The 50489-nt window shown below is 52.3% G+C and overlaps 1 protein-coding gene across 8 annotated transcripts; it reads left to right on the forward strand.

Annotated features, from left to right (window-relative positions):
* Window positions 1-6309: 6309 nt before the first annotated feature.
* On the forward strand, window positions 6310-49638 carry SLC2A4RG (SLC2A4 regulator). Of its 8 annotated transcripts, none has more exons than XM_030533819.1 (9): window positions 6310-6760; window positions 11671-11891; window positions 39631-39740; window positions 40727-40971; window positions 42249-42349; window positions 43393-43675; window positions 44982-45101; window positions 46491-46603; window positions 47546-49638. In XM_030533819.1, the coding sequence occupies exons 1-9, from the start codon at window positions 6446-6448 to the stop codon at window positions 47655-47657; spliced, it is 1620 nt and encodes a 539-aa protein (XP_030389679.1). In that variant the 5' UTR covers window positions 6310-6445; the 3' UTR covers window positions 47658-49638. The 8 variants fall into 8 exon arrangements, with proteins under 8 accessions (XP_030389679.1, XP_030389681.1, XP_030389678.1 ...); XM_030533818.1 differs by having other exon boundaries at window positions 6312-6760; window positions 40724-40971; XM_030533820.1 differs by having other exon boundaries at window positions 6312-6760; window positions 40724-40971; window positions 43393-43654.
* The last annotated feature ends 851 nt before the right edge of the window (window positions 49639-50489 follow it).

Consider the following 50489-nt stretch of genomic DNA (forward strand, 5'->3'; position numbering starts at 1 on the left):
TGCCTAGCACAACAGGGGCCTGGTTTTGGATGGAGCTACTTCCATTCAAATACTAAGAAAAAATTAGATTGGTAGTCAAGGGATTTGGATCCTATTTCTGGTGTACTACTGACCATTGTGGTCTTAGTAAGCCATTTTGTCTCATAATTCCATGGTTGATGATTAAACCAATGCAGAGCATTTCTAAAGCCAGTTCTCCCTATGGTTGACTTTGTCACTGCCTGTGGAATGCAAGCGGCATTCGATTTCACACCAAGAGTAGTGTTTACTGTGCAATTGTGTTGAGCACTCTTCTCTACAGCTGTGAAACATGGACACTCTAAAGTAACTACAGCATTTTCATGTGCATTGTCTGTGTTTCATCTGTAACACCAAGTGGTTGGACAGGATACCAACTATCAAGGTCCTGGACCAGTGCTCCATGTCTAGCACTGAATTCCTAACCATAAAGATGCAACATCGCAAGACTGATTATCTTGTACGTATGGCTAATCCGTGCCTCCTCAAAGCCATATTTTATCAACTGTTGAAAATGGGGAGGCTGATGAAAATGATCGTAAGGACACTCTTAAAGCTCCCCTAAAAGCTGGCCAAGCTGATCTGAACACATGGGAAGCTGCTACTGCAGATAGATCAGGACGGCAGCAGACCTGTTGGCCTATGGTTAAAGCCATCGAGAACAGCAGAACAGAAAAAGCCAAAGAGAAGCGTGAGTGAAGAAAGCAGTGGTAAAAATGTGGCCGACGTGCGGACGCATCTGCAGATCCCTCATTGGTTTACATTCCCACAAGAAGACGCACTGAAACGAACTGACTCTCATATTGTACTACAACGGGAAGCTCCAACAATACTCTAGTTAAGCCTGCTTTATCTCATTTTACCCATCTATAAAATGAGTAATATTTACCTCACGAAGATGTTATGAGAGTGCAGGCTTGTCTGCTCTAAGGCCTGGTCTACACTACAGAGTTCAGTTGGTGTAAGGCAGCTTATGTCAACCTAACTCTGTAAGCGTCTACACTAAAATGTTGATCCCCTGATGTAACCAGCTGACTACACCGACTCAATAACTCCACCTTCATGAGAGACATAATGCTGAAGTCAATGTAGTTAGGTCGATGCAGTGTCAGTGTAGACACTGCATTGCTTACATCGACTGCTGCTGCCTTTCAGAAGCTGGCCCCGGTGTTTCATTTGTAATGAAGATGGTGCCGGGGCTCAACCAATTAGCAACTGTTTTACTTTCATAATTGATGTGGCAAGCCCAGAGGTGCTAGGGCTCAGCCCTGGCAAGCCCTGGCACAAATTAAGCACTGGCTGTCCCACACTGACAGTTAAATAGGTGCAAATGCTCCTGGTGAGGACACACACCGCCGACACAAGGAACGTAGTGTGGACATGCAAAAGCGATTCAATTACTGCGGTGGTTGTACGTTGAAATAACTTAGGGCAACTTAATTTTGTAATGCAGACTTGCCCTTAGTGAAGATGCTACCTACGCCAATGAGAGAGCTTTGCCATTGGCGTCAATACTCCAACTCCCCGAGAAGCCTTCCTGTCTACATAACGCTGTCTACTCTGGGCGGCTAGGTTGGTATGGAGTGTAAAAATATAATTAGGGAGGCCAAAAAGAATTTGAAGAACAGCTAGCCAAAGAGTCAAAAAGTAATAGCAAAAAAAATTTTTTAAGTACATCAGAAGCAGGAAGCTGCTAAACAACCAGTGGGACCCCTGGACGATCGAGGTGCTAAAGGAGCACCCAAGGACAATAAGGCCATTGCAGAGAAACTAAATGAATTATTTGTATCAGTCTTCACGGCTGAGGATGTGAAGGAGATTCCCAAACCTGAGCCAGACTTTTTAGGTGACACATCTGAGGAACTGTCCCAGATTAAGGTGTCACTAGAGGAGGTTTTGGAACAAATTGATAAGTAATAAGTCACCAGGGCCAGATGGTATCCAGCTGTAGTGGGGTGGTCCCCTGCTCCTGCCTGGGAGGGCTGCAGTGGTAAAAGCAGCCCTGGAGAGGGCTGCAGCTCTAAAAGCTGGGCTGATTAGGGAAGCGGCTGCAGCTGGGCCACACCCCAATCAGGCCAGAGCTGGCCTGTATAAAGAGGCTGGAAGCCAAGAGCCCAAACAGTCTCCCTCTGCCTGTAGAGGGAGAAGGGCCTGGCTGCAGGGAGCTAGAGACCGGGTACCTGAGTGGAGCAGGGTTGGGGAAAGGCAGAGGAGCTGGGGAGCTCCAGCCTGGAAAGCCCCAGGCTGTGACCTAGCATTGGGCTAATAGGTACTGGGGGTTGCAGAGGGCAGCCCAGGGGTAGGCCAAGGCAGCAGGTCCAAACCCAACCTCGCCAGTGATGAATACTGCAGTCTGCCCCAGGGCACGGGGGCTAGACAATGACTGGCAGTATCCGTATACTGAGGTGAGGTGGGGATAGTGGGTGGGGGTTCCCTGGGGAGGGGAGACCCTGAGAGAAAGGGGTTACTGCCAGGGGGCAGCATGGCAGACAACAGGGCACCAGGTCCGGGAGGGACACGGGGCCAGAGGACAGGCGGATCACCGGCCTGCAGATGGTGCTTCAGAGCTGCAACGAGCTAGTTCCTGGAAGTCACCAGCAGGAGGCACTGCAGGGGGGAGTCTGCACTTCTACACCACCCAAGAGTTCTGAAGGAACTCAAATGTGAAATTGCAGAACTACTAACTGTAGTCTGTAACCTACCATTTAAATCACCTTCTGTACCAAATGACTGGAGGATAGCTAATGTGATGCCAATTTTAAAAAAGGGCTCCAGAGGTGATCCTGGGAATTACAGGTTGGTACGCCTGACTTCAGTACTGGGCAAACTAGTTGAAACTATAGTAAAGAACAGAATTGTCAGACACAGAGATGAACATTATTTGTTGAGGAAGAGTCAACATGGTTTTTGAAAGGGGAAATCACGCCTCATCAATCTACTAGAATTCTTTGAGGGGGGCAACAAGCATGTGGACAAGGGGGATCCAGTGGCTATAGTGTACTTAGATTTTCAGAAAGCCTTTGACAAGGTTCCTCACCAAAGACTTTTAAGCAAAGTAAGCTATCATGGGATAAGAGGGAAAGTCCTCTCATGGACTGGTAACTAGTTAAAAGATAGGAAACAAAAGGTAGGAATAAATGGTCAGTTTTCAGAATGGAGAGAGGTGAATAATGGTGTCCCCCCAAAGGTCTGTACTGAGACCAATCCTATTCAAAATATTCATAAATGATCTGGAAAAAGGGGGAAACAGTGAGGTGGCAGAATTTGCAGATGATACAAAACTACTCAAGAGAGTTGAGTCCCAGGCAGACTGCGAAGAGCTACAAAAGGATCTCTCAAAACTAGGTGACTGGGCAACAAAATGGCAGATGAAATTCAATGTTGATAAATGCAATGTAGTGCACATTGGAAAACATAAACCCAACTGTACATATAAAATGATGGGGTATAAATTAGCTGTTACCACACAAGAAAGAGATCTTGAAGTCATTGTGGATAGTTCTCTGAAAACATCCATTCAATGTGCAGTGGCAGTCAAAAAAGCAAACAGAATGTTGGGAATCATTAAGAAAGGGATAGATAATAAGACAGAAAATACCGTATTGCCTCTATATAAATCCATGATCAAGGCACTAGCGCAGCAAGCTGGTGCTTGGGGCTGCCTATGGAAGGGGGCGGCATGTCCAGGTCCCTCAGTCCCTCTCGGAGGGAAGGACTGGCCGCCAAATTGCTGCCGAAGAATGAAGCAGTGCGGTAGGGCAGCAGCCGAAGTGCTGCCAATCGCGGCTTTTTTTTTCTCTCCCTTCGCCATTTGGGACGACAAAAAAGCTGGAGCCGGCCCTGTACATGATATGCCCACATCTTGAATACTGGGTGCAGATGTGGTTGCCCCATCTCAAAAAAGATATATTGGAATTGGAAAAGGTTCAGAAAAGGGTAACAAAAATGATTAGGAGTATGGAATGGCTTCCATATGAGGAGAGATTAATAAAACTGGGACTTTTCAGCTTGGAAAAGAGACGACTAAGGGGGGATATGATAGAAGTCTATAAAATCATGCCTGGTGTGGAGAAAGTAAATAAGGAAGTGTTATTTACTCCTTCTCATAACACAAGAACTAGGGGACACCAAATGAAATTACTAGGCAGCAGGTTTAAAACAAACAAAAGGAAGTATTTTTTCACACAATGCATAGTCAGTCTGTGGAATTCTTTGCCAGAGGATGTTGTGAAGGCCAGATTATAACAGGTTCAAAAAAGTACTAGATAAATTCACGGAGGAGAGGTACATTATTGGCTATTTGCCAGGATGGGCAGGGGTGGTGGCCCTAGCCTCTGTTTGCCAGAAGCTGGGAATGGGCAACAGGGGATGGATCACTTCATGATTACCTGTTCTGTTCATTCCCTCTGAGGCACCTGGCATTGGCCACTGTGCGGAAGACAGGGTGCTGGGCTAGATGGACCTTTGGTCTGACCCAGTATGGCTGTGCTTATGTTCTTATAATTAACTCGCTCAAGGGTCCTGAGTGACATAGTTATACCAATGTAAGTTGGTAGTGTAGACCAAGCCTCAGGCTCTGATCCAGCAATCAGATCTTCTAGAATGGATCCCTGCACCCTTGGGGAAACCATTAACTTCAGTGGGGCTCAACCCATCTGCAGAGGTTTGTGCTTGCACATCTGGTAGCATGAGAAGGTCTTTCTCATGTGTGTTTGCAAATATCTTTAACATAGGGTGGTGAACATAATAGCCATATCGGGCCAGTCCAAAGGTCCATCTAGCTCAGTATCCTGTCTTCTGACAGTGCCCAATGCCAGGTGCCCTAGAGGGAATGGACAGAACAGGTAAACACCAAGTGATCCATTTCCCTGTTGTCCATTCCCAGCTTCTGGCAAACAGAGGTTAAGGACATCATCCCTGCTCATCCTGACTAATAGCCCTTGATGGACCTATCCTCCATGAATTTATGTAGCACTTTTTTGAATCCTGTTATAGTCTTGGCCTTCACAACATCCTCTGGCAAAGAGTTTCACAGGTTGACTGTGCATTGTATGAAGAACTACTTCCTTTTGCTTTAAACAAACCTGGTGATGTGGGAGTGGGTGAGTTGGGCACCAGGACCGACTGGAAGACAGAGAAAGTTGATTTTTTTTAAAAAGTTGGAACTAACAAGATACACAAAAGACTTAACATGCCAAAGACTTTGTATAGTGTATACCTTGCCCACGTCAATATCTGCTTTTAGAACATAAGAATGGCCATACTGGGTCAGACCAAAGGTCCATCCAGCCCAGTATCCTGTCTACCGGCAGTGGCCAATGCCAGATTCCCCAGAGGGAGTGAACCTAAAAGGTAATGATCATGTGATTGCTCTCCTGCCATCCATCTCCAGCCTCTGACAAACAGAAGCTAGGGACACCATTCCTTTACCCATCCTGGCTAATAGCCATTAATGGATTTAACCTCCATGAATTTATCTAGTTCTCTTTTAAACCCTGTTATAGTCCTAGCCTTCACAACCTCTTCAGGCAAGGAGTTCCACAGGTTGACTGTGGCTGTGTGAAGAGTTTTAAGATTGTAATCTCTTCAGATCAGGTAGCTTAGATTCTAAACAAATAATAAACATTGCTAAGGTATTTTGAGATGCTCAGACAGTGGGTGCTTGAGTTGTGAAAAGTACTGTTACTGGCTTACTCATTTCTCCAAACAGCTTTTGTGAGCCTATTTATAGTCAATAAAGATGGGCCCCAGCTGCAAAGTACAGAATCCCAACTAAAGGCTAGATCTGAATCCAACTTCCCCAAAGTTCAGAGCCAGGGGTTCGGTTGGGGTCCATCTCAAAGGTGGTTGCATTTAGGAAAAACCCAACAACAAATGCAGCTTTTAACTGATAAACCATTTTTGTTCGTTGGAGGCTTTACTCTCTCTCCTCCTCACCCCAAAGCGCCTCGGCAAAGGGCTCCTCCACTCTTCACCCAAGCCCCTGAAGATGGCCGCTAAACCCAGCGGCAAACCCCGGCTCCCTCCCCAACCCCACTCTCCCTCCCTGTCTGAAATCAAAGTCAAGCAGCAGCTACAGCAGCCGGGCAGGGGAGGGAGGCGGGGCGAATGGAACGCCCCTACGCTAATTGGCAACACCGTGGGGCCAATGGGCGCGCGAGCCGGCTCCGGGCCCATATTCCATTTCGGAATGTTGATACAGCGAGCGGGCCAATGGCGAGCGGAGACTGGTTCCCCGGCTCACACGAGCCTCGAGAGGGGGAGAGCGCGGGCTGGCGGGGGGGGCGTGGTCGGCGGGTGCAGAGACCGGGGGAGCTCGGTGAGCAGGGAGCGACCCGCAGACACCGGCTGGGCTGCAGCCTCCGCCCGCACGGCGCCCCCCACCTCCCCCTTGCCGGGAGGGGGCTCGGTCCCTCTCGCGGGGGTCATGGATCCCAAGCGCCTCCCCAAGAGAGCTGCCCCGGACAGCAGGATCTACTCCCCTCCGCCCGGCTTAACAGCGGCCGGGCCCTGCTGCCCCGACTGCAGCCCCCCGTCGGCCGCCCACCGCCACGGGCTGTACTGCGGGGTGATCCAGGCGTGCAAAGCCCCCACCTCCGCGCCCAGCAACGCCGTCTACACGGTGCTGGTGGAAGATGCCCTGCTGAGGCGGCGGCGGCGGAAAAGTAGCGAGGAGGCGGCGGTGGCTAACGGGCTCGAGGGGAAGAGCCCTGGCAAGGGCCGGGTGAAGCATTTGCAGAAGGTAACGGGAGGCCAGACCCGTTCCCGGAGCCCGCAAAGCGGCAGCGGGGCTGAGGGCTGCACCGGTGGGGTGGGTGTGTCCCGTGGCCTGCTACGGCTGCCTCTGGGGTGTGCATGTGCGTGGAGGCAGCTGCCTGATGGGGGTGTCGCGCCTTGCAGGGGACTTGCATTGGGCGGGGGGCTTCTCGGGGGCAGCTGGGGCGGAGGGAGGGCGTTCATGGGGGGGTTGCATGGGGCAGCTGGGGCGGAGGGAGGGCGTTCATGGGGGGGTGGCATGGGGCAACTGGGGCGGAGGGAGGGCGTTCATGGGGGGGTGGCATGGGGCAGCTGGGGCGGAGGGAGGGCGTTCATGGGGGGGTGGCATGGGGCAGCTGGGCGGAGGAGTTCTCCGAGTGGGTTTCACGGAGGGACGTGTCGCTCCCCGCTGGGGGAGGAGGGGGTGAGAGTCGGTTGAAGGCGCCGTTGCAATTTTTGGGGGGTCAGTGGAGGCTCATGACAGCTCGCTCCTGCCCGGGGTTGCAAAGCCTCTTTCCCGCCCGCCCCGGAGGCCGGGCCGCTGCAGCGCGTTCTTGGACGGGCGGAGACAGGGGGCGGCTGCCGGCTCCGCGGTGCCGGGAAAGTTTCCCTCGCTAAAGATGGCGCCGCTCGGTAGAAGTGGCCGTGCGGAAAGTTTAGAGGGAAGCGGGCCTGGGCCGAGCGGGGCCGGCCCCCCACCCCCTAGCGCCGGCCCGCCCGCCCGGCGCTGCAGGAATGCACGGGCCATCAATCACTCCGCGCGCGGACAGCCAGCCCCGGGGGCGGGCTGGGGGGAGGGGGCTGCACGGACCGGGCTGGGGGGAGGGGGCTGCAGGGGGAGGGAGGGAAATCGCTAGCTCCGGGGGGTGGGGCGTAGATCATGGGGGAGGAGGGCTCTTCCAGCCTCTCTGGGATCCTCTGCAGATCCGCCCCGTCTTACAAGACCTCTCCCCGGCCGGGCCGTCAGTTCTGTGCAGGTCCCTGTTTGTGCCCCACCCCCAGGAGCTGGCCGAGCTGCAGAGATCCTGCAGGAGCTGGGTTGCTTGCTCTGACACAAACGCCAGTAAACGGCAAGGGTATGTTTACACTTAAAACGCAGCACCGCTGTCCTGCTTCAGTGTAGACACACTCTGGCGCTGGGAGGGGGTTCCCCTTGGCTGTAGTTAATCCACCTTCCTGACCCTGAGAGGCGGCAGCCAGGTTGCTGGAAGAGTTTTACTGCCCACCTACCTGAGGGTTAGGTTGGCTTAACTACATATCTTGGGTGTGAATTTTCACACCCCCGAGAGCCTTGTTTGCAGATCTAAGTTCTCTGCTGTAAGAAGATTTATAACCACTTGTACTTTCCGTCAGCTGCACTTTTCTGGTTCTTACGTGTTAGTGGGCAGGCTGCTCAGACTTTAAGCCAAGCTCAAGGGAGCAGGAGGGGGAGATAGGAATCACAACAAACTCCTCTGTGCTTTTGATACTAGCAAATTCTAGGATTTTTTGTAAAAAGACAGCTTACTTGATGGGGCGTCTTCCCTTCCTCCCCAATCCCAAACATGCACTTGTTTTAATCAAGTGTGAGAATAGCTACTGTAAGAGGCTCAGTTCCCCCCCCCCTTTTTTTCAAAAGTAATTTTGCTGTTTCTTGATGAAGCTTCAGCCTAGTGTACTGTATGTGGCAGGTAATTCATTTTAGGAGTTTCATAAGATGGCCACATTGGGTCAGACCAATGGTCTGTCTAACCCAGTATCCTGACTTCCAACAGTGGCCGGTGCCAGATTCTTCAGAGGGAATGAACAGAACAGGGCAGTTATTGAGTATCCCATCCCCTGTCCAGCCCCAGCTTCTGGCTGTCAGGCTTTAGGGATATCCAGAGCATGGGGTTGCATCCCTGACCATCCTGTCTAACAGCCCCCCTGGTGGACCTATCCTCCATGAACTTACCTAATTCCTTTTTTTAACCCAATTATACTTTTGGCCTTCACAACATCCCCTAGGAACAAGTTCCACAGGTTGGCTGTGTGTTGTGTGAAGAAATGCTTATGTTTGTTTTTAAACCTGCTGCTTATTCATCTCATTGGATTAACCCTGTTTCTTATTTATTCTTTCACATAACACATTTTGCTATTCACTCTTGCCACACCATTCATGATTTTATATATCTCTATCCTATTCCCCCTTAGTCGTCTCCTTTTTTTTTTTTTTTTTTTTTTTAAAGATGAATAGTCCTAGTCTTTTAAATCTTTCCTTGTATGGAAGCTGTTCCATACCCCCTAATGACTTTTGTTGCTCTTCTCTGTACGTTTTCCAGTTACAATAATTTTTTGAGAATACTGCAACCAGAATTACTTGCAATATTCAAGAAGTGGGCGTACCATGGATTTATATAGTGGCTTTGATATTTTCTGTCTTACTATCTATCTTTCCTAATGGTTCCTAGGATTCTGTTAGCTTCATTGACTGCTGCTTCATTTTGTCTAGATATTTTCAGAGAACTATCCACAATAACGCCAAGACCTGTTTCTTGAGTGGAAAAACATAATGCCAACTATACATACAAAATGATGGGGTCTATATTACTTGTTGCCAATGTGCATTACTTTTTCTGTCTACATTGAATTTGATCTGCCATTTTCTTGCCTAGTGACCCAGTTTTGTGAAATCCCTTTATAACTCTTTGCGGTCAGTAATTTTGTTTTGTCTGCAAACTTTGCAACCTTCCTGTTTATACCTTTTTCCAGGTGGCTTATGAATATATTGAACAACGCTAGTGACAGAAGCCCAGTAGTTTTTGACATCAGTGTCTTTGAAAAAGACCAGGTCCAGTCACAATGATTATTGAAGCATAGTACCTAATACATTTGACCTCTCAGATTGGTAACTCCTTATTTCCGCCACAGTCACTGTTTAAAATTGGCCTGATTCCTGTGCATATTTGTTTAGGAAGAGGGGGAGCAAATGCTGTTTTTGTCTCAGAAGGCCTGTAACAGAATGGGTTTGGGCAGAAATGTGCATGTTACAGGGGTGGGGACGCATGTGGATATTAAACAGCAGTGGGATGCTGTGGAAGGTGTCAGGACAGAAATTTAGTTTTTTGTTGTTTTAAACCGGACATGACTAGATATGCTGCTATTATTACTAGTGTTACAATAGTGCAAGTAAACGAAGAACTTCAATAGTGAGTAGAATCAATAAGAGGATATGAGAAATACAGATACAGTAGTTGCTTTCAGTGGTTTGTGACACTGTCCTTGTTTAAAAGGATCATTGACCATACCTGGCTCTCTGTGCAACTGGACCCCATTTTCTGTCTGTCTGGCCTTATCAAACAGAGATGCAGACCTCGTGCACAGCTGGTTTTAATTGGATTCCATGTGGCTGGAAGGGGCTGTGATCAGCTCTGACCTCTCCAGAAGGTGGCACTGCAGTCAGTGGGAAGTGACAGTTCTTGGCAGTTCGAGAACACTAATAATCGGTAGCTTGCATTCTCAGAGTACTGTTTGCTCAATAACCACCCCTCCCAAATCCTCAGTGGGTACTGAACAGTTGTCCCCTGCTCGCCACGCTGCCAGCTTGCGCGGCTAGGCAAAAAGAATGGGTGGGAACTGAACGTAAACGGTCATCTTTAAAACTGCCCCACTGTCCTTAGTGTAGACAGAGCCTCTGAGTTACTCTGGTAGGGTTAGGAATAGGGTGAGCTTGGCTCTCAGGGCCATATCTGAGGAATAAGCAGATGCATTCTGTTCTGTGTAGCTTCCTTTTGGGAGGGGTTAACTGTTCATAGTCAAGATGCTGTGGAGTACGGTCTGTGCAGATGGAGTTCAGCCATAGGTTTCAAAACCTCCCTCCTGTAGAGCGTGTTCTTGCCGAGAGCTGTGGCGAGTCTGCGTCCTCTAGCTATCGTCTAACTTTGCAACCATTACCCAGGGCAACGTGTGGGAGCTGTCCCATTGAAGTCAGTTGGACTGCTCCTGCTTGGAAGTGCTGCTTGGCATAAGTAAGCGTCGCACAATAGGGCGGAGGGGGTAGGGCCTGCTACAGAAAAATTAAAGGGTTTTGCAGACATTTGCCATCGGTTTTAGCGCAAGCGGGAGGGGTGACTCGAGCTGCCTTGATTCACACCTGCTGTGTTTGTGTAAGATAACTTGAAGGGCCTGGGAGCCTGGCTGCTGCCCTGTTTGCAGAAACCAGACCTGGCTGATTCTCTGCAGACATGGAGGGCTTATGGTGAGATATGAAAGAGCCAGCAAAGTCCCTCTCCAGATGGGGGTTATGCAGCTGGTAATCCAGCATGTGCAAAAAATCACTTGTGGGTTTTTTTTGTATGTTATAGGCCAAAGGTGTAATTCTAGCCTGGAGCGAAGTATTGACTTGCTGGCCCTGGGGGCCAAAGTCCTCTAGTTATATGCAGAACAGCAGGAGAGCAGACTTCTCTTCCCCCCCCTCCCCGCACCTCAGTTTGGATGTGGTGTCTGTGTGAAATGTGTGTCTGTCTTGGAGGGGGTGAGTTTGCAGGTGAGGGAAGGGGCTATTTGAAGCCGTTGCCTTTTCAGAAAGGGGAAAAATGGAGTCCGGCTGTCGCTAATGAAGCGGCTTTGTTTACCGCAGAACCTGCTGTGGGGTCCCTGACTTGCAGACTAACCTGGCTTCTCTTTAAATCCTAACATGCTCTGCTTGAAACTGCATCCATCCTCCAAGGTTTGGCTTAAGTTCTCATCCTGCCAGGGCTCCTCTGAGAGGACACCAGAGCAGTCTTTGCTCAGGGGTGATTCTGGATACAGGTTTCAAAGCTTGCTAGGGCTGGTTCAGTGTCCCTGGGATGACTAGGGTTATGCTGCATTGGACCCCTAAATCTTAGAACCCCGACGCCCATGACAAGAGCTCTGTCCCTGTGTCGTGTCTTGCAGAGCTGTAATGGCAACATGCTGCCAGAAGAAGCTGAGCCGAGGGGCCTGACGGACACTCTGGTGCTGAATGGCAGGAAGGTGGATGAGCGGCAGGGCCTGCCTGCCATGGCCCACAGCCAGCTGGAGGGATCGAACAAGGAGACAGCGCTGCGACTCCTCAGCGTGGGGCTGGAGCAGTGCCCCCTCCTGCATTCAGCCTACATCCCAGTGCCCAGGCAAAGGTAGGAGCTTTGCTGCTGGGGTGGGGAGGAGCGTGGGGGGTGAGAAGATGAGTAACTTGGTATCTTGTAGCCTCGTGCAGGGGATAAGTGCAAGTCCTACTGCCTCCTATCAGAGTAGGGCTGGGCAAGGTGTATCCTTTGGGCTTTAGGGGGAGGGGTGGCCTGGTGGGTGGAGGAACATCCATTGCTTCCCTGCATCACAGCAGCCTTCCCTCCCAGAGGAGCTGGGGCAGCTCCACTTGGAGCTGCTAGGGCACGATGGGAGCTGCTCCTTCCCCTCGTGCTATTTCCAGCCCAGCCTGCAGGGAGAGCTCTCCCCTCCTGACCTCCCAGGGGCTGCTTGTGCCTCAGGCAACGAGGGACCAAGTCTTTCTAATCCTACATTCTGTCACCAAGAGCCTCCATCTTCGTGTGATGCACCAAAACCAACATATTCTGCCCACCCGGCTGATTGTGCTGCCTGGGTAGGGAAATTGGCTGAATCCCACCTTGTTGCCTCCTCCTGTGCTAGAAGTGCTGGGATGTCTGCCCAACATGGCTTGGGCAGTGGGGAAATCTTCCAGGAGAGTGTGAATTTAAAAATCCTACTGACAAATAGCTTTTTTTCCCCCTGCAAGAGTGTACCTGAGGTGCCAAGACCCTGCTGTATTGGATACTGTGGCTGGGGACAGCAGCAACTGCAGGGCAGATCCTCTCTTTGAGGGGCGGGGTTTTATTTACACAGGTTTGACCCATGGGAAGGTGTATCCCTAATGATCAGTCCTGGCTGGTCTAATGATTGTTTGTGCTGCATTGGGGAGCTCAGGATCCAAGCACGGGGAGGGTTGCAGGGGCAGCCTAAGTGTTGAGGGTCGGCAGGTTCAGGAGGGAACCCTATCTGTTCCTCCTTAGCTAAATCGCTCTGTCTTGGGTACCTGTATAGCCCGCCTTGCTGTGGTCCCTGAAGCAGAGTTGCCATAGTGATGAAACTGGTGGACATGAATGGCCCCTCTCTCTGCCACATGGCGATGTGTTTTCCCTTGGGAATCCCTTGGACTTGCTGGATTCTCTGTCCCTGTGGGGGACACCAGCTTCTCTGGAGAAAGCAGCACTGGAATGTCTTGTGCCAGAGTTTGTGCTAGTTGTGCCCAGGATGGATTTTGTGCAGCCGGAGGTGGGAGAGTGGAAATGGGGGTGAGTTGAGGCCAGGAGAGGAGGCTGAAGCCAGTATGTTTCTGACCTGATTTGAGCAAAGCGGCAGATGTCATTCCTTGGGAAGAGGTAATTATTTTACCTGATGTGTCTTCTGGCTTGGGAAGGGCAGGGTGCTTGGGTGCTGGCACAAACCGGTCCACTAGTTGTGGATCCTTACATTCAAGCACCGGTATGGATCTAGTGCAGAGTGTGTCCCTTCTCATTCTGTCCCAGTCCTACCCGTAGGCAGCTACTCTTTCACCTGGAGGCGTTAGCCTGATGTGGGCTTGCAAGCTAGTGATGGGGCTCCGAGCAGCACTTGACTCTCTGAGTCAGGCATGCTGCATGTTGACATGCCACTTAACTCCACACAGCATCTGTGCTGGGGAAACACCAGACTAAAAATAAACCAAATGGTGAGGCAATTATGTATTTATAATCTTCTTAGATTTCAGGATAGAGGCTCTCTGTTTGCCTTGTGCTCTGCCTGAGTTTAAAAAAACAGTGGAAGGGAAGGAACCTGCTTCCCTCCTTGAGCAGGAATCTGCTACTAGTTCTGTAAGGCAGTGTGATGCCTAGTGGAGAGGACAGAATAAATGAGATGTTGTTGTTCTGGCCCAGAGAATCCGCAGTTGTAACTTATCAGAGTGGGGAAATTTAGAGGATTCAGGTCTGGATAACTTTCATCCAAGAATTTTAAAAGAAATGGCTGAGGAACTTGCTGGGTCACTGATAACTTTTTTGGTTGCCCATCCCCTTTCTTCTTCAATAATTCTTGGAATTCTGGGGAATAATCAGTCCAACATGAGCTCCCAGTGTGATGCTGTGGCCAAAAGAGCTAGTGAGATCTTTTGATGTATAAACGGGGATATGGAGCAGTAGAGAGCTTATGCTACCTCTGTATCTGGAATGACCCCTGCTAGAATGCTGTGTCCGGTTCAAGAAGGATGTTGATAAATGTGAGAAGGTTCAAAGAAGAGCCACAAGAAAGATCGGAGGATTATTAGGCATTTTCCCCAATGAAACTGCAAGAGTTTAATCTATTTTGCTTAACAAAGTGAAGGTTAAGGGAGGGACTTGATCACAGTCTATAAGTACCTTCATGGGGGAACAAAAAAATTGATAATGGGCTTTTCAATCTAGCAGACAAAGGTTTTAAAAAGATCCAGTGGCAGGTAGTTGAAGCTAGACTGATTCAGCCGGGAAATAAGGCCTACATTTTAAAAAGATCTGCTCTGGTTCAAACAGGAATTAATTGAGGGAAGTTGGTTACACTAGATTATGCTATACAGGTGGTTAGACTAGATTATCACAGTGGTCCCTTCTAGCTTCATAATCTATGCAACTGAAGACTTTTAAACCACAGATGGTGTTGGAAGAAAGGGAAAACTCAGATTCATGATCATCTAGTTCAGGGGTAGGCAACCTATGGCAGGCGTGCCAAAGGTGGCACTCACGCTGATTCTCAGTGTCACACTAACTGCACAGGTCCTGGCCACCGGTCCGGGGGGCTCTGCATTTTAATTTAATTTTAAATGAAGCTTCTTAAACGTTTTAAAAACCTTATTTACTTTACATACAACAATAGTTTAGTTATATATTAGACTTATGGAAAGAGACCTAAAAACATTAAAATGTATGACTGGCACACAACACCTTAAATTAGAGTGAATAAATGAAGACTCAGCACAGCACTTCTGAAAGATTGCTGACCCCTGAGCTAGTTTGACCTCCTGCATGGCGCAGGTCACAGAACCTCACCCTCCCACTCCTACAGTAGGCCCATAATGGTAGGTCTGGCTGAGTTACTGAAGTCCTCAAATTTTGATTTAAAGACTTGGAAGTTACAGAGAATCCACCATTTACTTTATTTTAGTTCAGACCAGCAAGTGACCTGTGCCCCAGAGGAAGATTAAAAGTCCTCGGGATCTCTGCCAATATGACCTGGGGGGAAATTCCTTCCTGATCCCAAACATGGCAGTCAGTTAAACCCTGAGCATGTGGGCAAGACCCACTAGCCAGACACCCGGGGAAGAATTCTCCGTAGTGTAACAGCCCTTCCCATCTAGTGTTCTACTTTCAGCCATTGGATATATTTGCTAATAACAGTTGTGGATGGGCCGTATGCCATTGTAGTTAATCTCATCATTCCATCCCCTCCATAAACTTATCAAGGTCAGTCTTAAAACAAGTCAGTTAGGTCTTGTGCCCCCCTCCCCTTGGAAGGGTGTTCCCAAAATTTTATTCCTCTGATGGCTAAACTTATTGACGGCCAGTTTATATCCATTTTTTTGTGCCAACATTGGCCCTTAACTTAAGTAATGCCTCTCCCTTTCTGGTGTTTATTCCTCTGATGTATTTATAGAGAGCAATTGTATCTCCCCATAGCCTTCATTTTGTTAGGCTGAGCAAGCCAAGCTCCAGGAGTCTCCTCTGGTACTGTAGGTTCTCTATTCCTCTGATCATCCTAGTAGCCCTTCTCTATACCATTCCAGTTTGAATTCATGTTTCTTAAACATGGGAGACCAGAACTGCACACAGTATTCCAGATGAGGTCTCACCGGCGCCTTGTATAATGGTAATAACACTTCCCTATCTCTACTGAAAATACCTCATCTGATGTATTCTAGGATTGCATTAGCCTTTTTCATGGCCACGTTACAGTGGCAGCTCATAGTCATCTGATCAACTAATATCCCCTGGTCTTTCTCCTCTGTCACTTCCAACTGGTAGATCCTCAGCCTGTAGCAGAAATTCTTGTTGTTAGTCCCTAAATTCATGACTTTGCACTATTAAATTTCATCCCATTTCTATTACTCCAGTTTTCAAGGTCATGTAAATCTTGTATATTCTGGTCCTCCTCCATATTGGTAGTACCTCTCACCTTTGTCATCCACAGATATTAGCAGCACGCTCCCAAGGTCATTAGTGAAAATGTTAAATAAGATTGATCCCAAGACTTATTCTTGAGGAACTCCACTAGTAACATCCCTCCAGCCTGATAATTCACCTTTCAGTATGACCCACTGTACTCTTCTCTTTAACCAATTCCTTCACCACCTTTCAATTCTCATATTAATCCCTAACTTTTCCAATTTAACTAATAACTTCCCATGCAGAACTGTATCAAATGCTTCACTGAAATTCAGGTAGATTAGATCTACTGCATTTCCTTTGTATAGAAAATCGGTTATCTTTTCAAAGAAAGGGGTCAGGTTGATCTGGTATGATCTACCTTTTGTAAAACAATGTTGTATTTTATCCCAGTTACCATTTATCTCTGGCCTTAACTACTTACTTTCAAATTTGTTCTAGAACCTTGCATACAATTGAGGTAAAACTGACAGGCCTGTAGTTTCCCTTATCACTTCTTTTCTTTAGCAAATATAGTACCTATATTTAAGATTCTCCAGTCAGAATATAATTCCCTGAATTTATGGATTCATTAAAAATCCTTGTTTGTTGGACTTGCAATTTTATATGCCAGGTCCTTTAATATTCTTGGATGGAGATTATCCAGCCCCTGATTTGGTGCCGTTAAGCTGTTTGAGTTTGGCTTCCACCTCGAATGTGGTAATTTCTTCTTCCATATCATTGTTCCCCGTAGCCCCCCATCACTGCCTCCAAGCTCCTAATTACTCTTAAAAAAAACAAAAAACACTCAAGCAAAGTATTCATTTAGGTGTAGGGGCCATGCCTAGATCATCTTTAATCTTTACCCCCTCCTCAGTTTTTAGCAGTCCCCCTTCTTTCCTTGTTTTCTTTTTATTTATATGGTTGAAGAACCTTTACCTGTTGGTTTGAATTTCCTTTGCACAGTCCAGCTCTGCTTGGCTGTGGCAGTTTTTACTTTTCCCTGTGCTTTCTGACCTCGGAGGTAGCTTTCTTTGCTGATCCATCCCATCTTTCATTCTGTCTGGGCTCTCTGCTGTCTCTTAACCTGTTTTGCAATGCTTGTTCATCCAGTTTGGTCTGCAACCCTTCTCTACACGTTTCATGCCCCCCCACCCTTTTGCTCAGGGATGTAGGCTTCAGATGCTTTAAATCAAAGTTGCAGAAACTAATGCCAAGCCGCCTGTACATTCAGATCCTTGAGTTCTTCAGTCCAATCCACTTCCCTCATTCTGCTTCCTGGTTCCCTTTGTCTGTTATGACACAGGCTGACTTGGGGATGGTGTTTATTCTTTCTGAGATGGCTGTGAATCCGTCTGTCTTGTTGAATTGGAATAGTGGTTTACCTCTGTGGGCCTCCCTTAGGCGCAGGGGGTGAGCAGTAACGCATTTACTTAAAGAAGCATCAGTGGGGCCATATTGCTAAGGGGATGAGCTTTGGAGAGGTGTTCATTTAAAATAAGCCTTTTGGGTTTTTTTGAAGTTTGCCTGTCTCTTTCTCGGTTCCTTGACATGGTGCCCCAGAGGCCTGTGCAGACGCACATGGAGAGACCATTTCTTGCTGCGCTTACAGAACTGACTGCAGATGGGGAGCTCCAAAAGATTTTTGACTATCTCTAAACTTTAAATTTAAAAAACGTTGCCTGATTCATAACAGGTGAGGTAGGTTCTACCTTGCTCACAGAATTCACTATGAAGGAGGCCTGCTTCCAGCTAAGTTATTAATAAAACCATAGTTCCAGCTTCTTTGTTAATAGGCATCTACTGTTCGGGGTGTGAAGGGAGATGCCTAATCCAGGTGGCATCCTTGGTAAAATGTAGTATGTGGAAGGGCACGTTGTCATCTCGTTGCCTTTCCTTATAGTTAAAGGCAACTAGCAGTGAGGGTCTTGGTGCACATAAGTAATAATTGTGATGTGTGCAATGTAATAAGAGGGAGCAGCCCTTCCGCTACCTGGGACTCACCTGTATTTTGTAATCCTGTAGAGGTCCATCATTTTGGATGAATACTTCAGTTTTCCTGTATGACAGCCTTGGATGGGTCTTGTGTGGGGATTGAACTCATTCCCTCTCCATCTAAAACCAGGAGCATCTGTTGCTTATGCTAGAAAGCCCAGGTCCATTAGCTCAGACGTAGTTGCAAACTCTTCTAGGGAGTTGAGCCGCTAGCTGGGGACAAAGGACCTGGCCGTATGAGGGTGCCACTGAGGTAATACAGGGATACAGCGTACCCAGGCCATCTTATAGGAAATGTGGAAGTGTTGGTCACATGGGTGCTTTCCAGGCCCTCTCCTTAGTAATTGTGTCTCCTGGTGTGACTGGGAAGTTGTGAGCCTGTCTATTGGAAATACTCATCATCAGCACCTTGCAGAGTCAGTTTGTTCCATGCGTCCTTCCCCTTCCCAGCCGTCCTCCTAACTTTGCCTTTGTGAAGTTCAGTTTTGCACTGGGCAGCTAGCACAGGGAGGATGCAGCTCACTCTGTTACAGCAGGCAGCGAGCGACTTGCTCGGGGCTGATTTGCTCTTTGAGGGATGACTGCAAACGCCTCCGCTCCGCTGCTGCTGGCCTCCTGCCATCTCTCCTCCCTTCCACTCTTAGTCTTGTCTTCCCTTCTTCCAGCCTTATACCAGGCCGAGCTCTCCAATCGATTCCCGGCGGTGCAGTTCCCAGACATGAGCCTGTCTCTACCTCTCGGAGCTGTAGGCAGACAGGGTTTGTCTCCTTGCCCAGATTAAGGAATCAAAGGGGGGGTTCCTTCTACAGGTGATGCAAAGCAGGCAGGGAGAGCCTGGTTAGATTCCAAAAGAGAGTGCCCGTGTCCTAAAATACTGCCCTGATTTCCATACAGCTCAGATCACTGCTGCTTTGGAAGTGAACTAACCTCAGTGGGAATTGGAAGTGCTCACGGCCACCTCTTGGGATCAGGCACTGGGTGCAGAGACCACTTCCAGGAGCTGCCTAGGTAGCTCCAGCGTGGAATGCTGTTGCTAGGGAGCAGTGTTTGGAAGAAGCACTCGGTAGAGAGAAGGGAGGAGCTCTATTCTGTAGCTGGATCAGTATCCATAGCATGGCCCAATAGAGGCCAATCATGCTCGAGGGCGAATGGTCTCTGGAGCTGTCTAGTAACATGTTACAAGTTCTGACACCAATCCAGAAATGGTGGTGATGGTGGCAGAGGGGAACTTTTTTTTTTTTGGCAGCAGCTGCTTGGAATGGGCTGATGGGTCTTGGCTTTCAGAGTTTTATTTAGTTGATCCTTTAAAGAAGGGTTTGGCACCCTTGCCAGGAGTTCGGATAATAGCAGGCTTGGTGCTGTTAGATTGTAATGGGACCTGTCCCAGTTAGGTGTGGAAAATCCAGTTCATTTCCCTTTTTCCTCAAGTCTATTCCTATTGAGGGTTTTTTGGTTTGTGTCCACACACACACACACACACTGCAAGGGAACTAGCTGTCTGCTGAAGCATGCTGTCTCTGTGGCTTTAATGCAGGGTTAAGGGCATGAAAACACTCATCACTTGGAATAGGCTGCAATGGAGAAATCCTGGCCTGGATTTTTGTGCTGAACAGAAACTGCTGCTGGCTGTTTCCTGTTCCTTATGTGAATGGAATACACAGTGTTACAGTCAAGACTTAATGCCGCTACTCTCCCCTGTGGCTGTGCCAAATCACTTTGGGACTCTGGGAACAGTGGCTGATTTCACATACCTTGGGTACTGAAATAGCCATTTCCAGCGTCCCAAAACAGTGAGGTAAGGAAGGAGAAGCAGCCTCCAGCAGACAATAGCGTGGGTATTCTGAGTTGCAGAAGCCTGGAAGAGACAAGGCTTCATGGCAGCATGTTCTGGCTTCCAGAAAGAGCCCTCCGATGGTCAGATACTCTCCAAACAAACCGGGAGTACGGAGCGTGTACAAAGTAATTTGGTTATAAAGAAAAGAATCCTGCCCCCTTTTCTACACCACTGTTTGAGAGGGGAGCTGTGACCTCTTACATGCAGGCTGGGAGCACCCAGGCCCATCCTTTTGAGGAATATAGGACTGTCCCAGTGACCGATACTATGAACCTTCCATCAAGGGACAAGACAGTCAGCTATTGCATGTGACAGGTGCTCAGATACTACAGTGATGAGCCTGCTGTGAGGTCTGAACAGAATAGAACTGAGATCCCATCCCCACCCGAAAATGAGTAGTACAGCAAACTCCACCTTGCAAGAGGGAATGTTACGACATCAACTTTTATGTAGAGCAGCTGATAGTATGAGTGATGTGTAAAGTGGCAAAGTGTGAGGAGAGTCGGATCAAAACCAGCCTGGGTGGGAAGAGTGAGTTCTGATGGTCCAGACTAACTTGATACCAATTCATCTGAATACTCGGATCTGCTCCTCCTTGGTTTACAATTCTCTGTGCCACAAATGCCTTGGCCACAGGTGTATGTCTTCTCTGTCTACTGGAAAGGCATGTATCTGGCTGACCTTATTCCTCCTAGATACACATGCAAGACTTACCCACAGGAATCTTTCTGTTCATTTCAGAAAGCCCTTTTTCCCCCCTCTCGGGGGTAGATGCCAAATATTCAGCAGATCTATGTTCAGGGCATTTATGTAAGCCCCCATTTCTTGCAGCCCAGGAACATACGCATGGATGCTGCTACCTGGGGAAGGTGTCCTTTCACCACCAGATGTGCAAGAGCTGGGGTCCTCCTAGGTGGGAGGGCAGCGTGGGTGGGGATAGGCAGAGATTCAGCTCATATCGTCTCTGCAGAGCAGTCCTCTTCTGGCTAGTTGTAGGATCAGACTCCATGCCCCCTCCTTCCAGTTCTCTGTGCAGAAGATGATGGGTTTGAGGCGGCATCTTGTAGCAGGGAAGATTGAAGAGGGGGGGATGCTTGTGGAGGGAGGCTGGGTTATTGCATTGAGGCTGGCAGCCTGCATGCTGACTCCTGGCCATTGGAGACATATCTCATCCAATTCCTAAAACTATAACGCGTTTGGCTGGGCCCCGGGCCATTCTGGATGCCGGCACAGCAAGTGCAGAGGCTGCCATAGAGAAGGTGGCTCCCAGCTCAGCATCTTTGTGATAGCCCAAGCTGAGGGGTTTGAGTGATGGATACAACCTTGTTGGCATCCCTCCAGTACCTGCTGTTTCTCCTGGAGAACTTGCGCACTCTTTGCTCCTGTTCTCTTCTATCACATGCCTAGAATTTTTTCCTCTCCTCTCCTGTTTCTGTCATGGAGGCCCATCATACTCCCTTGCTTCAGTGTTTCCCCAACAGGGGTTGAGATCAGGATTTCCCCTGCCCTCCCCACTGTGCTCTCTTTGACTGAAACCACCTAGTGGAGCTCCAGGGTAGGGACCCCACCCCTCCTTCTGCCCTCTTTCCTTCCCCACCATGCTCCGATGAAAGTGCTAGTTTGGTTGCAGTTCTGGTGCCTGTTGCAGGGAAGGGCTGGGAGGAGGAGCTTTGAGTGTTGCGGGGAAGAAGGCAGTGGAGTTAGGCACATGTGCTGTGTGTGTTTCCTTCCTGGAAAACAAGGGAGGGTTTTTTGTTTTTTTTTTTCCAGGCCAGAGGTTTGGGAGCTGATTGAAAAATGGTTCCTGCTGTTACCAGCCTTTTGCAGGAAGTTGTTTCCCATCTCGGGCACTCTGCATTCCTAGAGTGCAGCATGTGCACACAGGCATGCCCCTATAGGACACACTGTGCCAGTCCTCTTTTTGCACAATGGCCGCGTGTGTTGGGTGTCTCTGAACTTAATCATCCCATGTTGTGTCTGTGGGAAGTGTGCAGAGGGGGTGGAGAAGGAGAATAGTCTAATGAGGGCCTGTTAAGGAATCGCTCTAGTAGTAAACAGCTTTGGTTGGCCTCGTGCCCACTTGGCTCCTCCTGGCCTTGCATGCTGTCCATCAGTGTTTTTCCAGCCCAGCTGTTTAGCTCAGCAGACTGCACAGGCCCAGAACTTTGCTCATATGTGTTCTCACCCATGCATGCAAGGGAGAGCTCCTCGGACCTGTCTCAAGGCGGTATATGCATCTGGGGTGTGATGGGCAGAGGGAGGATTTTGCTCTGTTTATACAAATGCACACGTGGTGGTAGAAAGCTGTCGGCAGCCTTCACAGTGACCAGAGGTGGGATGTTCTAGCCACTTGGGATTTGCAGCTGCACATCTTGGAATCTAGACCAATCCAGACTCTTCCCCATCTGTAAACATTGGCTGCTGCTGCTGTTTAAAGGGCCTGATCCGTTTCCAGTCCTGGAAGCTGACTGGTGACAGTCCCTGTTCCAAGACGTTCTGCACCTATTACTCCTGGAAAGAAAGGGAAAGAAGTGCTGGACTGTTACTTAACAGCTAGGATTCATCACCAGAGCCCAGTGCTATATATTTAAAAAATGCTTTCACAGCATCCAGGGGAGAGTGACTCCCAAGTATATTCACAAGAACTAAAGCAGAGAGACCCAACCCTTGCAGTCCATGCAGGAAGCTTGCCAGAATCCCGTGGCAGTGTTTAATCTGTAGATAGTTACAGAAATGTGCCTGGATTGTCAGTTTGTATTGCTCCCCAGTGGGATTTATAATAAATGAAGCTGTTTGTTGTTTATAGATGCATAGCTTCCTAGCAGGGATTTTTCAGGTGTCTTGCTTTATCTTCCCTTGTTCTCTTTGGATACCTTTTTTCTTTGCTCTCTTCTTCCTTGGTGCCCCTCATCTGTCGTTCCCACTGCTGGTGCTCTAGGATCTGCAGGCCGCCGGATCTTCCCCTTGCTGTCTGGGTATCTGAAGCACGGGTGTCCTTCCAGTTGCCCAGCTGTTCCTCCCTCTTTTTCGTCGGTGTAGATGTGGGGCCACATGTCCCAAAATGCCTTGGAGTGTCTCTTAGGAGCAGGGTGTTTGCTGGAGCCCAGGCACTGACTCAGACTGGTGCTAAGGGTTGGATGTTTGGGTACTAAAGGTGAGATGTGGAAGGAGTGCTGGATGATGGACTTCAGGAAGGCTTGTGTTTAATCCAGGTAGCGCCTTGCTCCCTCGAGTGGGTGTTGAGAGATGGCTGAGCCGATTGCCTAGACTATGATTGCACCAGCTGTTGTCACTGTTTCATCTTGGTGGTGAGTGTGTCCCGGCAGCTTGCGAAGTGGCTGCATCTCAGAGGAAGTCACAAGGCTGATTTGTTTTGTATGACACCACGTCAGTCTCGTCGGGGCTTTGCCTTTGGGTCTTCCCCTCTGCTCTATATCTCCATTCTGCTTGGAGCTGCTTTAGCTGCAGATGCTCTTCTGTGGCGCCGCCATTGTGTGCTTCTGAAGTGGGAAGGCAGGCTGGTGGGTAATAGGGTGTGTGTGTGTAGGTGTGCATGAGTCAGGTGGGAGTGGAGGGCAGGGAGGCTGTTGGGTTTCCAGGGCTGTGTTATTTCATGCAGTGGCCCCCTTTTCTGCTGTCCTAGGCCTGAGTTATTGCTTTGCAAAAGACTTTCTCTCCTTGGGAGTGCTTGGTCTTGGCTGTTGCTTTCTTCCAGCTGGGGTTTTCCAGGCCATTGGAGCAGTGATGTGTTGGGGTTGAGGGTGGGTGGGAAGTTCACTGGAGACATAGAAGCGCTGATGAGGTGGTAGCTGTAGCTTAGCTTGGCATCTGCCCTCTGGGGCCATGGTAATTTCAGCCCAGCCCATGGGTAGAGCCTGAGCGCCTCGCCTGCTACAGGGTGGATCGGAAAAGGAATATCTGGTCCTCCTGATCCCTGGAAGGCACAGCAGCTGGAGGGCTTTGTCCCTGACTCTCTGGGGGGAGCGATCTTGGGGCCACATTCTGAGCTCTGTTCAAAGCTGGTCCATCTCTACAGAGTACAGTAAGGGCTGTCCTTGAACTAGAAAGCGTCCTCCCTCCCAGACTGGTGGCTCTCATCAGCCGGGCCATGTTTCCTCGAACCCTTCGCACACTTCACTGCTGGAACATGGGCCTCCTCACATGCAGCATCTTACTCTCAAGGTCAGGAGTCGGCAATCTATGGCACGCGAGCCAATTTTTAGTGGCACGTGGCTGCTTGCTAGGACTCCGCGTGTCATTAAAAATCCTGCCAACGCCTTCCACTAGAGTCCTGCTGCCACGCGCTCTGGGGGCTGGGGCTGGGGCTAGGCACTCCTGCGGGGCAGCGTTTGGCTCCATGGAGAGGGAAAGATGCTCCCCGCTCATCCGGAGCCCTGCTGCCGCGCGCACAGCGCTCTGAGGGGTGGGGCGGAGCAGGGCTGCACACACGCGGGCGGCGGCCGCGGCAGGGCTCCAGATGAGGGAGGAGCCTCATGGTAAGGGGGCTGGCTCCGGGGCCGCGAGGGGGCGGTTGGGTAAGGGGTGGGGGCAGTTAAGGGACAGGGAGCGGGGGTGTTGGATGGGGCATGGGAGTCCCGGGGTCTGTTTGGGGGGCAGATAGGGGTCAGGGCAGTCAGGGGACAGAGAGGGTCCTGGGGGAGCAGTTAGGGTGGGGGGGGTCTCTAGAGGGGGTGGTCAGGAGACAAGGAGCTGCGGGGGTTGGATGAGTCAGGAGTTCTGGGGGGACTGTCAGGAGGTAGGGATGTGGAGAGGGGTTGGGGCAGACTGGGAGTGGTGGTGGGGGCTGGGGGTTATATGGGTCCAGAGCTCTGGGGATCCTGTCGGGGGCAGGGAGTGGTTAGATAGGCATGGGAGTCCAGGGGGTCTGTCTGGGTGTGGATAAGGGTTGGGGGCAGTCAGGGGACAGGTAGGGGCTAGAGTCCTAGGGGGGCATTCAGGAGATAAGGGGCAGGGAAGCTTAGATAGGGGGTGGGGTCCCAGGAAGGGGTAGTTGGGACAAGGAGCGGGGTGGGTTGGGGGTTCGGGGGGGGGCAGTCACCCAGCCCTCTGCCCTGAGCCCCCACACACCCCCAGGCTCCTGTCCTGAGCCCTGTACCACCCAGCCCTCTTGACTCCTTCACCCCCCCTCCCAAGACCCCAGCCCTGACTGATACCCCCACACAGACCCAGCCCCCCTACCTTGGCACCTGCATCCCCCTGACATGCCCCCAGCCCTCTGCCCTGACTCTTGCACCCCCCCATGCACCCTGCACATCCCTATCCCCACCCTGAGCACCAAACGGGAGCCCCTGCACCCTCACTCATATTCCCACCTGCACCCCTCACACCACATAGGAACTGCCCAGGTAAGTGCCCCCACACCCAAACCTCCTGCCCCAATCCTGAGCCCCCTCCTTCATTCTAGCTCCTGGCCAGACCCTTCACCCCCAGCCCTGTGCTCGGTCCACTCCAACTCTCAGCTCAGTGCCGAGAGAGGAAGAGAATGGCCAGAACCAGGCAGAAGGTAGGTACCCACTGTATGTGGGCAGGGCTGGGACCCCAGACCGGCACTGGGCTGGCAGGAGCCGGAGGATGGAACCCCTGAGCGGCAGTGGGCTGAGCCGCTCAGCCCACTGTCGGTCTGGTGTCCCGGCCACCAGCCCCACACAGCCCACTGCCGGTCTGGGGTTCTGGCTGCCGGACCCTTCCCAGCTGGGGTCCTGGCCTCAGGCCCCACTCAGCCTACTGCCGGCCTAGGTGAACAGAACTCCAGACCAGCAGCGGGCTGAGTGGGTCGGTGGCGTAAGATCAACATTTTAATTTAATTTTAAATGAAACTGCTTAAACGTTTTGCAAACTTTGTTTATTTTACAATACAACACTAGTTTAGTTATATAATATATAGACTTGTAGAGAGAGACCTTCTAAAAACATTAAAATGTATGACCGGCGCACGAAACCTTAAATTAGAGTGAATAAATGAAGACTCAGCACACCACTTCTGAAAGGTTGCTGACCCCTGCTCTAGGTCCTTGCTCAACTGCCACCCTGAGTCTCCTCCTGTCTTTCCTGGTATCGAATCCATTGTCTACCACATCCCGTCCTATCTAGAGGCATAGGCAGCCTCGTGTCTGAGTTGCCAAAGTGTTACCATTTTAACCCTGCACTCCTAAAGAAATGCTCCTCAGGACTTTAAACCTGAAATGTGACCATGGCTCTGATCTACTCCATGTGGCTGGGGAATGGCCCCTGCACACTTTTTAGTTCCTTTTAAATCAATTGCTCTGTTCCCCTTTAAATATTTTTGGTTTGGGCGGGGCAAACAATCTGAGCGGTCTAATAGGCACTGGCTCCTCCCCTTTTCTTCAGAAGCGGAATCCAGCCAGCAGAAGGCGCTCACGTGAACTGACAAGTCCTATTTCCATTACTGCCATGAGTGGTGAGGTTGTTCGCAAAGACCTAAACGTTACCGGGCCAGTGTTAGGGTGGCCAGCTGCCGGTTTTTGACTGGACAGCCCGGTCGGAAAGGGGACCTGACACTATTTGGTCACTGGCGGCGGGAAGGTGCTGGGCCATCACCCACACCAGCTCCTACTCAGCTGGGGCTGCCTCCTACCTGGCACAGGCGGCTGCAGCTCCAGCCCTGGCTCCGCAAGCAAGTCCCTCCTGACCCAGGTCGGGGGGCATGGGAGGGGAAAAAGCAGTGAGCGATGGGGGGAGAAGGAGAAAAGAGGAGTGGGCAGGGGTGAGGCCTTGGGGAAGAGGTGGGGTAGGGGAGGTTCCCGCACTCCTGCTGGGGTGTCCATTTTTTAAATATTACCAAGTTGGCAACCCTGCTTGCCATGGTGGTTTCATGCGTTATTGTTTTAAGAGGTAAAATTGTGAGAGTGTCTGGGCACAAACTTGCACTGACTTTAAATGAAACCAGTGCAAGCCCCTCATTGAACTGACCTCGTTATCTCTAGCTTGCTTGCTAGCATATATATACCTGCCCCTGGAAATTTCCACCACATGCATCTGAAGAAGTGGGTATTCACCCGCGAAAGCTTATGCTCCAAAACGTCTGTTAGTCTATAAGGTGCCACAGGATTCTTTGCTGTTTTTACAGATCCAGACTAACACGGCTACCCCTCTGATACTTGACCCCTCATTTCAGTTCAGCTGAAACCTGTTCCTATCAACTTAGGCTAAACTGCAATAAACCTGGTTTAAACCAAAATATGTATATCCACAGTATCTCTTGCACTAGCTTGAACTAAATCAATTTAACATCACATCTTCAGTTAAACTGATGCAACCTTTTGTGGAGACTGACGGAAATGATCCATTTGTTGGCCGAGAGGTTTTTATTGCGCTAGTGGCCGCAACTGAGATCAGGGCTCCGTTGTGCTAGGCACTGTACAAACACCTAATAAGAGTCTGAACAAAGGATGAGGGGGATGGGGAAATGGAGAGCAAAGTGACTTGCCCGAGGCCATACAGCAGTTCAGTGACAGGAATAGAACCCACTCTCCTGACCCTCAGTCCCGTGCTCTATCTATTAGTCTGCACTCCCTCTCAGGCTGTACTGTTGTGCTGTTATCAAAGGAGCTGTGATTTTTTTTTGGTGCTGATTTGCTGGAAGTGCTGCCGTGCCCAGATGTGTGGCTCCTGGCGAAGAAGTGGATTTTTGCCCTCGGCACAATGTAGCGGTTGGCTTCTGCTGCTGTGAGACGTAGGGTGGCGTTCTCTTCATTGGGACTTCAATGCCTCCGATGCAGCCCTACTGATCGCGTCATAGCTTAGCGCTTGGGTTGCTCACATGGCTGCACCCTCCTGTCTCAGAGAGGGGTTTGGAGTGGGGACGAGTTAAATCTCTCCGCCTACCCCATCTTTCTCCACTTCCTACTCGTCCTCTGCTGGGCCAGTCTGACGGAGGCTCCCTGAAAAGTTGGGGAGGGCCGTACAGAGCAGTGTGGGGGTGAGAGCCGTGGGAGGGAGGGGGTCGAGAGCACATCTGGCCCTTGGTGGGGTGAGGAGCCAGGAGCGGCCTTGCCAGGGCAGAGATCTCCAGCTCGACAGCGACTCCAGCCCTGGCTTGCTGGTTTTCCCTAGGCTGGCACTCCCAGGCCCTCGCAACTGAGCCTGCCGACTGCTTCCCTCCTGGGCTGGACAGCAAGCTCCGCGTTGCTGGACCTTTGTTCCCGCTCTGGCTTTCGGGCCATGCTCTCTCGTGCTCTCTCCCTGGGCTGGAGCTGCAGCTGCTGAGTTGACTAATTCTGGCTCCACGACCTCTGGGCCAAGAGCAGCCACAGGAAGAGGAGGAGGAGTCCAGAGGGGGGTGGGGGTGGCTAGCAAGGGGCTGGACCTGGGGCGGGCATCCTTGCATTAAGCTGCCAAACCAGTTGGCAACTGCAGTCCCATTGGCTCTTCTGTTGTCATGGAGACGGTGATTGGTCATGTGTTTGAGAGGGAGGGGCCTGCCTTAATTGCAATTGTTTGTTTATATTTAAAAAAAAAAAAAACTCTCAAGCTCTGTGCACCATATGCTCTCTGATAACCGGCTGCTTGGGGCCTGCGGTTTGTGTGAATAAAGCTTGTCGCTTCCCTCCCTCCCTCCCCAGCCAGAACAAGTGCAGCAGCGTTTCCGAGAAGGCCGATAATTCAATTTGGCCCCAAATACAGATCTAGTCACCAGCTGTGACCCGGCCCCCTCGGCATGGATCTTTATGTAGACGTATCGTTTTAGTCCGGCAGGGAGGTGAGGAGTTGTTTCTTAAAGAAATAACTGTTCCGCTGTGCTGTTTGTAACCCAAACACTGCAGCACCCAGTGCCTGAGAGAGAAACTGGCTATACCCAAAACTTGCCGTTATTGTCGGCGTTGAAAGAGTTGCGAGCGGGATTGGGGTCGGGGGAACAAACAGCAAAACTACTGAAAAGTTGACCTTTTTTGAGAGAATTTTTTCCCCACTTCCTGATCTGTGGGAGTGTTGAGAAGAGAAGGAAGGAGACTGCTTGCTTCCTATGCATACTTCAAAATGGCAGGGTCCTTTCATGGATGTGACCTGCAAAGGAGCTTTTAGAGATTGGATTTTTCCCTTTCTGTGATGGCTTATGAAGGGTGTATTGTGAGCGTGAGGCTTGTCAGATCTGCTCATTCCTGGCTCTGCTGGGCGACTTCTTCACGGTTTTGCCCATGGCCTCGTCGGCTTTCCATGAAACCTGGAGTGTTGAATCTTTAACACAGACATCCTTTCTCCCACATGTTTATTAATAGCTGTAAACAAAAATAAAGTCTTTACGCTAAGCACCTAAGTTGAGTATGTTACACTGGTGAAAACTATACAAATGTAGACTGGGTTTAACTCCTCTGACCAGCTGTAGAGAGCAGAAGGGTGTTCCAATTTCTTGGAATGACAGTGGTTCGCAGTCTTTAGGGCCGGAAAAGGAACTACTGTGGTCGTCGATTTCCAAGCCTTTATTGATTCATTTACCACTATCTTAAAAAAAAAAAAAAAAAAAAAAGTTTGAAGCATGCAAATTTCTCCTTTTTGTGCCCATTTATTTTAAGCCTTAATATGTATAATTTAAGTATTTCTGGACTCCATAGTAAAACAAATTCCTAAGGAAGCCGAACAGGTTAGATTATAGCATCCTTTTTAAACATCCTGGTTTTAGATAACACATCAAAAACCAGAATGAAACCGCTCTGCTTATTTCTTTTGAGCTACTCAGATTGCAAGAAACAATTCATCTACGTCGTGATGTCTCATAATGTGTTGGTGCATGCTGCTGAGCTGTGCTCCGTGGCTTGACTGGTTAATTTTGTTTGATTTTTAATTTTGCCGTTGCTGCTCATTCTTATCTGAACTAGTCACGCTGGACATGAGCCAAAGGGCGCTTTGCTGCTTTTCTTTCAAAACTTGCATCTGAAAAGACTGGGTGTTTTCAGAACAAACACGGGAAAACAAGTGCGTTCTGCAGAAGGTATGTGTAACGGGGGGGGTAGGGGGGTCAAGGAAGTGGGTGAATCTTGGCTTCAGGCAGCTTCTTGCTCCTTAACAGTTCCAGACCCTGGATACTCCAATGCCTGGCAAACTGAACCGTGGCTTCCCCTGCTGGGAGGAGGCCTAAATAGCAACCAGCCGGCTGCTCCACAGTTAGAGAGCCAGGAAGCTCTTACCCAGTGGACCCAACTGGCCACCCTCGTTCCCTACAATTTCCCTGCAAAGCCAAGAGGGAACTCTCCTTGCTCCTCTGCAGGGTCTAGGCTGCAGCCTCTGCAGACCTGGGAGTGCAGAGGGAGTTCCTGCTGCACAGCAGTTTCCTGTATTGCGACCTGTTGATCTCAGGGCTCCCCAGCGCTGCTGATTTTGCAGCCGCTCTGAACGGACCCTGTATGAATGTGCCTCTCTTTGGATGAGAGGAACTATTTTGGCGTGATTCAGAACATCACTGTTTCGCTTCAGTGGTTGGAGCAGTGTAACTTGGTGCCAACCGTAACCAGCTGTGCCCTTCTTGAGAGCACAGCGCAGCCACACTGCATAGCACACTGCTAAATCAAATTACTGTGCCAGCCTGGTCCCAGAGTGTGTGTACCCCCTCCTGGCTGAAAACAGGAAAGGGAGCATTTTACAGCTCACGGACTTTCTGATGCACTGCAGCACATATGACAGATGTTGGTTTCAAACCAAAATGTTATCTCCCCTTCTCTTCCCCACCCCCATTTTTTTTTTTTTTTGGCATACCTGATCTAGACTGACCTGCGTAACACAGGACAGAGAACTTCACCCATTGATTCTTGTATGGAGCCCAACAACTTGTGGTTGAATTAAAACATCTACTTCTCAAACCCTCAGAAGATCTGAATTTTAATTTTTTTAAGGCAATTTCTCCCCCTGCCCCCCACTATATTATTAGCACTCCCTGGATGCATGAGTCTGATCTCTCCCCACGCAGTTCACTTTTAAGCTTCAAGACTTCGGATCTGCTTTTGCATAACCTCCCCCACTGTCTCACTTCTTTCTCTCTCTTCTGAACACCCACCAGCTCTGCTTCTGAGAGTAGAATTTCATGCACCCTCTCCCTCAAGGGGCATTGCTTCAAGAAATAAACTAAATCCAGTTGTCCTCAGGGTTTTATATTCTGGTTGTCGGAGCTGCACCCTTCCTGCCATACTGTAGCCCATGTCTGAAATCTTAGAGCTAATGAGAAACACGCATTATTCTTGCAGTGGTATTCTAGGGACTTTTCAGACTTGGTTACTGTTTAATCGTGGCCGTGCAGGTATCCAATCCACTTCACCCCAAAGCACTTCACATGCTGACATGACTGTTAAAATGCAGCCGTCTCTGGGGTGCAGCCAGTGAACGCATCAGTGCAGAAGAGGGTGTTTTTATTATTTTTTACCAAAGACTCTTTCTGCCTTGAATTTTCAGTCTTTTTCTGGCTTCAGACAGTCCTAGTCAAAAGTAAACTACTTGCAGGGTATGGCTCATAGGGGGAATCTGAATGAGCAGGATGCTGTGTTTAGGGGTGCTGAAATGGTTGAGTGCCCTGAACTGTGAGTTCTTCAGTGGAGAGAGAAGGGCTTACCCACCACTTAAGTGCAGCCACCTCTGATGTGAACTATAGTAACAGTTCAACAGCACCCAGCGTCACTAAGAAATAGAAAAGGCAGATGCTGAATCTGTCGACACTGCAGGGGGATTGTGATTGCTAGAGTTGGAATGGTGCAGAGGGGTATCCTTTGGATCTCATACGGCCACAAATGCTCAGGACTTCGTTTTTTAAGTCTCAGCTGAAAGAGGGTTCTTACCAACTATAATTGAAGAGTGTCTCCTACTGAGTCTCTCACACTATTTCTTCTGGTGTGTGCAGGTAGGTTACCCCTCCTCGTACTGCACCAGGCATATGCTGTTTAGCTTGAGATGCCTACCAGGAAACCACTGGCTGTTGTATATTTGATTAAAATGGTCTCTAGTTTATTTTTGGACTGGCTAAGATTGACCTCTGAGTAGACTCTGTATATAGCTGTATCCCTTTGCCCCAGCCAGTAACTGTGAGCTGGGCTCGAAACAGCTAAACACGAGTGGTATCTTCCTACGCTTGTTCTGTTTAGCCAAAGATATGCGATGGAGCTCTATCATGCAAACTTTTCTCTCCCCCGCCAAGCTCCCTGCAGCTGCAGCACCACCATCCAACTGCTCCCCAATCCAGTCGGTAGCATTGCACAATTCTGTGGTTAAACCATTAATCCTGTTCCAACGTGATGCTCTGTCTGGTCAGATTCTCCCCTCTAATGGCCTGCACATCTGCTCGGTGAATGTGGGGCACTGGCAACATGAGCCCAGAGCGCTGGCTTTGGGACTCTCAATGCCATGCTTGTGTGTTCCCAGCAGTGTTCCAGAGAGGCCATAAATCTCTTCCCAGGCCTCTCCCATCCATCTTGCTGTTGGCTGAGGTGATGGTGGAAAGAGAGAGGCTTGAACTAACAGAAGATGCTCTTTGCTCTTGGCACTAGGAACTCTTGGGTAGGAGAGATTCTATTCAAACCTCCCAAGGTGCTTCCCAGGCATTGGTATCCGGGCCTTGCTCGTGTGGAAACCACTGATGGAGGGTGGGATGGGGAGTCACATGAATGGGGGCTGCCATGATCCTGAGAGCTGAGTTGTATCACTTTTCATGACCTGATGGCATGGATTTGAGGTCAGATTCCCAGCTGGCCTGCCGGGGACAGCAGCACGGATGCTCCGTACTTACATATGAGGATAACAGGCAGCGGGTGAAAACCCTCGGTTGAGCAGAAAGGTCTACCAGTGTCCCACATAAGGAACACTTGGATTATGGGTAGCTGCAGTGTCTTCATGCTGTTCCAGCATCCACTGTCTGCCCCTGCCCAGATCCCCTAGGTTCCTGAATGGGATCCTGCAATGGACTGAGTGGAGATGGGACCAGGGGATTAGTAAGGGGATTGAGATGGGTTGCTGTAAATCTTCCCAGTGCTCTCCTTTCTCCCTGCGAGTGCCTAGCGTGCCCGTGTGCGTCCAGTTCCCGGCTGCAGAGCACTAGACCGATGACACCCTGGAGGCGGTGCTGTGGGAGGGACAGGATGGCAGGCAGCAGCAAACTCTGTGCACACTTGGCAGCGCTCTGGCAAACGTTGGGGATTGGGAAACCAGAGCAATCCTGCTAAATATTAACCCAGGAGCAGAAAATGCTGCACTGTTCCTCACACTGCCGTGAGTTGGGCTAGGGAGAGTCCTGGCCTGCGCAGGAGCCCCAAGACTATCCCTGTTGCTCTCTTCCTCCAGCCCACTGCCCCCATTGGCCAGTTTCATACCCATTTCCTCTGTCCTTCCTTTCCCTGAATGTCTCTGTCCCCTGCTATGGCCTGGCCTCCCTAACATCACAGCTGCCTCCGAGGAGTGGCGTGTGCTGCAGTGCAGGACTCAGCACTGCTGACTAGCTGCCCCTCTAGCCTTTCCTGCTGTGCTTTGCTGCAGGGGGCAATGAGAAGGGGAGGGGACCCTTGGCTGCCTGCTCATGGCCTCTGGGAGGAGGAGCTGCTGGGTAAGCCTTGCCCTCTGTCTGCAGCCCTGGTTCTGAGTGCCAGTGGGGCCAGCGTGCAGCTGTCACTGCAAATGAGTGCCACTGGCTGGCAGGGCTGCTGTGAAGCCAAGTGTCTCAAACAGGCAAAGCTGCTATATGAATCCGCAGCATGCAGGGATCCTGCATGGAGGGGAAAGCTTTGTATAGATGGGGCTGCAGCTTGTGGGGCTCTGGGGTGTCTCAGGAGCTCTGCATTCACCGGGGGATATAGAAAATAACAAACCTTGGAGGCTCCGGCTCTCCAAGTCTCTTCCCTCGGGTCTGTCCTGTCCTGCGCTCCAGACGTATGGCCGAGCAGTGGATTCAGTGCAGCTTTGTGATTGTGCTTCCCAAGGAACCAGATTCAGGCCCCTGAGCGAAGGGCTTCTCGTTCTTGTCTTGGCATGACACGCAGTAAAAGATTTTCGTTTGTCTTGCTGGCTCTTCGTTCCTCCTCTTCCCCCTGCTCTCTTCCCTCCTCCCCCTCTGGTTTATTTAAAGACAGGAAGAAACCATTTTAAAGTAGCTCTTTAGGAGAAGCTGCCCATCTCTCTTGCTATTTTTGCTGCCACAATTGGCTGGCCTGGCAGTGTGCCATCCAGTCACCACAGACACCCTCCTCCCCCACCCCCGGTAAAGCAGTCCCCTGCCCTGGGGAATGATTCATTGACCACCATGTTCATTTAAACTGCTGGCCGTCATTGGTGCAGGGGGAGGTGGGGTGTGTGCCTGGTGGGAAGGGGCTGGGGAATGGTGACTTCTCTCATTCCTCCCCTGATTCATGCCTTCATGTGTCAGGCAGAATGCCCCCTCCCAGGCTCCAGTGTACCCCTCCGACTTCCTGCAGCAGGAGGACAAAGCAGTGTTGCTCCCTGCACAAAGTCAAATTGCCAAACACTGGCTCTGGGGCCAGTTGCAGGCTGAGGAAGGGCAGGTGTGCAAATGTAAGGCCAGTGTGGTGATTGCACAATCGAGGCCGTCTCTTTGGCTGGGAAAGCCGAGCTCTGCTTCGCTGCCAGGAGCTGGAGCTGATTCCGGCACTCAGGGAGGGAGATGGGACCCTGCTGGGTTTGTCTGTGTCATGTGGGTTACGTGCTCGTCCAGGCCGTGCAGCAGCCAGCGTTGAATGTTTATATTTGTGCACCGGGTTTGAGGGAGTGGGTGGGGTGTGGTGGGCTTGGTGAAGCCTAGAATGTTAATGGAGTGTCAGTGCCTCTTGCACGCCAGCGCCCCGCTCTCTGCACTCAGACTCTAAATCCCAGACCTGCTGGAGGCCGGTACCGGCTCTGAAGAGCTGGGTGGAAACACTGCTAGTTCAGTGGATTTTGTGCTCTCCATCTACTCCCTTCGTGGCAGCAGGTGGAGTAGTGGAATGACGCAGGTCTCGCAGGGAGACAAGAATGCTGTGCCTGTCTGGGCCATGTTAACCTGTGGCACAGGGAAGGCAATGGCTAGCCAGACGGATACCATCTGAAGGCCAAGGATATCAAAGCTTAGCAGATGGTCACAGGGATCCAGCAGGTGGGACATCACAATTCCGGCAGCTTTGTCTCCTAGTCAGTCTCCAGAGATACACCCAGACCATTTGGGCAAGTGTCTGAGCAAATCCATTCCCTGCCATTGCAGGGCCTGAGCCATTGGTGCACCTCTGCCCTCCAGTGGCACATGATGTTTTGTTTCTGGGGGGATGTTATACTCTAGAGTACTCCTGGTTATTAGGCTCAGTGCACTGTAATGGGCAGGGGTCGGCCTTGATGATCAGGTGGTCTCTGCTGACCTTAACTCAGACTCTAGGCCCTCTTTGCATGCTAGGACGACAATGCTCTGGTGTAAGCCTCGTGCATGAATCGGGAGAAGAAGTGGCTTCTGGGGGTAGTGGAGGGCTGTGAAAATGTGGTTTAATGGGGTTAGGCATCAGGGTGCTGGGAAAATGCTCTCTCCCTTGGAGTTGAAGGCTAGGAAAGCTAAGCCACTGAAGCCAAAGGCAAGGTTGATCCTGGTAGTTTGTGCTGACACGCTGTGCTCCAGCGTGGTTGCTGGTGTGTACCAAAGATGGCTGCTCCCTCTGATGTGGGGAAGCCACAAGATGGGGCGGATAAATAGTTACACCCCAGGGATCAATCCCGCCTGGAGCTCCTTGCTGGAATTCGGAAGGAGTCCACAGGGTGAGGGGCTTGTGGGGAGCCGAGCGAGGGAGTGCAACATTTGGCACAGAAAGAACTACACAAGAAATTCTACTCGCCTACGCGTGCTATAGATACATCAGTCTGGCCAACTCCTGCTCTTGGAGTGGGTTTATAGGACATTCATTACTGGGAGACGGAGGGAGGGTGGGCTGTGGAGTTTGGGTTTTTGTGTGTGTGTTATTTCCACAAGCTGTTTTCCCCCCAGAAGCTGAGGGCCCAGGGAAGTGGGCAGGGGTGTGGGGGGTCCTGGGGTCATGCCCTCGGCCAAGTGCTGAGAAGGCAGTCAGCAGCATGCTCAGCCAGGCGGCATGGGCTCAGGGCTCTCCTCTGGAGCGCAGGAACAAACCAGCGTCTCTGGACACAAGTCAGGGAGGCAGTGTGTGTCTACGGAATTGTGTTGGATTGTGGATTCTACCCCACTCTGCCAAAGGAGTCCGATCCCCTCGTAGGCAGAGAGCTGGTATAGAGAGAGCAGGTGACAGTCGCAGGCTGGGGGAGGGAACCCTACGTGCTGACCTATGTCTGAGATGGCCTGAAGCCATACAAAGCTGAGGAGTGTCAGAGCTGCAGGGTGACCTCCTGGGCTGAAGAATGACAGGGAAGGGAGATGCTGACCAGCAGGAGATGCTATCTCCAGCAGAAAGCGCTTGGCTTCAGAGTGTGAGATTTAATTTTCGTTTTATTTTTTGGAAATTTAGTTGTTTTGTTTTAGCCATTAAAATGTTGCTGTATTTTTTTATGCTAATAAAATACATCCAGTGCCTGTCTCTGTGGTACAGATAACCTAGGATCTATACACATTCGTTGATAAGGCATTATTTCATGCTTTGAGGCACTCACCAGTCCCCACAACAGTTAGCCACCCCAAAATAGCCTGGACAGCTCCTTAGACTTCTCCCCTTGCAATATACCCAGTACTGCAGCCCCCCTGTAACCTCCTCTTCTCCAACCCCACTCAGTAAGACAAACTCCATGGATTGTCCCAGCCCCAACTGCTTCCTTCTTCAGTCCCCTCAATAGCTCCAGGGACTCCTCCCTTGATGCCCCATTGCCCTATCTCTATTCCCTTCCCCCCACTTGCCTGCCTCTTCCATGGTAAGCCTGCCCTGCCCCTCCTGTCCCAGCGAGCTGGGCCCAGCTTGGTTGTGACCTGGGGCAAGGTCAGGGTTGGCCCTGCTGCCCATCCCTCACAATGACAGAAGGGTGGCCAGGCCGAACTTAGAGCAAATAAGAATTTGACCCTGTGTCTTGGGTCCCCACTTGTTCAGATTTGGCGTGGCCATCTCCCAGTCATAAGGGATGGGCCAAACCTGAGCAGTGCAGCAAATCCTGTGGGCCAAGTCACAGTGCCCAGAGTGAGGAGCTAGCCCCACGGGATGGGAAACGCCACTGCAGGCCGAATGCTTTGTTTTGTCGTACGTTGTGTTCTGTCCCATGTGCGATGTACACAGGGCCTGTGCATTACTTCTCCACCCCTAGAAAAGCAGAAGCCAGAGTGCTCCAGCTGCTCTGTCACCCCACGATGCCGCTTCTGGCTCTCAGCTGGTGATGCCTGGCAGGGGTTGCTGGCTTGCACCTAGAGCCCATGACCCAGCCTTGCTGCCTGGAGCTCAGCAGGCCCTGCCAGCCTCCCGTCTCTGGGCTGAGAACCACTTGTCCCTTCACAGAGAGCCAGTGTTTGCAGGCCCTTGGGGAGCAGAGTAGACTTGCCAAGCCAGCACTGGGCTGTTAGCCCATGGGTGGGGGTGGGGGGTGATCCAGCACCAGGGCTCCTTCATCCAGGCTCTGCCACTGGCTCATTGTCTCTCCTTGGGCAAGTCACTTAATCCCTCTGTGCCTTAGTTTCCCCATCTAGAGGGGAGGAGGATGGCTGCCTGCCTAAGCTGAGGAGGGGAGTTGTGGGGATAATTCGTTGGCTAGCAGAGTATTATCATGCACAGAGGAGAACCAGGTGTTTTAAGTGACCCCAGAAGGGAGCGATTTCCCCCCTTACAGCCTCTCTCGAGATGCTGCTCCCCTGCCCTCACTGAACATGCAGAGCCAAAAGCCCTCGCTCCCGTCCCCAACCTGGAGACTCTCTCCCCCTCTCTGCTCATTCGGCATGGCCAGCCCCCGCCCGTGGTTTTCTCGGTTAGACATTGACCCAGATAAAGCGCTTGGCAGTCAGAGGCCCTGTGCGCAATCCCCCCCCGCTCCCCAGCTCTGGGCTGCTGCCTGGGTCTGGTGGATCACGTGGTGCAGACTGGGGGGAGGGAGAGGGTGAATCATGCTGGCTTTTAAAGGGACTGCAGCCGCTGAGGGGCGCAGGGGGTGGGGGCAGGCTGGTGCTGGGGGTTTCTCTCGCCCTGCAGTTGCCTGTGACACCCCTCGTTGCATTAGGGCTCACTTCTCTTCCTTTCCCTTCTTTCCACTGTTTACCTGCCAGTGATCGGAGAACGCGCTTTGCTCACTGCCAGACTATCTTTGGTTCCCCCGTCCTGCACCCTAAGGCAGCCACCCTGCTGGGGGGGTGGGGGGGGCTTCCCAAAGTATCGTACAGGCACTGTTCTTCCTCCAGGGCACCTCAGCTCCTGCCAGCCCAGGATGCACAAGCCTGTGGTCGCCCCTGCCACACGGCAGCTGGTCACGCCACAAGGCTGGCTTGCAACTTGGGGTACACTTTGCTATTCTGTGCTGTCCAGCGAGCTAGACCCTTCCTTAGAGGGCTGAGCAGTCGCTCCTTGTCCTCCTGCTGCCATGCTCATCTCAGGCTTGGGGAGACGCTCCAGCAGCTGGTCTGCCAGCGGGGCAGTGTGCCCGGGCGCCGGTTCTCAGTGTAACACTCTGCTTGGTTCAGAGGTGTCAGAGGGCAGCATGGGGGGAGACAGCCTGTGCATTGGAAGCCTGTTGGCTGCAGGAATCCAGTTGACTTGGGACTCTTCTTTCGTCCCTTTGCTTTTCTGTTAGTGGCTCATAGATGCGCCTTCCTGGCTGCAGGCTATCCCCTCCGGTGGCAGCTGTCTCTCCTCTCTGTGTGCATGTGTAAACACTGGTGTCTGTACCCAGGTGCAGAGGATGACGTGCCAAGGCAGTGGCCTTGGTTTTGCTGCCCTGGGCAGGTTTAGAGCCGGCTCATGACAGCCAGGGCAGACAGGGTGCTGAGAGCAGCCCTGCCCCCGGGGTGACCGCTCTGGAGCCTAGAGCACTGGGTTTGGGGTAGGCCACGCGAAGGGAATGAGCCATGCCTTCAGCAGGAGGGAGGGGTGTCAGCGAGAGGGTTGGGTGGGAGCCCCCCGCCCAAAGTGGCTCTTCAGGGTATGATACGATCCAGCCTGCGTGGCTGGTGTTGGCTTAAAAAGACCTGAAGCAGAACCATAGAATGTCAGGGTTGGAAGGGACCTCAGGAGGTATCTAGTCCAACCCCCTGCTCAAAGCAGGGCCAATTCCCAACTAAATCATCCCAGCCAGGGCTTTGTCAAGCCTGACCTTAAAAACCTCTAAGGAAGGAGATTCCACACCTCCCTAGGGAACCCATTCCAGTGCTTCACCACCCTCCTCATGGAAAAGTTTTTCCTAATATCCAACCTAAACCTCCCCCGCTGCAACTTGAGACCATTGCTCCTTGTTCTGTCATCTGCCACCACTGAGAACAGCCCAGCTCCATCCCCTTTGAAACCCCCTTTCAGGTGGTTGAAAGCAGCTATCAAATCCCCCCCCCCCTCATTCTTCTCTGAATGAATGTGGGAGTCACAATCTCAGCCCGTCCCCTGCGTGTTGCTAGTGGGAACCACAGAAGCCTGGATTGGGAGTGGGAATCAAATGGGGTGTAAGGCGCCTTTGCCCTCCGGATGGCTGGTTCAGCCAGCAGCGACTGGAGATGGTTGCCAGGTGATGGGCGCGCAGTGGCCTGTGGGAATGGTGTTAGGAGGGGCCTGCAGATGAGTGTCTGCCCTGATGGGGTGTCTCAGCAGGCTTCTTGGTGGACTGTTCGTCGGTTCTTCTCGCCCCGGGGCTGGGGCCAGATGTCAGAGTGGCGTGTGGACATCTGCTTGCCCTGCTGCTGCTCTGGCGTGCTTGGTGGAGTTACAGCCAGAGAATTTCTAAGCTGGATCTAACCGCTGTGTTCTCCGTTTTCTGTCTGTCTTTCAGAAAGCTGTCGGGCAAGGCGGGGATAGACGAGGTCATGGCAGCCGCAGTTCTCACCAGCCTGTCCACTAGTCCTCTAGTGCTTGGCAACCCGCCTGGCACTCTCAGCCCAGGTACCAATGGGATGCTAAGCCCTGAGATGCTAACGGGGGTGTCAGGCCGTGTGCTGTTCTTGGTTACGTCTGTGTAAATCCTGCATGACATAGGGAATTCCTCCAGAGCCAGGAGCGGAATTCAGGGCCCCGAGTCCCCTTGTAGGAGCTTAGGAACTGGCAGACTGGGTCGACCCTGAGGTCCATCTAGTCTGTGTCCCAGGGACAGATGCTTCGGAGGAAGGTGTAAGAACCCTGCCGCAGCAGATAGGCGATAATCTGCGCCCGTCCCTCCCCCCCCCGCCCACATGAAATCTCATCCTCGTCTCCAGTGGAGATTGGCTTAATAATGGGAGGCAGCGTGGCCTAACCCAAGAGCACTGGACTCAGGAGACGCAAGTTCTGTTCCTGGCTCAGCCACTGGCCTGCTGGGTGATCTTGGACAAGTCACTGCCCTCCCTCTGCCTCAGTTTCCCCATTTGTTACATGGGGATACCGATACTGGCCTCTTTGTCATGTGCTCTGAGGTCTGCTAATGAAGGGCACTATAGGCATAGGCACTATAGGAACTGCCGCTGAAGGCAGTGCTCCTGGCCAGGGCTCTGGGACCTCCCCACGTCACCACGCCACATGTAACAAAGGGTGGAGGTGGGGGGTGGTGAATTGAGGCCTTTGTGGCTTGAGGTTCCCATCAAGCACAACAGCCCCTGATGTAAAAAGCCCACTTGCGGGAGCAGACAAACCTACCTGCCTCTGCTGCTGGAGTTGTGCCGGTGGAGAAACCTGCCCTGCTGGCGCGTGAAAGCTCAGGCTGGGCACAGCGCTTGCTGCCCAGGAGGTCCACCCGGATGCCCCCTGGGCTGGCTCTGCCTGTGGGATTCCCAGAGCTCTGCTCAGAAGGTGCTTTATCTGCCAGAGCACTGGAAGGGGCTGACGTCGGCATGTCCTGGGGCTGACCCCCGCCCCCGTGACCAGTGGGCGATTGAATTCCTCTCCCCCCACAGCAGAGCCCAGCTGCGAGGCCTGGAAGGAGGGTCCTGCCATGTCCTCCAGCTACAGCAGCAGCAGCAACAACAGCGGGGACTGGAACTGGGACCTGCCAAGCGACCGCTCCACGCCTTCCACCCCGTCGCCGCCGCTATCCACCGACGTGGCCAAGAGCTTCCTGCCGGCCCCCCAGCTGGACGACAGCATCGAGGAGACTGAAGCGACCCACTTCCTCTTCGGAGACCCCATTCCCAGGAAGAGGAAGGTGCGGAGGACGGGAGCTGGAACAGTGGGGCTGCATGGGGTTGCTCAGGCTGCAGGGCTGGTCCAAAAGCAGCGCAGTGAGGAAGGTGGTTGTGGGGAGAGTCCCTGGGGTCCAGCGGAACAGTGGTCCCCAAACTTTTCACGGTCACATCCCTCTTGCCCCTGTCTGTGCCGCACCCTGGGAACCAGGCTGGGAATGGGGCCATGGCTCAGGGGAGGGGTGAGGAGGGCATGGACAGGGGTAAGGGGGCTAAGGCTGGGGGCGGGGCTGGGAGCAGAGCCGTGGCGGGGGCCGTGGCTGGGGGCGGGGCTGGAGCAGGGATGAGGATGAGGCAGACTAACTGAAATGACAAGAAAGGGGCCTCTCTATAGGCAGGAGACAAAGGCTCGTCTCCTCCCCCAAATAATCAACTTGCTCCTACTCTGCTCCTCGTCCACACGTCCTCCCTGCCAGGCTGGGGAGGAGAGCTGGGCATTGTGCTGTGCCTTTAAAGGCTGACCGGACTCGCTTTTGGGGACGGGCTTGGGAAGCGGGTTGCAGGGCCGAGGGGCGCTCCCGGTGGGGGCTGAATTACGGTACCAGCAAGGGGCTGTTGACTCTGACTCTCCAGCCAAGCCTGTAATAGAACTTCAGAATCCAGTGCCCTGCATGGCAGGTGGGAGCGAACAGGAAGTTGGAGCAGTTTGAACTGTGTCCCTGCAGGGAGCAGGGCTTTCCCCACCGCAGCCCCACTTCTAGCACCAGTGCTTAATTTATGCCAGCTCATAGCCCCGGCACCTCTGGGCCTGGCAGTCCCGTGGCCCCCCCCCCCCCCCGGCACCACTGGGCCTGGCAGTTCCGAGCCCCCCCCCGGCACCTTTGGGCTTGCAGCATCAGTTATGAACGTAAAAAAATTACTTGAGCCCTGGCACGTCTTTCATTACAAATTAAGCCCTGCCCACACCTTTCCTCTGGGCGCCCCAGCTGCTTTAAGACAGGAGATAATGTCCCAAACTCCCCCCAGAGAGGGGAGCATAACTGTACTTACATTATATTGGGGAAGCGGTTCAGGAGCTCCACCAAGTCAGAGAGACCTGGTGACAGGGGCAGTTCTCACTGTTCCCTGCTCCAACCACTGGACCACATTCCCTCCCCACGCACACTCAGCCCAGCCTGTGGGAGTAAGAGCCTTGGCCCCCTTTCCAGGTGGGGGTCTGAGTCCCGGGGAGCGGGGCTGCCTGGGGCCCAAGTGGGAGCCGTGGTCCTCATTCATTGTCTTTCTCCCTCTCCTCCCCAAGAACTCCACTAAGGTGATGTTCAAGTGCTTGTGGAAAAGCTGTGGCAAGGTTCTGAGCAGCTCCTCGGGGATGCAGAAGCACATCCGAACCGTCCACCTTGGGTAGGTGTGAGGGTGCGCTGGGTCCTGCAGTGCTCCGGGCGGTACCAGCAAGAGGAGAGCCGGGAAGGAAGGAATTATGTCCTATGGGCATGGCAGGCTCTGCCAAAGCTCCTCCCCCAATTTTTTCCCTCACGTCTCTTGCATTCATATTTGGTTGCTTCCAGGTTACTTCTTCTTTCCTCGCCTGCCCCCATCCTGCCTTCACGTCTGCCATTCAGAAAGCCTTGCATTGCAGCCTCCTGTCTTGGAGTCCATCCGCTCCATCCCTTCCCTTAATCAGCCCGAGAGATCACTGAGTGATCCCCTCCCAGCCCTTATCAGTGGGGTGAGCTGGGCGTGGAATCCCTCTGGCGTTCCAGCATTGTTGGATAGGTGTGCCGCAGCTAGCAGGGTCCTTGTTGTACGAAGGCCAAAGGTGGTCTCAGTTGTGGGTGTTTGGAGTGATGGGAATGATTGGGGTCGGTGGTTTCTGGTTCTGCTTCTCTAGCAGGTCCAGTTTGCATTTTCTCTCTTTGCTCTTTCCTTCTCCTCCATGGCCAGTTTCTTTAGTACCCAGATTCTCTGGTGTTCTCGTTCTTTTTCTGCAGCCTGCAGTCTAAAAAGCTCCAACATTGCAATAGCTTCACTGCTTGCACTCGTTTTCCATCCTCATTTCCCTTTCCCGAAATAAGCAAACAACAAATAACAAACCGATAGACTCCTCCTGACTGTCCTTAGCCACCACTCTTAAAGCCTCTCTTAAAATCTTTACACCAGTGTATGAAGTGCAAATCTTGTGCAGTACAACAAGCTGCGTATTGCACCCTGCTCACTGCGCCACTGTGACAGGATCCCCTGGTGCAGCCTGGGACCGCTGTGCCTCCTGGGCTGTGTCTCACAATGCCTGGCTAGTGGACAGCAGCAGACCCCTCCAGGTCTGTGATCACTCAGCACAACTGCATGTGGGATGCTCCCAGGAGATAGGCAGACCCCTTGGCCTTGCCCCCATGGCTGGGTCAGGGCTGGAAATGGCTCCAGCGCCTGACTCTGCTTTCCCTGTGCAGCCGGAAAGCCGACCTGGATCAGAGCGACGGTGAGGAAGATTTTTACTATACGGAGCTGGATGTCAACGTGGACTCCCTGACAGATGGGCTGTCCAGCCTGACCCCCGTCTCGCCCACCTCTTCAGTGCCTCCGGCCTTCCCCGTCGTGGAGGTGCAACGAACCCCACCGATGCTGGTGAAGCCCGAGGACTCTGTAGAGTCTCCTCTGAGTCATTCAGCTCCAACAAACCTGTGCCATGTCCACACGGACCACGCCTATCAGGTGGGCCATGTGGAAAAGCAGGTGAGACCGCATTGGTGGGGAAGAGGGACACAGATGGTGGAGTAATGCATGCTGGGACATGTGGGCCCCTCGGTCCCTGAGCTGAAACCATCCTGGGCTCAGCCCAGGGTGAATCCATTGACGTCTCCTGCGTCGGCCCTGCCAAGTGTCCCTAGAATAGGGTGCAGCTTCCCTGCACTGGCCATGCTGCAGCCTGAGACTGCGCAGCAAACATTTTCAAACCAGGCTCCCAGATGGTTCTTGTGGAAGGAGGCAGTGGCTGGGGTATAGGAGGGGCCTTTGGAGCATGGCCCCCACCATGTCTCCATTTTGGGAGGGAAAAGCTTGTGTTACGCAGGGTGCTGCAGCGAGCCTGTGGAACTCATTGCCGCAGGAGGCAGGTTTGCCTTGGTGGACAAAGGCTCAGTCTAGCCTCTGATCTTTGCTCCCATGCTGGCAGTGCTCCCAGAAGCGTGTTTGCTCCAGTTTTGTGTGTGTGTGTCAGGCAGTTGGAGCCCGGCTGTCTGATCTGGATGCACCAGGTGGGGGCCTGGATGCTTTTGCAGGCGCAGCCAGGGGCACGTGTGGAAACATGGGTGAAGTCAGAGTCCAGCTTGAGGCTGACTGAAGATCTGGGAAGTTTCAGGGAAGACAAAAGCAGCAGCTGCAGTTGCAGGGTAGAAATGATCAAGGCCTATCGCGCCTTGTGTTTGGGGCAGAAATTGCTCAGCGGCTGAGCTTTGGGGATGGTCCCTCCTTGCCCACCCTGGGTGGTATTTGGGGGGCTCTCAAGTGTGTGGCATGGGCTAGTGGGAGGCAGGACACTGGAGTGAACGGGCAGCCCCTGAGCCCCACACAGACCTGGGAGCCGAAACATCCCATGGCAGGAAGGTTCTGAGAGTGTTTTTAATGCCCAAACCGTGCTGGACTTGGACTCCCTCTGCTCATCTCTCCTGCCCCCACCCCGTTCGCTGGAGCGTTCGGATGAAGTGGTGGCCCTGCCCAGCTGGGCAGAGCCCGCCCGCCGGATGGGCAGGTGCGGGCCCTTGTTCAGATGCCTGTGACATTTCTCAGCACTGATGCTGTCTGTCAGGCCTGTCCAGAGCCCTGCCCCCTCTGGGCAGTGTGGGCATAGTGCTGGGTTAGCCGGAGCTGAGCCCCACGCCTGGGAGGTCTTGCCAGGTTTTGCGCCACTGACCCGCAGCTTGTCGCCTTTGGGGCGACGAGGGCCAGCTCCCTTCCCAGCTCTCCTCGCCGCCCCCCCCCCCCCCCCGGCCACATGCCCAGATGTGTCTCATCCTCTCCTGGTTACGTTTGTGGCTTTCAGGCGATGGCTCCCGTCAGCATCTCAGCTGCTTCGAAAACCCTGCCTGGCGGGATGGGCTTCAGCATCTCCTGGCAGCCACCCCCAGCGCCACAGTCACCAGTTGTTTTTAAAGGGTCCCCGGTGAGTAACCAGACAGTCCCCCCCCCCCGCTGTTTTGGCTGGTAGGAGAAAGGCAGCCGGATTCCTAGAATGGCCCGTACCGTTACCTTAATGGGACATGCGGCTGCACTAAAATAGCACAGGTCATTCCCCAAGCCTGTCCGGCCTATGGTCCCTGCGTCAGAGCTGCCAAGCACGACACGCTTTCTGAAAGGAGGGATGCTCCAAGTCCATCAGAGGCAAAGGAGGGAGGCACAGAGCAATTTCCTGGCTAGAATTCGGCAGACGTACAGTGGAAGTGCATGTGTCATGCAGGCGGGTGTCTGATCTGGAATGTCGTGCGCTGCAGGGGTTTGCATCTATCTTGTCTCCATTTTGCAAACAAGTCCTGTTTCACAACAAGCCTGTGGCCTTTGACAGGGTGTTTTTGGCTTGAACCTGGGCTGGTTTTGCATGAAATTGGGACCCGGTTGCATTTAGAACCATCATATTCTAGAGCAGAGACTGCAGAATACTGCATTCAGCCAGCAGGACTCGGCTTCCACGCTACAGCTTCTGCCTTGCAGGGTGTGATGTGAAAAGTGGAAAACTTTGGGCTGTGAAATGGTCCTCGGGAGAAAAGTTCCCTGTATTCCTGGATCTTTGGTTACAATGTTTGGGCTTACCTGGTGCCTCCTGCCTAGGGACTGCAGCACACTTCACACACGCGTGCTAAACTGCCTGCGCCCTGTGTGAGGTCGGGTGGTGTTTTCCTTTTACATATGGGGAAACTGAGGCACAGAGGGGCCATGAGTTGCACATGCTCGCACAGTCTGTGGCAGAACTAGGGCCCTGCTCTAACCACTAGGCCATGAAACGGGTGGAGGTGATTTTCTCCTAACCACAAGAAGGGAACCGGTCTTCTTTTCCTGACCCTGGGGGCAGAGCCAGGTTCCCCCGCCCTCACCCCAAGCATTAACACTTCTGTGGCTCTGGCTTTCCATTCCCGTCCTCTTCAGCTGAGGTTTCCGCTTGGCAGGACACGTGTGGGTTGCGAGACCTGCAGAATCAAGGGAGCTGCGGCATCAGCCATAGGCTGAAATGGATGGACAATCACTGCTTCCATCTGGCTCTGTGAGGCCTCCTCGGCCGTGCCCGGCGGAAGGGCATAGGGTGCGTTGTGGTGCCTGCCACCCAGATCTTGGCTCCCAGGTCTGAGTGTGGGGACCATGGGCCGAAGGCTCCTTGCCCTCCCATTGGCTAGTGTCTCCAGAGGGCAGATCCCAGTGGGTGCAGGTCTGTGCTGCTGCCCGGCAGTGACCTGTCTGCTCTCGCCCCCATGCTCACTCTGCCCCAGTGGGGTCGTGGCTGCCAGACCTATGCGTGCTGACTATGAGAGGAGGGTCTTACCGTGGGCTGTCTCGTCCCCAGGGCTGCCTGACTGCGCTCCGCCCCGTTGGCGTGGGAGAGAAGCGGCCACAGATCCCTCACCCGACCGTCACCGCGGCGCCCCCCTCTGTGCCAAAGCCAGCCGCAGGCACCAGGTAAGTTGGGGCAGTGCTAACCGCCCATTCCTGCTGGATCACAGCCCGACCTGATCCTCCTGGAGCTGGAACCTGGGGCTTTAGGGAGAAGTTGTCCCTGATGCATAGACACCTAAGCCATCCCCTCCAGCCCTGCTGCCAGCCTGGGAAGAAGCCGAGCTCAGGAGAGCTGGGCACTTCAGGTGTGTGAACATTTAATCTCATCCATGCCCCATAGACAGCTGGAGAGAAAAGGCCACCTGGGGCTGCTCTGGGAGCCAGATCCCTCCCCAGCTCCAGTAGTCGCCTTGTCTTAAGAGGCCTGGAGGGGAGGGAGTCCCTGGAGGCCCCGGTGCAGGGACCCATGTCTGGAGTGTAGCTAGGTGCTGCCCAGGGAGGCGACCCAGCAGCTCAAGGGATTGTGACACCAGGTTAACGTGCAGCTTGTGCCGTGAGCGTGCTAGGTGACGGCGTCTCTGGGACAGGGGAGATGGGACATGTGAGGACGAGCCACCAGCTTGACGAGGCCTTGCAGAGCCTGCTCACCCCACTGAACAGATATCACGTTCTGAGGCTGGGTGGCTAACCGTGTCCCGATCTCACCCCCGCCCCTTTCACCCACTGCACAACTGAGGGAAGCCTGGGGCGGGAGGGGAACCTCGCGGCAGGACAGGACCGTGCCAGTTAAATGCTTCTAGAGAGGTAGGAGCTCCCTGTGCTGGGAGCCAGTGGGCTCGTGCTAATGCTCCACATTCGGTCCTTCCCCGTCGGGTCACCAAGAGCCTGGTGACGCCGCTCCCGCCAGAGGGCTTGGCTCCGTTGGCTCAGGGGACAGCAGCGCCCCGGGAGTACATTGGCCTCTGTCCCTGCTGGGCCTTGTCTCCCGCACAGAGGGTGTTGCTTGCGCTCCCTTCTCCGAGGTGGAGCCCCGCTCTGACGGTCCTGTCTGCCCTTCTCTCCTAGGAAGCCCCGCGGCGAGGCCAAGAAGTGCCGCAAGGTGTACGGGATGGAGAACCGGGACATGTGGTGCACAGCCTGCCGGTGGAAGAAAGCTTGTCAGAGGTTCGTCGACTGAGCGCCCCCCGCCGCCCCACGCCTGGCCCTGCTGCCCAAGCCCCCAGGCCCCTCTGGCTCCATTGGAACCTCCGAGCTCTGGAAAGTCAGCGTCAGTGTCAACGCTTCCGTCTTGCACGTTTTGCACTTCAGGTGCCTTAGAGCCCCGACCCCACCTCCTGGCCCCCAGGGACTCAGCTGTGGCTAGCCGGAAACTGCCCCGGACTCAGGAAAAAGGAGCCCCTTGGCCTGCAATTGCTCTGAGGAATTGTAGAGCGGCGATTCTAGGCGTGGGGGGGAGGGGTGAAAGGAAGGGGCTGTCCTTGAAAAGGAAAAACTCATTTCTCGTCTCCACCCCCGTTGGTGCGACACGGCTCCCGACGCCATCTTACATCAGGTTTCCTCCGGGATTGGGCCCCTGAGAGCCATTCGTCTGGCACTATATTTGTGGTTTTTTGCGGAGCCTTGTCCTGTCTCCTCCCCGCCAGTGTCGTGCTCTTGTCTCTTGGAAGCTTTACATTTATGCACACGTACGCACGGAGCTTTTCTGATCACTGTCTTTTGGAAATAAGCTATTTTCTCTTCCTTCACTACGTTCCTCCTGCCATCTGACTGCCTTCAGGGATCTGGCCGAGCCAGGGAAGTCCGTGCGCTGGGATCCGGCAGTGGGAGGCCTGTATCAGCTGCCAGCTCCGTATCGCGCCGTGGGAAAGGAGGGGAGTGGACCTGGTACTGTACGTGCACAGGAAGCCCAGAGCTCCTTTCCCTCTTGGTTTTTGCTTTGGAATCTCGCCGACCACAGTTCACCACCGTAATGGACTTTAGACCAAGAAAAGGACCCAGCTTGACCTCCTGCTGCAGCCCGCTGGGATGTGACGAGGTTCCGAGCAGCAGTTTTCTACCCTTCTTTTTTCTCTCTTGGTTTTAAGGTGCCATGTCTGACCTGAGTCCTGACTCTGGTGGGCTAAAACACCCAGCGTCCCTGGGGGAAGGGGGGACGGTGCTGTGTGTTATCTCCCCCACTACTGCAGGGAATTCTCGATTGGGGGGAGGGCGAGGATGTGAGATGGACACAGCAACAGATCCTCAACCATTTGAAGACACTTGTATGGTCAGATCTTTGAGCTCTGTGTCCAGAATGGACACGGGGTGGGGGGAAAGCGGTGGTGGGAGTAACTATGCCTACGAATAAGCTGTGCCTGGGAAAAGTGGCCTCTGTTCACCGTCCTTTTCCGCGTGGAAAATGTGGCTCACTACCTGCCCCTCCCCCAGCCACACCTGTTCTGTCACCCCTCTGCGTGCGGAGCCCAGATCCCCGGGTGCAGAGACGGGGGACTTGTGTCCACCCAGGATGAGGTATTAAAGTTTTTTTTTTTGTTTTTTTTTATAAAGGAAAAAAAAAACCTGCTCCCGTGGCAACGAGAGCGGCCGGAAGTGCCTGCGTCAACGCGCCCATTTGCACTAAGCCAAACTGCACAAAGAGTTTTCTTTATTCTTTTCTTTGTGTGTGTGTTTTTTTAATAAAATATATTAAAGGTTGTATTTTAAATATTCCCTCCCAGGGCACGAGAGAGAGAGTGAGAAAACCCTCATCATCTTGCTTTCCAAAAGCATGTCTCTAGATTTGTTTCTGTAGGGACTATATTTCCCAGAATCCTTTCTCTCTCCCATCACCCCCCTACCCCCTTTGGACACCCTGTTTATGAGCAAGCAGCACTGGTTGCTGGGAAATGTAGTTTTCCCTTCATGCATTTTTTGTTTGTTTGCCCTGCTGTCTTGAGTGCAACAACCCAGACAACGTCCACTGGAATTTGCCTTGGTCGTTAATGTCTGAGATAATCCCTCAAAAATTAATTTGCTGGATGCAAAGACGAGAGTCTCTGTGTATGCGTGTGTTTACGAAGCCGTATTTTGTAAGATTGTTTTTTCAGTATTTGGAGCCTGGCTCAATTCTATGTGTGTTGTTGTTGGTTTTTTTGTAAACAAAACCAATTGTCTGTGCACCAAGTGGCCCGGCTAAGGTGGATTTGAACAGAGAAAGCTCCCTATGATGAATGTATAATGAATACTCCTCTGCTGCTTTTTGTGCCTAAGCAGGACGGTCTGTGCTGGGGGAATACTCCAGAGCTATGGTCTTCGGCAGGGTGCTTAGGCAGGTGTCTAATTTAAGTATGTTAAGTGGTGCTAAGGAGACCACTGAAATCCCACTTATGCCCACAATATAGGTGGGACTTGGGGGGTATCCAAAGGGCCACTCTTGCTTAAACTTGTGCACCAGCAGAGACTTGTAGCACAGCCCGGGGCGGCAGGTTTTCCGCTTCTCTTCCTGCAGCCATGCGCTTGGGCTGTGACCAGAGCTGGCGGAGTGATAATCACAAGGACAAGGCTTTTGAGAGTAACCCGCGATTTCTGGGCAACTCACCGGAGCTGCCTTCCTGGGCCCTGATTTTCAGCACTGAAAACCCAGGCCCCTCTTAAGGTAGCTCCTGTTGGGCCCCTGACCTCTCTAGGCTTTGAATAATTTTCGTAATGGGCTGTCTCCATCTGTCCCCCCTCCTTTCTGCTTGTAAGTTGATCGTCGTCACTAGCCCTTGGTGCTAGGCTGGGGGTGAATAATTGACCGATTAAATGTGGGAACTTTGTGCAATTTTCAAAAACGTTTGCTCACCCCTTCCCGCCCCCTGGTTACAGTGTGTGTAGAGGGTGGCTCTGGAGGAGAGACAGCGTGTACGTGGAGGTTGCCCTGGCCATAGGCTACCTGCAGAAATCCCCAGGGGAAAGATGTCTGGAAATAGTTCAGTGACTCTACACTTCGCACCAGACATTGATTAATCTCCCAGCAGCAATAATTAAG

The sequence above is a fragment of the Gopherus evgoodei genome, chromosome 14, assembly GCF_007399415.2.
Source record: "Gopherus evgoodei ecotype Sinaloan lineage chromosome 14, rGopEvg1_v1.p, whole genome shotgun sequence".
NCBI classification, from domain to species: Eukaryota; Metazoa; Chordata; order Testudines; family Testudinidae; genus Gopherus; species Gopherus evgoodei.

What these genes read in the sequence shown, in the direction of transcription:
- SLC2A4RG (XM_030533818.1), top strand. Translation starts at nt 6,446, where the DNA reads ATGGATCCCAAGCGCCTCCCCAAGAGAGCTGCCCCGGACAGCAGGATC. An exon ending in CCATTCCCAGGAAGAGGAAG is followed by an intron (nt 40,972 to 42,248) that starts GTGCGGAGGACG and finishes CTCCTCCCCAAG; the next exon opens with AACTCCACTAAGGTGATGTT. An exon ending in AAGCCAGCCGCAGGCACCAG is followed by an intron (nt 46,604 to 47,545) that starts GTAAGTTGGGGC and finishes CTTCTCTCCTAG; the next exon opens with GAAGCCCCGCGGCGAGGCCA.